The sequence below is a fragment of the Salvia splendens genome, chromosome 13 (genome assembly GCF_004379255.2).
Source record: "Salvia splendens isolate huo1 chromosome 13, SspV2, whole genome shotgun sequence".
Classification (NCBI taxonomy): domain Eukaryota; kingdom Viridiplantae; phylum Streptophyta; class Magnoliopsida; order Lamiales; family Lamiaceae; genus Salvia; species Salvia splendens.
Window position 1 is genome coordinate 15939633 of NC_056044.1, and position 72089 is coordinate 16011721.

Genomic DNA, 72089 nt, shown 5'->3' on the forward strand with positions numbered 1-72089 from the left:
TGGAAATCCGATATCTCTCTTGAGAGTTATCACATTGTTAGGCTTATAGTTCATCTCCTGATCTTCATACAAGAATTCTATCTTTGAAGATTACAGAACTTATAATCTTACATTATTTGGGATAACCTTAAAACATACCTTAGTACTCAACTCCAATTACTTGGATACCTTTCCAACGTGCATTGGAACAACATTACACCTTGAGATGTGCTAGACTAGAGTCGGTTTAGTCCACAACTCGTGTTTTGTAGAAGGTACTGATGTTGGTAGTTTCTTTAAGGTGTATCTCGTTATATCTAACGCTTATCCCATCAATGATAAGATTTTCATGAGTACAACTCATCATTTAATCAAACTTGTCTTAGAAAGACTTCGATTCCTTCTAACATAACTATCCCATTCTTTAGAAGAATGCTTGGATTCGTCAATGGAGATTTGACTCCCACTACTGATCATAACCCATTGCTCGTCTCTTTATGGTGTAAACCATTGAGACTTGCTAGTCTTTCTATGTTGCACTTCTGTAAGCGTTATGAATCAAATGATTCTAACTTACAGTGCATCAAACAGACATACTCGACTTTCAAGCTATTTAACAAACAAGTTGTTAAAATCTTGATAGTCTAGATCAGTTTGAACAATAGCTAAGTGTTTTCTTGGCCTTAAGACTAAGAGCCATAAATACTTTATCATTCATTGTTTAAGAAGTTGATGTGTTGTTTCATACTCAAACTTGTTGCATTTTCATTGTTTCAATACTATGATGCCTTAAACATCAACCATAAAACAATAATTGAGCAAAAATAGCTCCCACTGCAACAAAAGTCTAATTGGATCAAGATCTTATTTAGAAGTTGCATTGTCATGTAAGTCATTGCCCTTCTTTAAAAGAGGTCAATCCAACTTACAAAGCATCTTCACTCGCTTTTAAACAAACTTTGATGACAATTCAGACTCTTTCATTTCCTTATCTAGTCTTTTGTCCAAATGAACTAGGACTTAGGAAAACTGCAGCCTTGATGAATTCGTCATCAATCATGTTACTTTCCTCTAACAGTAATATAACGACTAATGTTGTGAAGGTTTTCTACTTGTCAGTTAAACCTTCTTCTAGTCATTTCTTATTACTTTAGGCGATGACTTGAGCCAGAAAACTATTCGAGTGATCAAAAGATTGCTCAAAACATTCTGTCCCTCTAGGATATTCGAATCGAATCATCTTGACAGATTCTATTGATATCCATCTTTCATCGTCACTAACCAAGACTTGTCGTGCTACTTAAAAGAAAATAGCTTGACCTTATTCCTCAAAGAACTTGTCAAATACATGCAAAATGCATTCTCGAACAATCTTCGTGGAATTATGTCGAGAAATGGAGGACATGAATCAGTGAGTATAAACTCCAAGTTTTAGTGATGAGAATCTTATCATTTACATTTCTAGTCTACATAATTTTGGCATTCGAGTTTATTTCTTTAAGGACCGAGACAAAATATTAACTGATATAATGAAGATTTGGCAATTAAACTTATTATCACATACTTATGCTCAATACATAATCGCAAATAACCACAAAACAATTATGTATCTTGCAACTGTAAAATTAAAATTTTGTACCCTCCAGGGGAAGTCAATACACATTAAAATCTTACAATTTTACTGGTCACAACACCGACGAATAGTCCAGAGACCACAAAATGGCATGGCCGCCTAATGTTGCCTAAGCAAGACCACCGAATTTAGCATTACAAAGTCTCATTTCTACAACACACTCTCATAACAATGCTCATGTGTTGCTAACAAGATCAAGCTATCTTATAAATCCTGTGTGAACTTCTGAATCTTGCAGTTTCTTAGGATTATTGTCCCCACAGAGCAGGTGGCGATAATATTGGAAACCACATTGTAGTTCATACTATTTATTTTTTGAGATGTCCGCCCTCATGAACTCGCTATTTCTTAGGATTATTGTCCCCACAGAGCGGGTGGCGATAATATTAGGAAAAAACTTCATAAATTGCAGACCAATTGATGGAGACCATATACAACGCACTTGTTGTAATTATCGCTTAGATATTTTATATGGTTTTTGCATAATTATCACCTAAGCAGATAAGACAGATAATCCACTTATAAAGATAAATACCAAATAAACAGATAAATCCATTTAATGCATGACATTTAAACACACTGGTTAATTAACGGCAATTATTTAAAATTAAATAATTAAGTTTTATCTTGGATAATGATTATCCAAATTCATTTAGGATTTATCAAGATAGTGTTAACTATCTAAATCCATTTAGGATTATTCTAGATTTTATTTCGATAAAATCAAATCCTTCAATTTAAGATAACGTGGATATATGATTATCATTATTTAAATCGTTCTAGGATATTACTAGATAGAAACGATTCCATCATAATCCATACGATAAATAAAATCCAATCAACCAAGATTTATACAAATCTTAATTCTATTTAGAATACACATCTAGAATATATCAAACATTACTTAGGATTTCTTCGATAAATAAATTTATCTAAATCCAATTAAATAAGGATTTTCTTATATATTATCTTTATCCTAATCTATCTAGGATATAAATCCAAAAGATAAGGATAACTTAGATTAATGCTTATTTTAATCCATCTAAGATTAGACTTAATAGAATTAAATCTATTCAAATCCATAGGATAAAATAAGTTAATATAAATCTTTATCATAATTCATCTAGAATTTATCTTGGAGTAAATCCATATAAATCCATAGAATAAGATAACATTATATTATAATTATTCAGATCTATCCAAGATTTATCTAGGAACAAATTCATATAAATCTATAAGATAAGGATAAAATATTATATTATCACTATCCAAATCCATCTATAATTTATCTATGAATAAATTCATATAAACTCATAGGATAAGAATAAAATAATATTATCATTATCTAAATCCAACTAGGATTTGTGTAGGAATAAATCCATATAAATCCATAGGATATAGATAAAAATTAGATTATTATTTTCTAAATATAACTAGGATTCATCTAGGAATAAAATCCATATAAATCCATTTAATAAGGAAAGAATCTAATTAATCTTGATACCAAATCAAATCTTATATAATATATAAAATCCTTGAGATATATTCAAATGTTATTTTCATATTTATCTTGAATTATTTCCAAAATTGAATCCAAGGATTTGGAAACCCTAATCAAATTTGGAAATCAAAGTCACGAGATGAGCCGAAGCGACGTCGCGCGGGTCCCACCCGCGCGAGCATCGCGCATAGGGAAATTACCCTAATCCAGCACCGCTGCACTCCCACTGAGCCCGCAGCTGTCTATGAGCTGTCTATGAGCTGCTGATCGGACCACCTAGGCAGTCTATTGGGTTACTCTTAGCTGAAGCGAAACTGTCCAGCTTGAACCCAAACAGCCCTAGTCCGGAGCCTGCCCAATTCGTGACTGCTCCTACTCGTCTCGCGAGCTCGCTGAGCCAGACACCTCCGACGCTGATGCGTCGACGTCGCTCCTCCAGAGATGCTACCTGATTACCGCTGCTGCGTCGTCGTCGCTACTGCGACGTTGTCGTCTCTGCAGCCACCGGCCATGCTGTACGGAACAGCCAGCTCTCATCTCCGGCGCTGCTGCTGCGTCGTTGTTCCCCAACGCTGTCCATCTCTAGTCCGGGAAACTGTCCACAAAGGGCTCCCACTCAATCGGACATCCTCCTTGCGCCGCTGCGGTATAATCGGTGTTTCCTTTTCACCACGAAATTACGGCGATATAACACCCAATTCCAAAGCAGCCGAGGATTTTGCCAACGAGCAAAAACGCGGTTTTGATTTGAATCAAATCACGCACAAAATGTACGAATTGATTCATGATTTATTAATTACCATGTAATCATTACATATATCAATAATAAATCATACATGTCATCATTACATATAGGTTTGAACAAAAACATGCGAATTATAATGAGCACCGGTTGATTCTTGAACATCCATAATTAATTCACGCAATTTGACAAAACCATCGCATATGTAATTGACATCTTGCATTCAAACAATTCACATAAAATGAAATTAATCCACATAATCAGAGTAAAAAATTGGCTTTGATACCAATTTTTGGGGTTTTGGAGCCCCTTGCACAGCGGAAGACTTGTACAAAATAAATAAATCAGACGTAGGATCTATTTGACAGATTATGGGATTAATCAATTCACATGTTAACATAGAATTGCATGCTAGAACGCAAATAATTCATGCTCATTTAATGTAAATCCTAAACATGAATACTACGGTTTAGAGTTACCGATTTGATTCTCCAAAGAATCGTCGATTGCTCGCGCCTTCTCCACGATGATATTCAATACTAGACCACGGATCTTCTGACTGGTGTCCCGAACTGTATTCCGAAATCAGGGTGGGCTGATCTTATCGAAACACTAGGACTCGAATAAAGAAGACAAAACTTTCTCACGGAGGAGAGCTGAAAATTTCGATCTCCTCTACTAGTTAGAGAGGGACGAAAATTTCATTATGAAATCAATCAATTTTTTGTCTCCTTTATTCTTCTATTTATAATAGTTACATATTGGGCCCAGTCAGGGATCTATGCAAGGTTTTGGATATGGGTTCCCCCAATTAGCTTTTTACTAATTAAATTAAACCCACAATTTAATACAAGCTTATATTGGAATATTACGAGCAGCCACTGCAGAAATAATATTGAACTCCCCATCCAAATTCGAAATTACAAGCTTATATTTTGTTTATTATTTATTTCCCGCGCTTAAGATATAAATGTCCATTAATTAATTAAAGTCTGTTGGACTTAATTAATTAACCTCTTATTAATTCCAAGAGTGGACTTAGCAAGAAACACTTATTTATTATTCATAGAGTAGTAAAACTCTAACTGGCCAGTTTCCGAATAATAAAACCTTGTTCAAGATCCTCTTGAGAACATTATCAAACGAGACTCACCTCGCGCACGTTTCAATATAATAGCAATCCTAGCACCGCTAGATAATGATCACCACTACCCAATATACCTGGATCGTTGGGTGACGAAAAACCCGCACCTTTGATAAGTCAAAGTAGTAGATACTCAATATCGTATTCTCAATGCTAACGTACATTGATTAAGAAATTAATTATCAAGACCTCGTCTTTCAGTAGATAGCTTAAAGACTCGTCTTGCCGTTTAGATCCAATTCAGTGCTATACCACACCAACGTCATCTTATTTCAATAAGGCTTAGAAATAATCGGACTGACATTATAACCTTTCACAATAGGTAGTCTAGGCCTATCTAGGTTGTGAAATTCTTATTTTTCTTTGTTCAGAACTGACCGTGTTACCTTAAATTGGACGCTGCCCACAACCGGTCTACTAAAACAAAGACTTAGAGTTTGTTTACTTCTTATGCATTTAATTATTTATATAACATCTTATAAACACACAAGTAAACACAATGTAATAATATACTGATTCTATTCGTGCAAACTGCTCAAATAATACTGAATCAGGTTAAAAGTGGATTGTAGACTTTTTCCGTATACAAGCAAGATTCTATTTGCGCGAACTCGCTCGAAACATGCTTTTCAGTATACTAAACCTAACAGTCTACCGATGCCATCTTCTCGATATTGGAAGTATTCATTACTTGCCTCCAACGTTTGGACAATGCTGAGAAAAAGATCTCGCCGTATTCTAAAACAACGGTGAAAAACCGTCCGGCCCCACCGTGGTTGCTCGGCAAAATAGTCTGTGAACAAACGTTGGTGAGCTACGCCGTGCTCGCATCGGACAAACGTCCGATGTCAAATCGGCCTCGGGATCTGCGCCGCCGCCTGGGCCTACTCCGCCGCTTCGCGCTCCATTTCGGCCAAGCATTCCGCCGCAGCCTCATGAACGCAATCGAATAAGGCCCGAGTAATTCCCTCCGATGTACTCCAGTCGTTACCGAGTCTAATTTTTTTTAGTTAGAAAGTAGGGAGTGAAATATTGGTGTGTGGGGAAAGTGAGAGATGGGAGAGAATTATTGGTGTGGGAAATGGAAGAGAAATGGGGGGTTTAAATAGATAAAAAATTTGAAAAAAAAGAAAAAGAAGGAAAACCCGTTTCATCGTCCGCGTCGCCCGCAGTGGGGCGGATGATATTGCGGACGATGCCTGGTCGAAGGCCTTTCGTCCGCGGACGAAGCATCGGGCGCGGACGATGGATGTGCCATCGTCCGCTCCACCGTGAATGCTCTAACATGTTTTATTCAAGTAATTGGGCTCAAGAATTATTCACCATTAGAAATGATGATTTGACCTGAAGTTGTATTAATTTAATTACATACAAAGCATAAATTAAAGCCTAATGAAAACCCTCTTTGATGGATATATATATATATATATATATATAGGGTTGCGTTAAAGATAGAACCATTCTTAAGTGTAGAACCTAGAACTCTACATATTTTATTCATTGGATGAGGAAAAAATGACGGTCAAGATTAAAAATCATACTTATTAGACTATGTTTTCACGACATTCCGGACTCAACATGTGAAAAAACTCACGTGTTTATGGAAGAATGAATGAAACGAAGAAGAGTCCATGCATGCTTTATTTTTTCACTTATCTGCATTCACCCATTAATAATAGTTTTGGTTGTAATGGGAAGTTGTTGTGCAAATCAACACCATTGGATTAAAAGATCTAACGACCTCCGTTTGGCATTTGTTCTACGTTTAAGAATGGTTCTACGTTTAAGAATGGTTCTATCTTGATCACAATCCTATATATATATATATATATATATATATATATATATATATAGGGGAGCGTTATTCTCCTATTCATCCCTTAGATCCTTTATTCTTCTTAATATGAGCCGTTAGATTTCATTCATCAAAGGTCCAGATGATCTGCATTATTACACTATAATGGTGCATTATTAGTCGGTGTGCATTATTCAACTGAAAATCTGCATTATTACACTATAATGGTGCATTATTAGTCGGTGTGCATTATTCAACAGAAAATCTGCATTATTAAATGACACGTGGCACTAATCTAACCGTCGGACGACAAAATCGTGGGGCTGAGATCAAGAAGGAAAAAGGAGAAAATATGCAAAAAGGAAATGAATACATCCATATATATATATATATATATATATATATATATATATATATATATATATATATATATATATATATATATATATATATATAGGGATGTACTCATATCCTTTTCCCACATTTTCTCAAATCTCCTTCTTCATCTCAGCCATTTATTTCCAAGATCCTAGGGCCTAAATTATTGGCTTTTACAATTAAATTAAATACACTAAATTGTTTGTTATGGTAACTTCCATGATTTTCTCATTTGAAGATCTTGGCGGTTATCTTCTAAAATCACACCCACCAAACGTGTTTCTCTCCCTACTCCGTTGCTGAACTCTTTCTCTCTCCCTATTCCACGCTGCAATGAAACCGTATTATTATCTTAAATTATTTAGTGCACCATAGAGGAAGTCGATACACATAATGCACCAAATTGTACTACGTAATGCATGTTATGGGTTATATAATGCACGATGTGTGAACTGTAATGTATAAGTGTTCTGAGCCGTTTTGTTTGTTTATGTTATACAATTTCACGAATGGTTTAAGATTGACACTGTTTGCTTGTTTGGGGCACGTTTCACTCATTCCCCAAGGGTTTAGCAATCATTGGGGCTAGGGTGTAGTATGGTTCAAGCAACGCAACCGTAACTAAGTACACGAGTATCGGTCCTTCTTCTATGGTTTAGTTATCAGCGTCGCTAGGGTAGTAGTTTAAGCCGATACACATAATGCACCAAATTGTACTAGGTAATACATGTTATTGACTATATAATGGACGATATGTAAACTACAATGTATATGTTTTCTGAACCGTTTTGTTTGTTTATGTTATACAATTATATGAATAGTTTAAGATTGACACCGGTTGCTTGTTTGGGGCACGTTTCAATTATTCCCCAAGGGTTTAGCAATCCTTGGGGCTAGGGTGTAGTATGGTTTAAGCAACGCAACCGTAACTAAAGTCCACGAGTATCAGTCCTTCCTCTGGGGGGTAGTATTAATCGATAAATGTAATGTACAAATAATACTGTAAAATGTAATATATCTAATCAGTGATGTACAATGTATATACTGTAATGTATAATTTTTCCTGATATGTTTTTGTTATGATTGCATACAGCAATTTAGTTTGCTCAGCACTTCCCCGCCAGTGGCCATATCTGAGGCTATATAGATGGTCGACCTTCCTCCCCCTTGGTTTCCTATGCTCAGGCTCTTCCTGAGCTGTACTTGTCCCGGCCTCTGCTAGTCTCTCCCGGAATTTCTGGGCAATTCCAACTGGAATTACATCATCGACCGCTTCGTCGATGTCCAATCTAAGTTGCTTTACTGCTGTCCAACATACAACATCAGAACATGATTGAATGTATAATACTTGATGGTCGATGTATAATACTTGCTAAATAATGTACAGAAGCAATCAGATAATGCACAACGGAATATTACATTGCACCAACTAGATTCATATACACCAGCAGTCAAATAATGCATATACTTGAGAAGTAATGTATAAAAATAGATAAATAATGTACAAAGGCATTCAAATAATGCACAAAGGAATATGACATTCACCTATTCACCCATGTACACAAGCAGTCATATAATACCCAATACATGATAAATAATGTAAACTATTAGCTAAATAATGTACAGATTCAATAAAATAATGCACACAAGAATATTGCATTCAGCCATTACACAAGCAGTCAAATAATGTCTAAATTTGATAAATAATGTAAACTTCTAGCTACATAATTTATAGATTCAATCAAAAAATGCACACATGAATAATGCATTCACCTATTCACTCATGTACACAAGCAATCACATAATGCTAAATACTTGACAGATAATGTAAATTACTAGCTAAATAATGTACAGATTCAATAAAATAATGCACACAGAAATATTGAATGTATAATACTTGCTAAATAATGCACAGAAACAATCAGATAATGCATAACGGAATATTGCATTGCACCAACTAGATTCATATACACAAGCAGTCAAATAATGCATAATACTTGAGAAATAATGTGTACAAAAAGATAAATAATGTACAAAGGCAATCAAATAATGCACAAAGGAATATGACATTCACCTATTCACCCATGTAAACAAGCAGTCACATAATACCCAATACTTGATAAATAATGTAAACTATTAGCTAAATAATGTACATATTCAATAAAATAATGCACACAAGAATATTGCATTCAGCCATTCACCCAAGTACACAAGCAGCCAAATAATGTTTAATACTTGATAAATAATGTAAACTTCTAGCTACATAATGTACATATTGAATCAAAAAATGCACACAGGAATAATGCATTCACCTATTCACTCATGTACACAAGCAATCACATAATGCTCAATACTTGACATATAATGTAAATTACTAGCTAAATAATGTACAGATTCAATAAAATAATGCACACAGAAATATTGCATTCACCTATTCACCCATGTGCACAAGTAGTAAAATAATACCTATTAATTGATAAATAATGAATACTAATAGTTAAATAATGTATAGATTCAATCAAATAATGCGCATAGGAATATTGCATTAACTCAATCACCCGTATACAGAATCAGTCAAATAATGGATAATACTTGACGAATAATGTGTAAAATGTGACTAATAATGTACCCAATCAATCAAGTAATGCACAATAGAAAATTACATTCATAAACCCCCCATTTACAAAAAAACCGCCGACAAATGCACCAAGGAATACTAAATGATGTACATCAACACCAGGAATTCTACATGCAAATGAAATAGATCCCTCACCTTCGGCCGGCGTTGGTTGAGATCTTGAAGGTCGGCCTCTCTTCATCATAATGTATCTGCGAAACGAAACAAATATCAAAACCCGCTAAGATTTTGTTGACAAAATCTGCAACTAAAGCATGGTAAACCAGAAAATAATTTCACACCCAATAATTTCACACCCATTTCCTCTGTATCGAAATGGGGAATACATCTCAATATCTCAATTTGTAGATTTATTTTTTGGATTAATTATAATTTAGGAGAAATAGTAACAAAAACCATGAACATTGCCCAAAATTTAAAAGTATTTAATTTTAAAAGTTTTCGTAAATATCATGGCTCGTCGAGCGTCCTATGTGTAACCCAATGCACTGTTTTTAAAATAAGAAAATACTGCCATTTTGAATCTTAATTACATTTACAATTGTATCCCCAACATCTCCAAGTTTGGTTCAACTAGTATTAACACCCGAGCTATGCACGAGACATAAGAGTTTCAAATAATGAATATAAAATATAATAAATATATAGAAAATAAGAATTGAAAGCGAGATTTAAAAGAACAGAAATGTACTTATCTTGTCTCACTCAAAATGAAGAATTTACTACTCCCCAGTGAATGAAACATTTATGCAATTTTAATTTATAATCTAAGTGAAGTAAAAACAATAAAATTAATGACAAAAATAAGATGTGTGGCTAATGATCAAAGAGTACGAATTAATTAGAATAAGATATACAAATAAAGAAAATATGAGTGAGTAAAGATGTTTATTAAAAGTGCTACGCAAGTCATTAATCCAAATAAAAGGTAAATTAATATATAAATTTAATAGCTTAATTTATAAAAAATTAATTTGAAAAAAATATATGGAATATTAAGCATATCCACATTAAATATATGAATAATTTAAATCATATAAATTTAAAACTTCTTTGAGAAGTCAAGTTAGAAAATTTGTATTATCCAATAATCACATTTTAGTTGACTGTTTATTTCTTTCTTTTAATTTCAGACCATAGCATAACTTGATATACATTTCCAAAGACTAAATGAATTTTTTATATTGGAAAGAATAAATTTCTTACTTCCCGCCACATATACGTATAAAAAGTAAATTACTACTATCACTTAAAATAACGATAATATTTTATGCATCTTGTTTGTTTTGACTATCACTTAAAATAACGATAATATTTTATGCATCTTGTTTGTTTTGAATAATGTGAGAATTTACAATACTCTTTATATTAAGAAGTTATACTAAGTTAGATTTAATTTAAAATATATATAACGTCATCTTATTCCTTAGTTTAATCTATAAACTTAGTAGCATTGTTTAATTAGAGGCGAATTAAAATATAAGAACTAAAAACTTTAATTGAGTAAATATAGAATGGAAATTTTAAGCATTACATATATGTGTTGTCTTTTAGCTTGTGAATTAATTAGGAGAAAAAGTATTGCAATAAATGATTAAATCTAAATTTTAACCTAAATAAATGGAAGGCAAACTAAACTGTCTAGCACAATTCCAATTTAACTCAAATGTAAGGCTAATTAATATATAAATTTAATAACTTAATTATAAAAAATATTTAATGGTAGTACACTATTTAAATGTGGTTTAACACTTCTTCAAGAAGTTAGCATTTTATTGGGCTATTATTTGTCCAATTGTTTTTGCCTTAAAAAATTATTTTTGAGTAGAAGACACATCATCTTTCCATTTTCCCTCCAAAAAGGACATTAAGGACTTTTCATCAAACTTGCACTTTAGATTAGTATAGATTTCAATTGTAAAATTCGTAGAGGTATTTTGCGAATTTCGGGCGACAAGAGTGTGGTTGTGGTATCGACTTCAATTTAAGTTGGAGTTTGTCCGTCAACTTGGTTTGGGAACTACATTTCCTTCACGAATTTTCCAAACTGCAGCATTTTGGTCGAATGTCTTCATCTTAACTTCATTGTGGAATAAATTATTTGATTGTTTTAACTCCGAAAATTAATCGTAATCATTTATGTCCTAGATCTAGTGACTAGATAGATATATAAATAGATATATAATCGCTTTAAAGTGGAATTGATGTAGATATATAATAAGGGCATCCACAATGGGACGCCCGATGGCACGCCCGATGCGTGCCATCGTCCGCACCCTACGCCAACGCCCGATGCATCGTCCGTGGTTGAAGCGCGGACGATGGCATATCGTCTGCGCCATTGTGGGCTCGGCGGATGATGGGCTATCGTCCGCAACATCGGGCGCTCCATTGCAGGATCGGCGGACGATGCCACGCGTTTTTTATTTTTGTATAAATACCTCTTCCCCACCTTCATTTGTAACGTTTCATTTTCACGATTTCACTCTCGAAATTCACATTTTTATTATTTCAACGAAATTGATGCAAGTCCCAATAGTCCGATGTTTGGGGAGGCGCGTTGGCCGGGTACAGAACCTGACGAATATCGGCCATTCGACGCCAACGCACAGGACGATCCCGAATTCAGCACGTAATAGTACGGTTTGTCTAACATGGAGCCGTCACCAAACCGACCGGTCGCCCCCTCCCGACATGCCGCCGTCGCCGACGACACCCCATCCGCCGACGCCACCCCATCCGCTTCCGCCCCCGCGAAAAAGAAGCAGAACCGGCAGCGCGCGCAGAAGTTGCCACCTCCGGAGTAGGTGAAGTGTACGCCTCCGGCCGTACAAACTACCAGCCAGATGACCCTCGAATTGGCGAGGTGTTGGGTGGATACATCGGAGGACCCGATATTCGCAAACAACCAGAGGCAGCAGGCGTACTGGGAGTGCATCGCCGAGCGCTACAATGCGGGGAAGCCGCCGATCGCGTACAACGCCCAAGGGAGCAGCTCCGCAAGCACTGGGACCAGGTGAAGAGACAAATCAACCTGTTCTCGTCGGAGTACGAGAAGTGCGCGAGGGAGCAGGGGAGCGGCGAGAGCTTGAGCTACGTGCGCGCTAAAGCGTTGTTGTCGTACCAGTCCCTGTACGGCGACTTCAAGCACAAGGCTATCTGGGCGCTCTTGAGGGACAAGCAGAAGTTCCAAGGCAGGATTCTGCACACCGGGGCGACAAAGAAGATGAAGACCACCGAAGCTGGTGGTTACACGAGCAGCGAAAGCGGAACTTGTCCGGTGGACCTCAACCGGACGTACATGGAGGATGATAGTACCGGCACACCGATGTCCTCCCTGCGTCCCATAGGCGTCAAGGCTGCGAAGGCCAAGGGGAAGGCGGTGGCGACATCTCCTAGACCGCCGCCGCGCCATCGCCGATCCCAGTCCCGATCCCGGCCCCGAGCGCGATGGCCGCCGCGTATGAGTCGTTGGCAGCAGCCATGATGGCGAAGACGTTGTTGCAGACGCATAAGGCCTTCAAGAAGTGTATGGACCCCGCCGAAGTCAAAATTCTCCAGGGGTTGATCGATGAGTTGCACCGGAAGTTGGGAATTGCGTAGATTAGCCAACTTGAATCATGTAACTTTTGTATATTTATTAATGCAATATTCACCGGTTTTTGGTTTCTCGTTGTGCTTTTAAATTAGTTTGCATTATATATTTGAAAACATTTAAATTAATTAATAAAATAATATTAAAACATATAGGGCGCGCCTTAGGGGACCCCATTGCAGGTGGGAGGGTAGGGGGATAAAACTGCTGACGTGGCGCGCCATAGGGTGCCCCATCGTGGATGCCCTAATCGCTTTAAAGTGAAATTGATGTACTCTATGAGCTATTATTTGAAAACCTAATTAATTGCATGTTGGACTAGTCACAAGAGATAGGAGATTAAAAGTTCAAAAATGCCCTATAGTCCGCTCTATAGGGCGCCCTATGCTCCGCCACATTAACATTTTATCCTCCTACCCATTCACCTGCAGTGGGATGCCCTATAGGCCGCCCTATAGTCCACCCTAAGTATTTTATTTATTTGAATATCTAAAACACTACAAAAATTGGAAAAAAAAAACTTCATTTCATTGAAAGTTCAAAGGTTACAGTACTAAATAAAAAAACTACAAATTCTCAATGGCGGTTACGGTTCCAAACTTCTTCAATCATGTCGTTCATGAGCTGAGCATGGTCTTGTTGGTTGCGCATTGAGGCCTGTCTAGATAGAACGTCATTGAAGCCCATCGGTAATCCTCGAACGTGGGGCGGGTTCGCCGTGCTGGAGCTAGATCCACCTTCATCATCGCCCCAATCGGTGACTCTTCCACCATCATGTTCGACTATCATGTTATGCAAGATGATGCAAGCATACATGACATCGGCGATGACTTCCTTGAACTAGAAACGCGCTGGACCTTTCACTACTGCCCACCGCGCTTGGAGCACACCAAATGCCCGCTCCACATCCTTCCGCGCAACCTCCTACTTTTGCTCAAATAAAACTCTCCTGTCACCCATTGGGCAGCTGATCGTCTTTACAAAAACAGGCCACCTTTGGTATATGCCATCAGCCAAGTAGTACCCCATATGATATTGGCGTCCGTTGGCAGTGAACTCGATGGGCGGGCCGTTGCAATTGCATTGCTCGGTGAAGAGGTTGGATTAGTTGAGGACATTGATGTTGTTGTTCGACCCTGCTACACTGAAGTAAGCATGCCAGATCCAGAGCCGATGGTCAGCGACGGCTTCGAGGATCATCGTCGGGTGGCTGCCCTTGTATCCACTAGTAAATTGGCCTCTCCACGCCATCAGGAAAATCTTCCCAGTGCATACAATCGATGCTCCCTAGCATTCCAGGAAAGCCGTGCGTCGTCTCGTGCATCTTCATAAGGGCCTGGCAATCCTCAGCAGTCGGCTTTCGCAAATATGTGTTGCTACACAAAAATTCTTCAGGCACTCGCGGCTAGTTGTCTCCCCGACGTGAAGGTAATCATCGAACATGTCCGTCATGATGCCGTGGGCCAACTGCCGGAGCGCAACCGTGCACTTTTGCAAAGGCGTAAGTCTGGGTCTGTGTTGTTGTTTTGGAGCCCCTTGCACAACGAAAGACTTGTACAAAATAAATAAATCAGATTGTGGGATTAATCAATTCACATGTTAACATAAAATTGCATGCTAGAACGCAAATAATTCATGCTCATATAATGTAAATCCTAAACATGAATACTACGGTTTAGAGTTCCGATTTGATTCTCCAAAGAATCGTCGATTGCTCGCGCCTTCTCCACGATGATCTTCAATACTAGACCACGGATCTTCTGACTGGTGTCCCGAACTGTATTCCGAAATCAGGGTAGGTTGATCTTGTCGAAACACTAGGACTCGAATAAAGAAGACAGAACTTTCGCACGGAGGAGAGCTGAAAAATTCGATCTCCTCTACTAGTTAGAGAGGGACGAAAATTTTATTATGAAATCAATCAATTTTCTGTCTCCTTTATTCTCCTATTTATAATAGTTACATATTGGGCCCAGTCAGGGATCTATGGAAGGTTTTGGATATGGGCTCCCCCAATTAGCTTTTTACTAATTAAATTGAACCCACAATTTAATACAAGCTTATATTGGAATATTACGAGCAGCCACTACAGAAGTAATATTGAACTCCCCATCCAAATCCGAAATTACAAGTAATCCGGGTTTCTATTTTGTTTATTATTTATTTCCCACGCTTAAGATATAAATGTCCATTAATTAATTAAAGTGTGCTATGAACTTAATTAATTAACATCTTATTAATTCGAAAAGTGGACTTAGCAAGAAACACTTATTTATTATTATAGAGTAATAAAACTCTAACTGACCACTTTCCGAATAATAAAACCTTGTTCAAGATCCTCTTGAGGACATTATCAAATGAGACTCACCTCGCGCACGATTCAACATAATAACAATCCTAGCACCGCTAGATAATGATCACCACTACCCAATATACCTGGATCGTTGGGTGATGAAAAACCCGCAACTTTGGTAAGTTAAAGTAGTAGATACTCAATATCATATGCTAACGTACATTGATTAAGAAATTAATTATCAAGACCTCGTCTTTCAGTAGATAGCATAAATACTCGTCTTGCCGTTTAGATCCAATTCAGTGTTATACCACACCAACGTCATCTTATTTCAATAAGGCTTAGAAATAATCGGACTGACATTGCAACCTTTCACGATAGGTAGTCTAGGCCTATCTAGGTTGTGAAATTCTTATTTTTCTTTGTTCAGAACTGACCGTGTTACCTTAAATTGGACGCGGCCCACAACCGGTCTAATAAAACAAAGACTTAGACTTTGTTTACTTCTTATGCATTTAAATGTTTATATAACATCTTATAAACACACAAGTAAACACAATGTAATGATATAATGATTCTATTTGTGTAAACTGCTCAAATAATACTGAAATGGGTTAAAAGTGGATTGTAGAGTTTTTCCGTATACAAGCAAGATTCTATTTGATCGAACTCGCTCGAAACATGCTTTTCAGTATACTAAACCTAACAATCTCCCACTTATGCTCAAAACATGCTTTCGAGTATACCCACTGCGAAAAAACTCTCCCACTTATACACAAAGCAGGTATATCGAACTACAATTCATTTCACATCACATTTGAAACATGTTGCCACAAAGGCATTTTCTGTGAAAAATCTGCTTGGTTGTTCTCTGATCATATCTTTTCTATCACTATGTCTTTGCTGCGTACTTGATATTTAATTAATTTCATCTCTCTATGTGATTGCTTAGCTTATGATCTCGTGCGTCCCTTGAGTTAGCCTTTGCTAGAGTAAAAATACTCATAGTCATACTCAAACTTACGATCAAAGCTACTAGGAGTATACTCCTAAGGTAAACACATATAATAAGGATGACTTACTGATTAGTCATAAGACTTAGTCAGTGTAACCCCAAGGACATTACATGAATGACTGGTAAACTAGAATATAACGATTAGTCTTTTTCAAGTACTATGGTATATCCATTACCTCAATAAAAGTCCTTTGCCATGGTTAATATGATGTATACTTGCTATGCAAAAGCACAACTAATATCAAACTTAGTACATATCATAGCATATATGAGACATCTATCTCCAAAACTAGTCTCATAATTCTTGTTCTCACTAAGCGTCAAACGACACTTGACTAGAGAGAAGAAAATTCCATCTTGAAAGGTTAAAACCTTTGCATGGAAATTTTAATGCTAAAATGTTCCAAGCAATGTATAGATATAGGATTTCTAAGAGAATCTCAACATTCTTTCTAGCAATCTGAAAGACTTAGATGCTTAGAATGTAATTAGTTTCTCTTAAATCCTTTATCTTAAACTGGGTAGACAACCAGTTTCCTACGCTAGATGCCAATCTTAGTTATTTGCAACTTTTATAGATTTCATCATCGTAGAGTACCACTAATACCATAGTTAATGCACTTTCAGCTTCCTTGTGCTTACAACTGACTTAAGGGCACATGTCAAATTCCAAACATTTGACAATCTTGACAAAACACATATATTCTGATTTAGATGCATGCCTAAGACCACAAAGGTCTTCACAAGCTTCTAATCATGTGTTACATACCCATTAGGATGTTCCATGTAGATGATTTCGTCAAGACTTGTATTAATAGAAAGCTATCTTGACAATCATGATACATACATTCTAATTATGTGAGTATGATCGAATTAAACCTGGCATAACGACAGCGAGAAGATTGTTCTCTTTGGGTATAACCCATTGTCATTGTCTAGCCATTTGAGATCCATGATGCACTATTTATTAGCACTAAAAATACCTGCAAGTTTACAGGGTAGATCTAGTATAGCTAAAGGTCACTACCAGGATATCGAACACAGGGAATAAGATTGCAACTGGCTATCATGTACTAAGCGTCATATACGATTTAAAGACACATTTTTTTTTGGTTTGATTTTATTAAACTAGACTGAAAAATAAATAAACAAATAAAAAGCATATAAACAATGATATAAAGCAGACATAGGAATGTAGAATATTAGGATCCAAAACACAATCGACTTTCTTGAATTACGGTCTCTAGAGTTATGAAGTCGGTCACTTAACTGGATTAAACTCTCTCCCGATGTGAGAAATCCGTAGATTAGGTGTTGAAATCAAAGTCCCCTTTAAATCTCTAACATCTAACTCCTAAAAGATCGTTAAGACCAATGACCTCACGTGAAACCTCAACTCTCCCGAGTTCTATTGAATTAAAGTGTGAATTATCCATTTTCCAAGTCAACTATTTCGTCTCTCGAGTACTCTAATCAACTCTAACATGTATTCAAGAGGTAGCTAATCAATTGAATATAGAAAGCGCAAGGATAAATCAAATTACTACAAGAGCTAACAAGGAAAATCAATCGAATATCTTCACCAAAAATTCCACAATTGATGTTTAACTCATAGACAAGTAAAAACTACAAATAAAGTACGAGACATGAAAGACATTGATAAAACCCAAGGTTGAATCTTCAATCTTCAGTCTTCTCTTGCGTGGATCAGCAGAACTCCGCTCCAATGGAAGATGGATGAATTTAAGGGTGGGATATGGAATGGAAGAAGTGTAGAGAGGGAGAAGGATTGGAGGCTCTGAGATAAAGATTATGAATTAGGTTCAGAGGTATTTATAGGATGGAAAAAGGTTTATTTTTGATACATTTCGTGCCCTACAAGAAATTGGAGAGATTTGGCTTCACAATATAATAATTTCTTTTCTTCCGTGAATTTCCGCATAAATTCCCGTCAGCTTTGACTGCACTGCGCAACGTTAGTAGAATTGTCATAACTTTCTCCACAGAACTCCGATTAAGACATGCAAGATATCCACGCGAAGCTCTTCGAAGACGAAGAGAATGGCATGTAGTAAGCACTGACTGGACTTCAAAATCGCTGGAAGAATGGGCTCGAACAGTGGCTGCTGCACTTTGGCCTTTTTTTCACCTTTTTCTATCTTTTTCTATTACTTATCAACAAACACGTCAAAAATACCAAATGTACAACATATGCAATTTAAGAACATAATTTGCATGATTGACATTTAAAACGAGTCAAATCTAGTCCTTAAAAACATGCAAAATCTGTGTTTGTCAATCCACATTTACACTTGCAATTATACTAGCTACCACTGACTGACACAGCCTATAGGTAGTATTGCAAGTCTTGTAAAATATGTTGTCTATCTAAGATTGTAGTTTGGAATCTATTACCTTTTCAAAGATGAATATCCATATGAACCAATTCTACATTGTAGTTAAAGGGATTATGTTCAAGTTAATCTAAGACTGAGTCTTACGACACTCTTAGACCCATGAACTTGTTATGTTTCTAGGAACGCTCCCACTACGACATGGTTCTTACAATCTTAGGTGTTGAAGTTGATTTGATTAGTGCAAAAGTTTCTAATGGTATGACTCCTTGGTAATGTGGAAATCCGATATCTCTCTTGAGAGTTATCACATTGTTAGGCTTATAGTTCATCTCCTGATCTTCATACAAGAATTCTATCTTTGAAGATTACAGAACTTATAATCTTACATTATTTGGGATAACCTTAAAACATATCTTAGTACTCAACTCCAATTACTTGGATACCTTTCCAACATGCATTGGAACAACATTACACCTTGAGATGTGCTAGACTAGAGTCGGTTTAGTCCACAACTCGTGTTTTGTAGAAGGTACTGATGTTGGTAGTTTCTTTAAGGTGTATCTCGTTATATCTAACGCTTATCCCACCAATGATAAGATTTTCATGAGTACAACTCATCATTTAATCAAACTAGTTTTAGAAAGACTTCGATTCCTTCTAACATAACTATCCCATTCTTTAGAAGAATGCTTGGATTCGTCAATGGAGATTTGACTCCCACTACTGATCATAACCCATTGCTCGTCTCTTTATGGTGTAAACCATTGAGACTTGCTAGTCTTTCTATGTTGCACTTCTGTAAGCGTTTTGAATCAAATGATTCTAATTTACAGTGCATCAAACAGACATACTCGACTTTCAAGCTATTTAACAAACAAGTTGTTAAAATCTTGATAGTCTAGATCAGTTTGAACAACAGCTAAGTGTTTTCTTTACCTTAAGACTAAGAGCCATAAATACTTTATCATTCATTGTTTAAGAAGTTGATGTGTTGTTTCATACTCAAACTTGTTGCATTTTTATTGTTTCAATACTATGATGCCTTAAACATCAACCATAAAACAATAATTGAGCAAAAATAGCTCCCACTGCAACAAAAGCCTAACTGGATCAAGATCTCTTACTTAGAAGTTGCATTGTCATGTAAGTCATTGTCCTTCTTTAAAAGAGGTCAATCTAACTTACAAAGCATCTTCACTTGTTTTTAAACAAACTTGGATGACAATTCAGACTCTTTCATTTCCTTATCTAGTCTTTTGTCCAAATGAACTAGGACTTAGAAAACTGCAGTCTTGATGAATTCGTCATCAATCATGTTACTTTCCTCTAACAGTAATATAACGACTAATGTTCTGAAGGTTTTCTACTTGTCAGTTAAACCTTCTTCTAGTCATTTCTTATTACTTTAGGCGATGACTTGAGCCAGAAAACTATTCGAGTGATCAAAAGATTGCTCAAACATATTCGAATCGAATCATCTTGACAGATTCTATTGATATCCATCTTTCATCGTCACTAACCAAGACTTGTCGTGCTACTTAAAAGAAAATAGCTTGACCTTATTCCTCAAAGAACTTGTCAAATACATGCAAAATGCATTCTCGAACAATCTTCGTGGAATTATGTCGAGAAATGGAGGACATGAATCAGTGAGTATAAACTCCAAGTTTTAGCGATGAGAATCTTATCCATTTACGTTTCTAGTCTACATAATTTTGGCATTCGAGTTTATTTCTTTAAGGACCGAGACAAAATATTAAATGACATAATGAAGATTTGGCAATTAAACTTATTATCACATACTTATGCTCAATACATAATCACAAATAACCACAAAACAATTATGTATCTTGCAACTGTAAAATTAAAATTTTGTACCCTCCAGGGGAAGTCAATACGCATTAAAATCTTACAATTTTACTGGTCACAACACCGACGAATAGTCCAGAGACCACAAAATGGCATGACCGCCTAATGTTGCCTAAGCAAGACCACCGAATTTAGCATTACAGAGTCTCATTTCTACAACACACTCCCATAACAATGCTCATGTGTTGCTAACAAGATCAAGCTATCTTATAAATCCTGTGTGAACTTCTGAATCTCGCAGTTTCTTAGGATTATTGTCCCCACAGAGCAGGTGGCGATAATATTGGAAACCACATTCTAGTTCATACTATTTATTTGTTGAGATGTCCGCCCTCATGAACTCACTATTTCTTAGGATTATTGTCCCCACAGAGCGGGTGGCGATAATATTAGAAAAAAACTTCATAAATTGCAGACTAATTGATGGAGACCATATACAACGCACTTGTTGTAATTATCGCTTAGATATTTTATATGGTTTTTGCATAATTATCACATAAGCAGATAAGGCAGATAATCCACTTATAAAGATAAATACCAAATAAATAGATAAATCCATTTAATGCATGGCATTTAAACACACTGGATAATTAACGACAATTATTTAAAATTAAATAATTAAGTTTTATCTTGGATAATGATTATCCAAATTCATTTAGGATTTATCAAGATAGTGTTAACTATCTAAATCCATTTAGGATTATTCTAGATTTTATTTCGATAAAATCAAATCCTTCAATTCAAGATAACGTTGATATATGATTATCATTATTTAAATCGTTCTAGGATATTACTAGATAGAAACGATTCCATCATAATCCATACGATAAATAAAATCCAATCAACCAAGATTTATACAAATCTTAATTCTATTTAGAATAGACATCTAGAATATATCAAACATTACTTAGGATTTCTTCGATAAATAAATTTATCTAAATCCAATTAAATAAGGATTTTCTTATATATTATCTTTATCCTAATCTATCTAGGATATAAATCCAAAAGATAAGGATAACTTGGATTAATGCTTATTTTAATCCATCTAAGATTAGACTTATTAGAATTAAATCTATTCAAATCCATAGGATAAAATAAGTTAATATAAATGTTTATCATAATTCATCTAGAATTTATCTTGGAGTAAATCCATATAAATCCATAGAATAAGATAACATTATATTATAATAATTCAGATCTATCCAAGATTTATCTAGGAACAAATCCATATAAATCTATAAGTAAAGGATAAAATATTATATTATCACTATCCAAATCCATCTATAATTTATCTATGAATAAATTCATATAAACTCATAGGATAAGAATAAAATAATATTATCATTATCTAAATCCAACTAGGATTTGTGTAGGAATAAATCCATATAAATCCATAGGATATAGATAAAAATTAGATTATTATTTTCCAAATATAACTAGGATTCATCTGGGAATAAAATCCATAAAATAAGGAAAGAATCTAATTAATCTTGATACCAAATCAAATCTTATATAATATATAAAATCCTTGAGATATATTCAAATGTTATTTTCATATTTATCTTGAATTATTTCCAAAATTGAATCAAAGGATTTGGAAACCCTAATCAAATTTGGAAATCGAAGTCACGAGATGAGACGAGCATCGCGCATAGGGAAATTACCCTAATTCAGCACCGCTGCACTCCCACTGAGCCCGCAGCTGTCTATGAATGTCACGACCGCACTTCCTAAGGATAGAAAGTACGGTGAGTCGCGACTAATGGGAGAATAAAGAAGCGGGGAAGAAAGGGGAAAACAATCAAGGGGTACGATATGTAGATCAAAAGATGAACTTTATTACCAAATTATAGTCTGAAATAACGAAGCAACAAAGTTCGTAGGAAAAATAGTCCAACAGAATAGAGATAACATCAGAGTTCTAAAACTTGACGCAGCGGAAGCATTTGAGAGTTAGCTACTACTATGTATGAAGATACAATAGCAACCGGAACGTTTATTGAATATGGTCTCAGTCCAATGCTCAACATCCTCCGTCTCCCGTCCACGCTCAACCTGCACATAGGGAAAACATATGCAAGGGCTGAGTACTTGATGCTCTCAGTGAACTCATGCCCAAAATACATTTCATCAATAAAGTTATGTCAAACCATCATTGAGTGAAACTCGGGTTTTACTTTAAAAAATGCCGAGAAACACTAAAATCATTTCCATAAATAAAAAGATGTCTGCGCAGACAAATATCATCATCATCCTCCATCATGTACCATATCTGAACCATCATGTGAAACGAGAATGTGGCCACAAACTCGATCACTGGACCGGTTGACCACCAAGGACGGCTCACGATCCCCATCAGTGCACTAGTCTGAGTAGGGACTCACTCCCTAGGCAGACCCGAATTCGTTAACCATCAAAGTCTAGTAGGACATTATCCTAGTAGACAATCAGATAGGTAATTCAAAACATAAAATACGGCATGACATAACATTTAAACCACCCTTATCTCACCATATACATATCATTGCAAATAAAGGAGTTTAAGTAATAAACCCACCTCAATAGCTTAGAAAGTACGGTGAATTATGAAATGATGTAAAAATATATATATATATATATATATATATATATACGAAAATTCATGCTTTGGGGATTGAAAAGAGATTATACCTCAAGAAGGATTGAACTTGGTGAGGAAGGAGCAAGAATGGTAGCAAATCCTACTTCCTTCTCTTTCGGCTCTCACTCTAACTCTCGGCCCTCTCTCTCAATTTTTTTTCTTTCTTGAGATGTTGAAGTAAAAGAGTAGTGGAAGATAAATAAGTTTAACTCTTGGGTGACTCTTGATTTCTTTGTAGAGTTAATTGAGGAAGATGGAAGGTGAAGAGAGTTGGAGGTGGAGAGTCTCCATGGAAGCATTCGGCCGAGAAGGGGAAAGAAAGAAGGAAGAAGAAAAAAATTCTTGGGCTTGCTCCCATTTGTTTGGAAAAGAATTGGGCTCCCACACTTTATTTATTTGTTGAAATTTATAGGCCCAAAATGATTTATTTTGTTGTAAATAAATCAAGCCCAAACTTTACTTATTTACCATAGAGTTCTTCTATTTTCCATGGCCCAAAGCCCTTTTTATATAAACATTTGGACTCCAATTTTATTAATTATTTCATGACATATATTAATTTAGTACTTAAAAAGTACGGGTGTTACATTCTACCCACCTTAACAGAAATTTCGTCCCGAAATTTGCTCATCTCTAACAAACAACTTCGGGTACTTCTTTTTCCTTTTATCCTCGAGTTCTCATGTAGCCTCCTCATAACCAGCATTGTTGTTGCTCGGGAACTCTTTGGCAAAGTTTCCAACTCCACAACATTTGTAGCACATACTAGTCCAAATTCTGCATTCATCCAAATGATTATTTCTTTTAAAGTTATCATCTAAGGATAGATGTTTCGTGCGTTATTTTTGTTCGAGCATCTCGCCCTGGTATGAAGAAACGTAGTAATTTGCAATCTCGTCAATCTTTTGAACTAGAACAAGTCGTGCTTCCCAGGGTTGCCATTGTCTCGTCGTCTCATCATCCCTTGGAATTCGCTCTTTTCCAAGCCTCATTAGTTCCATCGATAAATATATTGCCTTAATAGAAAGTATAGTCCGTGCGTATATGACTTAGCCTACATCTAAGGCCTCTACATCTCATAATATTATCAATCATACTCCATTCATCATCACGTCCAACATCAATTGCATAAACATTTCTCATTTCAAAACATTTTACCTTCTCTTTCGTTGAGCGCGGCGAGACGGAATGTTGAGCCTTCAATGAATACTCTTTTAGTCTAGCGAAACGAGTCTAGACTAGATTGAATAAGAGACTCTCGGTCCAGAGTGGAAGGAAAAACCTGGCTCTGATACCATTCTGTCACGACCGCACTTCCTAAGGATAAAAAGTACGGTGAGTCGCGACTAATGGGGGAATAAAGAAGCGGGGAAGAAAGGGGAAAACAATCAAGGGGTACGATATGTAGATCAAAAGATAAACTTTATTACCAAATTACAGTCTGAAATAACGAAGCAACAAAGTTCGTAGGAAAAATAGTCCAACAGAATAGAGATAACATCAGAGTTCTAAAACTTGACGTAGCGGAAGCATTTGAGAGTTAGCTACTACTATGTATGAAGACACAATAGCAACCGGAACGTTTATTGAATATGGTCTCGGTCCAATGCTCAACATCCTCCGTCTCCCGTCCACGCTCAACCTGCACATAGAGAAAACATATGCAGGGGCTGAGTACTTGATGCACTCAGTGAACTCATGCCCAAAATACATTTCATCAATAAAGTTATGTCAAGCCATCATTGAGTGAAACTCGGGTTTTACTTTAAAAAATGCCGAGAAACACTAAAATCATTTCCATAAATAAAAAGGTGTCTGCGCAGACAAATATCATCATCATCCTCCATCATGTACCATATCTGAACCATCATGTGAAACGAGAATGTGGCCACAAACTCGATCACTGGACCAGCCGACCACAAAGGACGGCTCACGATCCCCATCAGTGCACTAGTCTGAGTAGGAACTCACTCCCTAGTCAGACCCGAATTCGTTAACCATCAAAGTCTAGTAGGACATTATCCTAGTAGACAATCAGATAGGCAATTCAAAACATAAAATACGGCATGACATAACATTTAAACCACCCTTATCTCACCATATACATATCATTGCAAATAAAGGAGTTTAAGTAATAAAGCCCACCTCAATAGCTTAGAAAGTACGGTGAATTATGAAATGATGTAAAAATATATATATACGAAAATTCATGCTTTGGGGATTGAAAAGAGATTATACCTCAAGAAGGATTGAACTTGGTGGTGGAGGAGCAAGAATGGTAGCAAATCCTACTTCCTTCTCTTTCGGCTCTCACTCTATCTCTCGGCCCTCTCTCTCAATTTTTTTTCTTTCTTGAGATGTTGAAGTAGAAGAGTAGTGGAAGATAAATAAGTTTAACTCTTGGGTGACTCTTGATTTATTTGTAGAGTTAATTGAGGAAGATGGAAGGTGAAGAGAGTTGGAGGTGGAGAGTCTCCATGGAAGCATTCGGCCGAGAAGGGGAAAGAAAGAAGGAAGAAGAAAAGAATTCTTGGGCTTGCTCCCATTTGTTTGGAAAAGAATTGGGCTGCCACACTTTATTTATTTGTTGAAATTTATAGGCCCAAAATGATTTTTGTTGTAAATAAATCAAGCCCAAACTTTACTTATTTACCTTAGAGTTCTTCTGTTTTCCATGGCCAAAAGCCCTTTTTATATAAACATTTGGACTCCAATTTTATTAATTATTTCATGACATATATTAATTTAGTACTTAAAAAGTTCGGGTGTTACAATGAGTTGTCTATGAGCTGCTGATCGGACCACCTGGGCAGTCTATTGGGTTACTCTTAGCTGAAGCGAAACTGTCCAGCTTGAACCGAAACAGCCCTAGTCCGGAGCCTGCCCAATTCGCGACTGCTTCTACTCGTCTCGCGAGCTCGCTGAGCCAGACACCTCCGACGCTGATGCGTCGACGTCGCTCCTCCAGAGATGCTGCCTGATTACCGCTGCTGTGTCGTCGTCGCTACTGCGACGTCGTCGTCTCTGCAGCCACCGGCCATGCTGTACGGAACAGCTAGCTCTCATCTCCGGCGCTGCTGCTGCGTCGTTGTTCCCCAACGCTGTCCATCTCTAGTCCGGGAAACTGCCCACGAAGGGCTCCCACTCAATCGGACATCCTCCTTGCGCCGCTGCGGTACAATCGGTGTTTCCTCTTCACCGCGAAATCGCGGCGATATAACACCCAATTCCGAAGCAGCCGAGGATTTTGCCAACGAGCAAAAACGCGGTTTTGATTTGAATCAAATCACGCACAAAATGTAAGAATTGATTCATGATTTATTAATTACCATGTAATCATTACATATATCAATAATAAATCATACATGTCATCATTACATATAGGTTTGAACAAAAACATGCGAATTATAATGAGAACCGGTTGATTCTTGAACAGCCATAATTAATTCACGCAATTTGACAAAACCATCGCATATGTAATTGACATCTTGCATTCAAACAATTCACATAAAATGAAATTAATCCACATAATCAGAGTAAAAAATTGGCTCTGATACCAATTGTTGGGGTTTTGGAGCCCCTTGCACAGCGGAAGACTTGTACAAAATATATAAATCAGACGTAGGATCTATTTGACAGATTATGAGATTAATCAATTCACATATTAACATAGAATTGCATGCTAGAACGCAAATAATTCATGCTCATTTAATGTAAATCCTAAACATGAATACTACGGTTTAGAGTTACCGATTTGATTCTCCAAAGAATCGTCAATTGCTCGCGCCTTCTCCACGATGATCTTCAATACTAGACCACGGATCTTCTGACTGGTGTCCCGAACTGTATTCCGAAGTAAGGGTGGGCTGATCTTATCGAAACACTAGGACTCGAATAAAGAAGACAGAACTTTCTCACGGAGGAGAGCTGAAAATTTCGATCTCCTCTACTAGTTAGAGAGGGACAAAAATTTCATTATGAAATCAATCAATTTTTTGTCTCCTTTATTCTCCTATTTATAATAGTTACATATTGGGCCTAGTCAGGGATCTATGGAAGGTTTTGGATATGAGCTCCCCCAATTAGCTTTTTACTAATTAAATTAAACCCACAATTTAATACAAGCTTATATTGGAATATTACGAGCACCCACTACAGAAGTAATATTGAACTCCCCATCCAAATTCGAAATTACAAGTAATCTGGGTTTCTATTTTGTTTATTATTTATTTCCCGCACTTAAGATATAAATGTCCATTAATTAATTAAAGTCTGCTGGACTTAATTAATTAACCTCTTATTAATTCCAAGAGTGAACTTAACAAGAAACACTTATTTATTATTCATAGAGTAATAAAACTCTAACTGGCCAGTTTCCGAATAATAAAACCTTGTTCAAGATCCTCTTGAGAACATTATCAAATGAGACTCACCTCGCGCACGTTTCAATATAATAGCAATCCTAGCACCGCTAGATAATGATCACCACTACCCAATATACCCGGATCGTTGGGTGACGAAAAACCCGCACCTTTGGTAAGTCAAAGTAGTAGATACTCAATATCGTATTCTCAATGCTAACGTACATTGATTAAGAAATTAATTATCAAGACCTTGTCTTTCAGTAGATAGCTTAAAGACTCGTCTTGCCGTTTAGATCCAATTCAGTGCTATACCACACCAACGTCATCTTATTTCAATAAGGCTTAGAAATAATCGGACTGACATTGCAACCTTTCACGATAGGTAGTCTAGGCCTATCTAGGTTGTGAAATTCTTATTTTTCTTTGTTCAGAACTGACCGTGTTACCTTAAATTGGATGCGGCCCACAACCGGTCTACTAAAACAAAGACTTAGAGTTTGTTTACTTCTTATGCATTTAATTATTTATATAACATCTTATAAACACACAAGGAAACACAATGTAATAATATACTGATTCTATTTGTGCAAACTGCTCAAATAATACTAAATCGGGTTAAAAGTGGATTGTAGACTTTTTCCGTATACAAGCAAGATTCTATTTGCGCGAACTCGCTCGAAACATGCTTTTCAGTATACTAAACCTAACAGTCTGCCGATGCCATCTTCTCGATATTGGAAGTATTCATCACTTGCCTCCAACGTTTGGACAATGCTGAGAAAAAGATCTCGCCGCATTCTAAAATGACGGTGAAAAACCGTCGGGCCCCACCGTGGTTGCTCGGCAAAATAGTCTGTGAACAAACGTTGGTGAGCTACGCCGTGCTCGCGTCGGACAAACGTCCGATGTCAAATCGGCCTCGGGATCTGCGCCACCGCCTGGGCCTACTTCGTCGCTTCGCACTCCATTTCGGCTAAGCATTCCACCGCAGCCTCATGAATGCAATCGAATAAGGCCCGAGTAATTCCCTCCGATGTACTCCAGTCATTACTGAGTCTCATTTTTTTTTAGTGAGAAAGTAGGGAGTGAAATATTGGTGTGTGGGGAAAGTGAGAGATGGGAGAGAATTATTGGTGTGGGAAATAGAAGAGAAATGGGGGTTTAAATAGATAAAAAATTTGAAAAAAAAAAGAAAAAGAAGGAAAACACGTTGCATCGTCCGCGGTATCGTCCGCGTCGCCCGCAGTGGGGTGGATGATATTGCGGACGATGCCTGGTCGAAGGCCTATCGTCCGCAGACGAAGCATAGGGCGCGGACGATGGATGTGCCATCGTCCGCCCCACCGTGAATGCTCTAACATGTTTTATTCAAGTAATTGGGCTCAAAAATTATTCAAGAGCACCATTAGAAATGATGATTTGACCTGAAGTTGTATTAATTTAATTACATGCAAAGCATAAATTAAAGCCTAATGAAAACCCTCTTTGTTGGATATATATATATATATATATATATATATATATATATATATATATATATATATATATATAGGGGAGCGTTATTCTCCTTTTCACATCTTAGATCCTTTTTCCTTCTTAATATTACGCGTTAGATCTAAGGCATCAACGGATCAGATTGATTCTATAAAACTTGTTCCGTGTTGCATTATAGAAGGTGGTTGTATGCATTACAGGGTTATTATTGACATTTGACGGAAAAGTAACTGCCACATTTTGGTATCTGCGAATAATGCACCACATGGTCACGAGTAATGCATATAATTGACTATATAATGCACAATATGTGAACTGCAATGCATACGAATAAGATGTACTATGTTATGATGTTTGGACACACGTTTCTTGTTTCCCCTAAGGGTTTAATAAGCTTAGGGGCTAGGGTATAGTACGTAGACACGTATGTAATCTTCACATGGTAACGAGTAATGGATATAATTGACTATATAATGCACAATTTGTGAACTGCAATGCATACGAACAAGATGTGCTGTGTTATGATGTTTGACACATGTTTCTTGTTTCCCCTAAGGGTTTAATAAGCTTAGGGGCTAGGGTATAGTACGTACGCATTAATAACAAATTATAAAACGATACGAATAATTCACCAAATTGTCAAGAGTAATGGATGTTATTAACTATATAATGCACAATATGTGAACTGCAATGCATACGAATAAGATGTACCATGTTATGATGTTTGACACACGTTTCTTATTTCCCCTAAGGGTTTAATAAACTTAGGGGCTAGGGTATAGTACGTAGACATTACTAACAAATTGTTGTTATTGGAATATACGTATGTGCATTATTTGGTTTAGGTAGTGCATTATGTAGCTGTTAATTGTCATTATCTCAGTATATTATGCATTATTAGAGGTATTGTGTATATGGGTTAATCAACGGATTGAAGATTACATACGTGCATTTAGTAATGTCTACGTACTATACCCTAGCCCCTAAGCTTATTAAACCCTTAGGGGAAACAAGAAACGTGTGTCAAACATCATAACATGGTACATCTTATTCGTATGCATTGCAGTTCACATATTGTGCATTATATAGTTAATAACATCCATTACTCGTGACAATTTGGTGAATTATTCGTATCGTTTTATAATTTGTTATTAATGCGTACGTACTATACCCTAGCCCCTAAGCTTATTAAAGCCTTAGGGGAAACAAGAAACGTGTGTCAAACATCATAACACCGCACATCTTGTTCGTATGCATTGCAGTTCACAAATTGTGCATTATATAGTCAATTATATCCATTACTCGTTACCATGTGAAGATTACATACATGTCTACGTACTATACCCTAGCCCCTAAGCTTATTAAACCCTTAGGGGAAACAAGAAACGTGTGTCAAACATCATAACACAGCACATCTTGTTCGTATGCATTGCAGTTCACATATTGTGCATTATATAGGCAATTATATGCATTACCCGTGACCATGTGGTGCATTATTCGTAGCGGTTTCCAGCCATTATTAGATTACTATTGTACCCTCATAATGCACAAAATAGGACAAATAATGCAACACGAGATTAATTACCCAATGTTGATCTTGACCGTCCATTTCTCTAATCTAATGGATGATATTAAGAAGGAAAAAAGAGGAAATATAGGAAAAGGAAATGAATACATCCCTATATATATATATATATATATATATATATATATATATATATATATATATATATATATATATATGGATGTACTCATATCCTTTTTCCACATTTTCTCAAATCTCCTTCTTCATCTCAGCCGTTTATTTCCAAGATCCTACGGCCTAAATTATTGGCTTTTACAATTAAATTAAATACACTAAATTGTTTGTTATGGTAACTTCCATGATTTTCTCCTTTGAAGATCTTGGCAGTTATCTTCTAAAATCACACCCACCAAACGTGTTTCTCTCCCTACTCCGTCGCTGAACTCTTTCTCTCTCCCTATTCCACGCTGCAATGAAACCGTATTATTGTCTTAAATTATTTAGTGCACCATAGAGGAAGCCGATACACATAATGCACCAAATTGTACTACGTAATGCATGTTATGGGTTATATAATGCACGATGTGTGAACTGTAATGTATAAGTGTTCTGAGCCGTTTTGTTTGTTTATGTTATACAATTTCACGAATAGTTTAAGATTGGCACTGTTTGTTTGTTTGGGGCACGTTTCACTCATTCCCCAAGGGTTTAGCAATCCTTGGGGCTAGGGTGTATTATGGTTCAAGCAACGCAACTGTAACTAAGTACACGAGTATCAGTCCTTCTTCTATGGTTTAGTTATCAGCGTCGCTAGGGTAGTAGTTTAAGCCGATACACATAATGCACCAAATTGTACTAGGTAATGCATGTTATTGACTATATAATGGACGTTTTGTTTGTTTATGTTATACAATTATATGAATAGTTTAAGATTGGCACCGGTTGCTTGTTTGGGGCACGTTTCAATTATTCCCCAAGGGTTTAGCAATCCTTGGGGCTAGGGTGTAGTATGGTTTAAGCAACGCAACCGTAACTAAAGTCCACGAGTATCAGTCCTTCCTCTGGGGGGGTAGTATTAATCGATAAATGTAATGTACAAATAATACTGTAAAATGTAATATATCTAATCAGTGATGTACAATGTATGTACTGTAATGTATAATTTTTCCTGATATGTTTTTGTTATGATTGTATACAACAATTTAGTTTGCTCAGCACTTCTAATGCACACAGAAATATTGCATTCACCCATGTACACAAGTAGTCAAATAATACCTATTAATTGATAAATAATTAATACTAATAGTTAAATAATGTATAGATTCAATCAAATAATGCGCATAGGAATATTGCATTAACCCAGTCACCCGTATACACAATCAGTCAAATAATGGATAATACTTGACGAATAATGTGTAAAAAGTGACTAATAATGTACCCAATCAATCAAGTAATGCACAACAGAAAATTACATTCATCAACCCCCCATTTACAAAAAAATCGCCGACGAATGCACCAAGGAATACTAAATGATGTACATCAACACCATGAATTCTACATGCAAATGAAATAGATCCCTCACCTTCGACCGGCGTTGGTTGAGATCTTGAAGGTCGGCCTCTCTTCATCATAATGTATCTGTGAGACGAAACAAATATCAAAACCCGCTAAGATTTCATCGACAAAATCTGCAACTAAAGCATGGTAAACCAGAAAATAATTTCACACCCATTTCCTCTGTATCGAAATGGGGAATACATCTCAATATCTCAATTTGTAGATTTATTTTTTGGATTAATTATAATTTAGGAGAAATAGTAACAAAAACCATGAACATTGCCCGAAATTTAAAAGTATTTAATTTTAAAAGTTTTCGTAAATATCATGGCTCGTCGAGCGTCCTATGTGTAACCCAATGCACTGTTTTTAAAATAAGAAAATACTGCCATTTTGAATCTTAATTACATTTACAATTGTATCCCCAATATCTCCAAGTTTAGTTCAACTAGTATTAACACCCGAGCTATGCACGAGACATAAGAGTTTCAAATAATGAATATAAAATATAATAAATATATAGAAAATAAGAATTGAAAGCGAGATTTAAAAAAACAGAAATGTACTTATCTTGTCTCACTCAAAATGAAGAATTTACTACTCCCCAGTGAATGAAACATTTATGCAATTTTAATTTATAATCTAAGTGAAGTATAAACAATAAAATTAATGACAAAAATAAGATGTGTGGCTAATGATCAAAGAGTATGAATTAATTAGAATAAGATATACAAATAAAGAAAATATGAGTGAGTAAAGATGTTTATTGAAAGTGCTATGCAAGTCATTAATCCAAATAAAAGGTAAATTAATATATAAATTTAATAGCTTAATTTATAAAAAATTAATTTGAAAAAAATATATGGAATATTAAGCATATCCACATTAAATATATGAATAATTTAAATCATATAAATTTAAAACTTCTTTGAGAAGTCAAGTTAGAAAATTTGTATTATCCAATAATCACATTTTAGTTGACTGTTTATTTCTTTTTTTTAATTTCAGACCATAGCATAACTTGATATACATTTCCAAAGACTAAATGAATTTTTTATATTAGAAAGAATAAATTTCTTACTTCCCGCCACATATACGTATAAAAAGTAAATTACTACTATCACTTAAAATAACGATAATATTTTATGCATCTTGTTTGTTTTGAATAATGTGAGAATTTACAATACTAGATTTAATTTTAAATATATATAATGTCATCTTATTCGTTAGTTTAATCTATAAACTTAGTAGCATTGTTTAATTAGAGGTGAATTAAAATATAAGAACTAAAAACTTTAATTGAGTAAATATAGAATGGAAATTGTAAGCATTACATATATGTGTTGTCGTTTAGCTTGTGAATTAATTATGAGAAAAAGTATTGCAATAAATGATTAAATCTAAATTTTAACATAAATAAATGGAAGGCAAACTAAACTCTCTAGCACAATTCCAATTTAACTCAAATATAAGGCTAATTAATATATAAATTTAATAACTTAATTATAATTTTTTTTTAATGGTAGTGCACTATTTAAATGTGTTTTAACACTTCTTCAAGAAGTTAGCATTTTATTGGGCTATTATTTGTCCAATTGTTTTTGCCTTAAAAAATTATTTTTGAGTAGAAGACACATCATCTTTCCATTTTCCCTCCAAAAAGGACATTAAAGACTTTTAATCATAACTTGCACTTTAGATTAGTATAGATTTCTTGTAAAATTTGTAGAGGTATTTTGCGAATTTCGGGCGAAAAGAGTGTGGTTGTGGTATAGACTTCAATTTAAGTTGAAGTTTGTCCATCAACTTGGTTTGGGAACTACATTTCCTTCACGAATTTTCGAAACTGCAGCATTTTGGTCGAATGTCTTCATCTTAACTTCATTGTGGAATAAATTATTTGTTTGTTTTAACTCCGAAAATTAATAGTAATCATTTATGTCCTAGATCTAGTGACTAGATAGATATATAAATAGATATATAATCGCTTTAAAGTGGAATTGATGTAGATATATAATAAGGGCATCCACAATTGGACGCCCGATGGCACGCCAGATGCGTGCCATCGTCCGCGCCCTACGCCCACGACCGATGCATCGTCCGCGGTTGAAGCGCGGACGATGGCATATCGTCCGTGCCATTGTGGGCTCGGCGGACGATGGGCTATCGTCAGCGCCATCGGGCGCCCCATTGCGGGATCGGCGGACGATGCCACGCGTTTTTTATTTTTGTATAAATACTCTACCCCACCTTCATTTGTAACTTTTCATTTTCACGATTTCACTCTCGAAACTCACATTTTTATTATTTCAACGAAATTGATGCAAGTCCCAACAGTCCGATGTTTGGGGAGGCGTGTTGGCCGGGTACAAAACCCGACGAATATCGGCCATTCGACGCCAACGCACAGTACGATCCCGAATTCAGCACGTAATCGTACGGTTTGTCTGACATGGAGCCGTCACCAAACCGACCCGTCGCTCCCTCCCGACACACCGCCGCCGCCGACGACACCCTATCCGCCGCCGCCGACGCCACCCATCCACTTCCGCCCCGCGAAAAAGAAGCAGAACCGGCAGCGCACGCAGAAGTTGCCACCTCCGGGAGTATGTGAAGTGTACGCCCCCGGCCGTACAAACTACCAGCCGGATGACCCTCGTATTGGCGAGGTGTTGGGTGGATACATCGGAGGACCCGATATTTGTGAACAACTAGAGGCAGTAGGCGTACTGGGAGTGCATCGCCGAGCGCGTACAAGCGCCAACGGGAGCAGCTCCGCAAGCACTGGGACCAGGTGAAGAGACAAATCAACCTGTTCTCGTCGAAGTACGAGGAGTGCGTGAGGGAGCAGGGGAGCGGCGAGAGCTTGAGCAACGTGCGAGCTAAAGGGCTGTTGTCGTACCAGTCCCTGTACGGTGACTTCAAGCACGAGGCCATCTGGGCGCTCTTGAGGGACAAGCAGAAGTTCCAAGGAGGGATTCTGCACACCGGGGCGACAAAGAAGATGAAGACCACCGAAGCTGGTGGTTACACGAGCAGCGAAAGCGGAACTTGTCCGGTGGACCTCAACCGGACGTACATGGAGGACGATAGTACCTGCACACCGATGTCCTCCCTGCGTCCCATAGGCGTCAAGGCTGCGAAGGCCAAGTGGAAGGTGACGGCGACATCATCCTAGACCGCCGCCGCGCCATCGCCGATCCCAGTCCCGATCCCGGCCTTGAGCGCGATGGCCGCCGCGTATGAGTCGTTGGCAGCAGCCTCGATGGCGAAGACGTTGTTGCAGACGCATAAGGCCCTCAAGAAGTGTACGGACCCCGCCGAAGTCGAAATTCTCCAGGGGTTGATCGATGAGTTGCACCGGAAGTTGGGAATTACGTAGATTAGCCAACTTGAATCGTGTAACTTTTGTATATTTATTAATGCAATATTCACCAGTTTTTGGTTTCTCGTTGTGCTTTTAAATTAGTTTGCATTATATATTTGAAAACATTTAAATTAATTAACCAAATAACATTAAAACATATAGGGCGCGCCTTAGGGGACCCCATTGCAGGTGGGAGGGTAGGAGGATAAAACAGCTGACGTGGCGCGCCATAGGGCGCGCCTTAGGGCGCCCCATTGTGGATGCCCTAATCGCTTTAAAGTGAAATTGATGTTCTCTATATGAGCTGTTATTTGAAAACCCAATTAATTGCATGTTGGACTAGTCACAAGAGAAATGAGATTAAAAGTTCAAAAATGCATAAGAGCATCCACAATGGGGTGCCCTATAGTCCGCTCTATAGGGCGCCCTATGCTGCGCCACATTAACATTTTATCCTCCTACCCATTCACCTGCAGTGGGATGCCCTATAGGCCGCCCTATAGTCCACCCTAAGCATTTTATTTATTTGAATATTTAAAACACTACACAAATTGGAAAAAAAAAAACTTCATTTCATTGAAAGTTCAAAGGTTACAGTACTAAATAAAAAAACTACAAAATCTCAATGGCGGTTACGGTTCCAAACTTCTTCAATCATGTCGTTCATGAGCTAAGCATGGTCTTGTTGGTTGCGCATTGAGGCCTGTCTAGATAGAACCTCATTGAAGCCCATCGGTAATCCTCGAACGTGGGGCGGGTTCGCCGTGCTGGAGCTAGATCCACCTTCATTATCGCCCCAATCGGTGACTCTTCCACCATCGTGTTCGACTATCATGTTATGCAAGATGATGCAAGCATACATGACATCGGCGATGAATTCCTTGAACCAGAAACGCGCTGGACCTTTCACTATTGCCCACCGCGCTTGGAGCACACCAAATGCGCGCTCCACATCCTTCCGCGCAGCCTCCTACTTTTGCTCAAATAAAACTCTCATGTCACCCATTAGGCAGCTGATCGTCTTTACAAAAACAGGCCAACTTTGGTATATGCCATCAGCCAAATAGTACCCCATATGATATTGGCGTCCGTTGGCAGTGAACTCGATGGCCGGGCCGTTGCAATTACATTGCTCGGTGAAGAGGTTGGATTAGTTGAGGACGTTGATGTCATTGTTCGACCCTGCTACACTGAAGTAAGCATGCCAGATCCAGAGCTAATGGTCAGCGACGGCTTCGAGGATCATCGTTGGGTGGCTGCCCTTGTATCCACTAGTAAATTGGCCTCTCCACGTCGTCGGGAAATTCTTCCCAGTGCATACAATCGATGCTCCCTAGCATTCCAGGAAAGCCGTGCGTCGTCTCGTGCATCTTCATAAGGTCCTGGTAATCCTCAGCAGTCGGCTTTCGCAAATATATGTTGCTATACGCCTCCACAACTCCCCTACAAAAATTCTTCAGGCACTCGCGGCTAGTTCTCTCCCCGACGTGAAGGTAATCATCGAACATGTCCGTCGTGATGTCGTGGGCTAACTGCCGGAGCGCAACCGTGCACATTTGCAAAGGCGTAAGTCTGGGTCTGTGTTGTGGTTTTGAAGCCCCTTGCACAACGGAAGACTTGTACAAAATAAATAAATCAGACGTATGATCTATTTGGCAGATTGTGGGATTAATCAATTCACATGTTAACATAGAATTGCATGCTTGAACGCTAATGATTCATGCTCATATAATGTAAATTCTAAACATGAATACTACGGTTTAGAGTTACCGATTTGATTCTCCAAAGAATCGTCGATTGCTCGCTCCTTCTCCACGATGATCTTCAATACTAGACCACGGATCTTCTGACTGGTGTCCCGAACTGTATTCCGAAATCAGGGTGGGTTGATCTTGTCGAAACACTAGGACTCGAATAAAGAAGACATAACTTTCTCACGGAGGAGAGCTGAAAAATTCGATCTCCTCTACTAGTTAGAGAGGGACGAAAATTTCATTATGAAATCAATCAATTTTCTGTCTCCTTTATTCTCCTATTTATAATAGTTACATATTGGGCCCAGTCAGGGATCTATGGAAGGTTTTGGATATGGGCTCCCCCGATTAGCTTTTTACTAATTAAATTGAACCCACAATTTAATACAAGCTTATATTGGAATATTACGAGCAACCACTACAGAAGTAATATTGAACTCCCCATCCAAATCCGAAATTACAAGTAATCCGGGTTTCTATTTTGATTATTATTTATTTCACGCGCTTAAGATATAAATGTCCATTAATTAATTAAAGTCTGCTATGAACTTAATTAATTAACATCTTATTAATTCCAAGAGTGGACTTAGCAAGAAACACTTATTTATTATTCATAGAGTAATAAAACTCTAACTGGCCACTTTCGAATAATAAAACCTTGTACCGCTAGATAATGATCCTAATAAAACATCCTCTTGAGGACATTATCAAACGAGACTCACCTCGCACACGATTCAACATAATAACAATCCTAACACCGCTAGATAATGATCACCACTACCCAATATACCTGGATCATTGGGTGACGAAAAACCCGCACCTTTGGTAAGTCAAAGTGGTAGATACTCAATATCGTATGCTCAATGCTAACATACATTGATTAAGAAATTAATTATCAAGACCTCGTCTTTCAGTAGATAGCATAAATACTCGTCGTGCCATTTAGATCCAATTCAGTGTTATACCACACCAACGTCATCTTATTTCAATAAGGCTTAGAAATAATCGGACTTACATTGCAACCTTTCACGATAGGTAGTCTAGGCCTATCTAGGTTGTGAAATTCTTATTTTTCTTTGTTCAGAACTGACCGTGTTACCTTAAATTGGACGCGGCCCACAACCGGTCTACTAAAACAAAGACTTAGACTTTGTTTACTTCTTATGCATTTAAATGTTTATATAACATCTTATAAACACACAAGTAAACACAATGTAATAATATAATGATTCTATTTGTGTAAACTGTTCAAATAATACTAAAACGGGTCAAAAGTGGATTGTAGAGTTTTTCCGTATACAAGCAAGATTCTATTTGCGCGAACTCGCTCGAAACATGCTTTTCAGTATACTAAACCTAACAATCTTCCACTTATACTCAAAACATGCTTTCGAGTATACCCACCGCCAAAAAACTCTCCCACTTATACACAAAGCAGGTATATCGAACTACAATTCATTTCACATCACATTTGAAACATGTTGCCACAAAGGCATTTTCTGTGAAAAATCTGCTTGGTTGTTCTCTGATCATATCTTTTCTATCATTATGTCTTTGCTGCGTACTTGATATTTAATTAATTTCATCTCTCTATGTGATTGCTTAGCTTATGATCTCGTGCGTCCCTTGAGTTAGCCTTTGCTAGAGTAAAAATACTCGTAGTCATACTCAAACTTACGATCAAAGCTGCTAGGAGTATACTCCTAAGGTAAACACATATAATGAGGATGACTTACTCGATCACTGATTAGTCATAAGACTTAGTCAGTGTAACCCCAAGGACATTACATGAATGACTGGTAAACTAGAATATAGCGATTAGTCTTTTCAAGTACTATGGTATATCCATTACCTCAATAAAAGTCCTTTGCCATGGTTAATATGATGTATACTTGCTATGCAAAAGCACAACTAATATCAAACTTAGTACACATCATAGCATATATGAGACATCTATCTCCAAAACTAGTCTCATAATTCTTGTTCTCACTAAGCGTCAAATGACAATTGACTAGAGACAAGAAAATTCCATCTTGAAAGGTAAAAACCTTTGCATGGAAATTTTAATGCTAAAATGTTCCAAGCAATGTATAGATATATGATTCCTAAGAGAATCTCAACATTCTTTCTAGCAATCTTAAAGACTTAGATGCTTAGAATGTAATTAGTTTCTCTTAAATCCTTTATCTTAAACTGGGTAGACAACCAGTTTCCTACGCTAGATGCCAATATTAGTTGTTTGCAACTTTTATAGATTTCATCATCGTAGAGTACCACTAATACCATATTTAATGCACTTTCAGCTTCCTTGTGCTTACAACTGACTTAAGGGCACATGTCAAATTCCAAACATTTGACAATCTTGACAAAACACATATATTCTGATTTAGATGCATGCCTAAGACCACAAAGGTCTTCACAAGCTTCTAATCATGTGTTACATACCCATTAGGATGTTCCATGTAGATGATTTCGTCAAGACTTCTATTAATAGAAAGCTATCTTGACAATCATGATACATACATTCTAATTATGGGAGCATGATCGAATTAAACCTGGCACAACGACAGGAAGAAGATTGTTCTCTTTGGGTATAACCCATTGTCATTGTCTAGCCATTTGAGATCCACGATGCACTATTTATTAGCACTAAAAATACCTGCAAGTTTACAGGGTAGATCTAGTATAGCTAAAGGTCAGTACCGGGATATCGAAAATAGGGAATAAGATTGCAACTGACTATCATATACTAAGCGTCATATACTATTTAAAGACACATATGTTTTTTTTTTGGTTTGATTTTATTAAACTAAACTGAAAATTAAATAAACAAATAAAAAGAAAGCATATAAACAATGATACAAAGTTGGCATAGGAATGTAGAATATTAGGATCCAAAACATAATCGACTTTCTTGAATTACGGTCTCTAGAGTTATTAAGTCGGTCACTTAACTGGATTAAACTCTCTCCCGAGGTAAGAAATCCGTAGATTAGGTGTTGAAATCAAAGTCCCCTTTAAATCTCTAACATCTAACTCCTAAAAGATCGTTAAGACCAATGACCTCACGTGAAACCTCAACTCTCCCGAGTTCTATTGAATTAGAGTGTGAATTATCCATTTTCCAAGTCAACTATTTCGTCTCCCGAGTACTCTAATCAACTCTAACATGTATTCAAGAGGTAGCTAATCAATTGAATATAGAAATCGCAAGGATAAATCAAATAACTACAAGAGCCAAAAAGGAAAATCAATCGAATATCTTCACCAAAAATTCCACAATTGATGTTTAACTCATACACAAGTAAAAACTACAAATAAAGTACGAGACATGAAAGAAATTGATAAAACCCAAGGTTGAAACTTCAATCTTCAGTCTTCTCTTGCCTGGATCAGCAGAACTCCGCTCCAATGGAAGATGGATGAATTTAAGGGTGGGATATGGAATGGAAGAAGTGTAGAGAGGGAGAAGGATCGGAGGCTCTGAGATAAAAATTATGAATTAGGTTCAGAGGTATTTATAGGATGGAAAAAGTTTATTTTTGATAAATTTCATGCCGTACAAGAAATAGGAGAGATTTGGCTTCACAATATAATAATTTCTTTTCTTCCGTGAATTTCCGCATAAATTCCCGTCAGCTTTGACTGCACTGCGCAACGTTCGTAGAATTGTCATAACTTTCTCCACGACATGGTTCTTACAATCTTAGGTGTTGAAGTTGATTTGATTAGTGCAAAAGTTTCTAATGGTATGACTCCTTGGTAATGTGGAAATCTGATATCTCTCTTGAGAGTTATCACATTGTTAGGCTTATAGATCATCTCCTGATCTTCATACAAGAATTCTATCTTTGAAGATTACAGAACTTATAATCTTACATTATTTGGGATAACCTTAAAACATACCTTAGTACTCAACTCCAATTACTTGGATACATTTCCAACATGCATTGGAACAACATTACACCTTGAGATGTGCTAGACTAGAGTCGGTTTAGTCCACAACTCGTGTTTTGTAGAAGGTACTGATGTTGGTAGTTTCTTTAAGGTGTATCTCATTATATCTAACGCTTATCCCACCAATGATAAGATTTTCATGAGTACAACTCATCATTTAATCAAACTTGTCTTAGAAAGACTTCGATTCCTTCTAACATAACTATCCCATTCTTTAGAAGAATGCTTGGATTCGTCAATGGAGATTTGACTCCCACTACTGATCATAACCCATTGCTCGTCTCTTTATGGTGCAAACCATTGAGACTTGCTAGTCTTTCTATGTTGCACTTCCGTAAGCGTTCTGAATCAAATGATTCTAACTTACAATGCATCAAACAGACATACTCGACTTTCAAGCTATTTAACAAACAAGTTGTTAAAATCTTGAAGGTCTAGATCATTTTGAACAATAGCTAAGTGTTTTCTTGGCCTTAAGACTAAGAGCCATAAATACTTTATCATTCATTGTTTAAGAAGTTGATGTGTTGTTTCATACTCAAACTTGTTGCATTTTTATTGTTTCAATACTATGATGCCTTAAACATCAACCATAAAACAATAATTGAGCAAAAATAGCTCCCACTGCAACAAAAGCCTAACTGGATCAAGATCTCTTACTTAGAAGTTGCATTGTCATGTAAGTTATTGTCCTTTTTTAAAAGAGGTCAATCCAACTTACAAAGCATCTTCACGCGCTTTTAAACAAACTTTGATGACAATTCAGACTCTTTCATTTCTTTATCTAGTCTTTTGTCCAAATGAACTAGGAATTAGGAAAACTGCAGCCTTGATGAATTCATCATCAATCATGTTACTTTCCTCTAACAGTAATATAACGACTAATGTTCTGAAGGTTTTCTACTTGTCAGTTAAACCTTCTACTAGTCATTTCTTATTACTTTAGGCGATGACTTGAGCCAGAAAACTATTCGAGTGATCAAAAGATTGCTCAAAACATTCTGTTCCTCTAGGATATTCGAATCGAATCATCTTGACAGATTCTATTGATATCCATCTTTCATCGTCACTAACCAAGACTTTTCGTGCTACTTAAAAGAAAATAGCTTGACCTTATTCCTCAAAGAACTTGTCAAATACATGCAAAATGCATTCTCGAACAATCTTCGTGGAATTATGTCGAGAAATGGAGGACATGAATAAGTGAGAATAAACTCCAAGTTTTAGTGATGAGAATCTTATCCATTTACGTTTCTAGTCTACATAATTTTGGCATTCGAGTTTATTTCTTTAAGGACCGAGACAAAATATTAAATGACATAATGAAGATTTGGCAATTAAACTTATTATCACATACTTATGCTCAATACATAATCGCAAATAACCACAAAACAATTATGTATCATGCAACTGTAAAATTAAAATTTTGTACCCTCCAGGGGAAGTCAATACGCATTAAAATCTTACAATTTTACTGGTCACAACACCGATGAATAGTCCAGAGACCACAAAATGGCATGGCCGCCTAATGTTGCCTAAGCAAGACCAACGAATTTAGCATTACAGTGTCTCATTTCTACAACACACTCCCATAACAATGCTCATGTGTTGCTATCAAGCTATCTTATAAATCCTGTGTGAACTTCTGAATCTCGCAGTTTCTTAGGATTATTGTCCCCACATAGCAGGTGGCGATAAAATTGGAAACCACATTCTAGTTCATACTATTTATTTTTGAGATGTCCGCCCTCATGAACGCGCTATTTCTTAGGATTATTGTCCCCACAGAGCGGGTGGCGATAATATTAGAAAAAAACTTCATAAATTGCAGACCAATTGTTGGAGACCATATACAACGCACTTGTTGTAATTATCGCTTAGATATTTTATATGGTTTTTGCATAATTATCACATAAGCAGATAAGGCAGATAATCCACTTATAAAGATAAATACCAAATAAACAGATAAATCCATTTAATGCATGACATTTTAACACGCTGGATAATTAACGGCAATTATTTAAAATTAAGTAATTAAGTTTTATCTTGGATAATGATTATCCAAATTCATTTAGGATTTATCAAGATAGTGTTAACTATCTAAATTCATTTAGGATTATTCTAGATATTATTTCGATAAAATCAAATCCTTCAATTCAAGATAACGTTGATATATGATTATCATTATTGAAATCGTTCTAGGATATTACTAGATAGAAACGATTCCATAATAATCCATACGATAAATAAAATCCAATCAACCAAGATTTATACAAATCTTAATTCTATTTAGAATAGACATCTAGAATATATCAAACATTACTTATGATTTATTCGATAAATAAATTTATCTAAATCCAATTAAATAATGATTTTCTTATACATTATCTTTATCCTAATATATCTAGGATATAAATCCAAAAGATAAGGATAACTTGGATTAATGCTTATTTTAATCCATCTAAGATTAGACTTAATAGAATTAAATCTATTCAAATCCATAGGATAAAATAAGTTAATATAAATCTTTATCATAATTCATCTAGAATTTATCTTGGAGTAAATCCATATAAATCCATAGAATAAGATAACATTATATTATAATTATTCAGATCTATCCAAGATTTATCTAGGAACAAATCCATATAAATCTATACGATAAGGATAAAATATTATTATATCACTATCCAAATCCATCTATAATTTATCTATGAATAAATTCATATAAACTCATAGGATAATAATAAAATAATATTATCATTATCTAAATCCAACTAGGATTTGTGTAGGAATAAATCCATATATGTCCATAGGATATAGATAAAAATTAGATTATTAATTTCCAAATATAACTAGGATTCATCTAGGAATAAAATCCATATAAATCCATAAAATAAGGAAAGAATCTAATTAATCTTTATACCAAATCAAATCTTATATAATACATAAAATCCTTCAGATATATTCAAATGTTATTTTCATATTTATCTTGAATTATTTCCAAAATTGAATCCAAGGATTTGGAAACCCTAATCAAATTTGGAAATTACCCTAATTCAGCACCGCTGCACTCCCACTGAGCCCGCAGCTATCTATGAGCTGCTGATCGGACCACCTGGGCAGTCTATTGGGTTACTCTTAGCTGAAGCGACACTGTCCAGCTTGAACCCAAACAGCCCTAGTCCGGAGCCTGCCCAATTCGCGACTGCTTCTACTCGTCTCGCGAGCTCGCTGAGCCAGACACCTCTAACGCTGATGCGTCGACGTCGCTCCTCCAGAGATACTGCCTGATTACCGCTGCTGTGTCGTCGTCGCTACTGCGACGTCGTCGTCTCTGCAGCCACCGGCCATGCTGTACGGAACAGCTAGCTCTCATCTCCGGCGCTGCTGCTGCGTCGTTGTTCCCCAACGCTGTCCATCTCTAGTCCGGGAAACTGCCCACGAATGGCTCCCACTCAATCGGACATCCTCCTTGCGCCGCTGCGGTATAATCAGTGTTTCCTCTTCACCGCGAAATCGCGGCGATATAACACCCAATTCCGAAGCAGCCGGGGATTTTGCCAACGAGCAAAAACACGGTTTTGATTTGAATCAAATCACGCACAAAATGTACGAATTGATTCATGATTTATTAATTACCATGTAATCATTACATATATCAATAATAAATCATACATGTCATCATTACATATAGGTTTGAACAAAAACATGCGAATTATAATGAGAACCGGTTGATTCTTGAACATCCATAATTAATTTACGCAATTTGACAAAACCATCGCATATGTAATTGACATCTTGCATTCAAACAATTCACGTAAAATGAAATTAATCCACATAATCAGAGTAAAAAATTGGCTCTGATACCAATTGTTCCCCTTGCACATCGGAAGACTTGTACAAAATAAATAAATTAGACGTAGGATCTATTTGACAGATTATGGGATTAATCAATTCACATGTTAACATAGAATTGCATGCTAGAACGCAAATAATTCATGCTCATTTAATGTAAATCCTAAACATGAATACTACGGTTTAGAGTTACCGATTTGATTCTCCAAAGAATCGTCGATTGCTCGCGCCTTCTCTACGATGATCTTCAATACTAGACCACGGATCTTCTGACTGGTGTCCCGAACTGTATTCCGAAATCAGGGTGGGCTGATCTTATCGAAGCACTAGGACTCGAATAAAGAAGATAGAACTTTCTCACGGAGGAGAGCTGAAAATTTCGATCTCCTCTACTAGTTAGAGAGGGACGAAAATTTCATTATGAAATCAATCAATTTTTTGTCTCTTTTATTCTCCTATTTATAATAGTTACATATTGGGCCCAGTCAGGGATCTATGGAAGGTTTTGGATATGGGCTCCCCCAATTAGCTTTTTACTAATTAAATTAAACCCACAATTTAATACAAGCTTATATTGGAATATTACGAGCTGCCACTACAGAAGTAATATTGAACTTCCCATCCAAATTCGAAATTACAAGTAATCCGGGTTTCTATTTTGTTTATTATTTATTTCCCGCGCTTAAGATATAAATGTCCATTAATTAATTAAAGTATGTTGGACTTAATTAATTAACCTCTTATTAATTCCAAGAGTGGACTTAGCAAGAAACACTTATTTATTATTCATAGAGTAATAAAACTCTAACTGGCCAGTTTCCGAATAATAAAACCTTGTTCAAGATCCTCTTGAGAACATTATCAAACGAGACTCACCTCGCGCACGATTCAATATAATAGCAATCCTAGCACCGCTAGATAATGGTCACCACTACCCAATATACCTGGATCGTTGGGTGACGAAAAACCCGCACCTTTGGTAAGTCAAAGTAGTAGATACTCAATATCGTATTCTCAATGCTAACATACATTGATTAAGAAATTAATTATCAAGCCCTTGTCTTTCAGTAGATAGCTTAAAGACTCGTCTTGCCGTTTAGATCCAATTCAGTGCTATACCACACCAACGTCATCTTATTTCAGCCACTGGTGGGGAAGTGCTGAGCAAACTAAATTGCTGTATACAATCATAACAAAAACATATCAGGAAAAATTATGCATTACAGTACATACATTGTCCATCACTGATTAGATATATTACATTTTACAGTATTATTTGTACATTACATTTATCGATTAATACTACCCCCAGAGGAAGGACTGATACTCGTGGACTTTAGTTACGGTTGCATTGCTTAAACCATACTACACCCTAGCCCCAAGGATTGCTAAACCCTTGGGAAATAATTGAAACGTGCCCCAAACAAGCAATCGGTGCCAATCTTAAACTATTCATATAATTGTACAACATAAACAAACAAAACGGTTCAGAAAACATATACATTGTAGTTTACAAATCGTCCATTATATAGTCAATAACATGCATTACCTAGTACAATTTGGTGCATTATGTGTATCGGCTTAAACTACTACCCTAGCGACGCTGATAACTAAACCATAGAAGAAGGACTGATACTCGTGTACTTTAGTTACGGTTGCATTGCTTGAATCATACTACACCCTAGCCTCAAGGATTGCTAAACCCTTGGGGAATGAGTGAAACGTGCCCCAAACAAGCAAACAGTGCCAATCTTAAAATATTCGTGAAATTGTATAACATAAACAAACAAAACGGCTCAGAACACTTATACATTACAGTTCACACATCGTGCATTATATAACCCATAACATCCATTACGTAGTACAATTTGGTGCATTATGTGTATCGGCTTCCTCTATGGTGCACTAAATAATTTAAGACAATAATACGGTTTCATTGCAGCGTGGAATAGGGAGAGAGAAAGAGTTCAGCGACGGAGTAGGGAGAGAAACACGTTTGGTGGGTGTGATTTTAGAAGATAACCGCCAAGATCTTCAAAGGATAAAATCATGGAAGTTACCATAACAAACAATTTAGTGTATTTAATTTAATTGTAAAAGCCAATAATTTAGGCCGTAGGATCTTGGAAATAAACGGCTGAGATGAAGAAGGAGATTTGAGAAAATGTGGAAAAAGGATATGAGTACATCCCTATATATATATATATATATATATATGGGAGCGTTATTCTCCTTTTCATCACTTAGATCCTTTATTCTTCTTAATATGGGCCGTTAGATCTCATTCATCAACGGTTCAGATGATCTGCATTATTACAATATAATGGTACATTATTAGTCGGTGTGCATTATTCAATTGAAAATCTGCATTATTACACTATAATAGTGCATTATTAGTCGGTGTGCATTATTCAACTGAAAATCTGCATTATTAAATGACACGTGGCACCAATCTAACCGTCGGATGACAAAATCGTGGGGCTGAGATTAAAAAGAACAAAGAACAAAAGATACAAAAAGGAAATCAATAATAACCCTGTAATGCATACAACCACCTTCTATAATGCAACACGGAACAAGTTTTATAGAATCAATCTGATCCGTTGATGCCTTAGATCTAACGCGTAATATTAAGAAGGAAAAATGATCTAAGATGTGAAAAGGAGAATAACGCTCCCCTATATATATATATATATATATATATATATATATATATATATATATATATATATATATATCCAACAAAGAGGGTTTTCATTAGGCTTTAATTTATGCTTTGCATGTAATTAAATTAATACAACTTCAGGTCAAATCATCATTTCTAATGGTGCTCTTGAATAATTCTTGAGCCCAATTACTTGAATAAAACATGTTAGAGCATTCACGGTGGGGCGGACGATGGCACATCCATCGTCCGCACCCTATGCTTCGTCCGCGGATGATAGGCCTTTGACCAGGCATCGTCCGCAATATCATCCGCCCCACTGCGGGCGACGTGGACGATACCGCGGACGATGCAACGTGTTTTCCTTCTTTTTCTTTTTTTTTCAAATTTTTTATCTATTTAAACCCCCATTTCTCTTCCATTTCCCACACCAATAATTCTCTCCCATCTCTCACTTTCCCCACACACCAATATTTCACTCCATACTTTCTCACTAAAAAAAATGAGACTCGGTAACGACTGGAGTACATCGGAGGGAATTACTCGAGCCTTATTCGATTGCGTTCATGAGGCTGCGGTGGAATGGTTGGCCGAAATGGAGCGGAAGGGCCGAGTAGGCCCAGGCGACGGCGCAGATCCCGAGGCCGATTTGACATCGGACGTTTGTCCGACGCGAGCACGGCGTAGCTCACCAACATTTGTTCACAGACTATTTTGCCGAGCAACCACGGTGGGGCCCGATGGTTTTTCACCGTCATTTTAGAATGCGACGAGATCTTTTTCTCAGCATTGTCCAAACGTTGGAGGCAAGTGATGAATACTTTCAATATCGAGAGGATGGCATCGGCAGACTGTTAGGTTTAGTATACTGAAAAGCATGTTTCGAGCGAGTTCGCGCAAATAGAATCTTGCTTGCATACGGAAAAACTCTACAATCTACTTTTAACTAGATTCAGTATTATTTGAGCAGTTTGCACGAATAGAATCAGTATATTAATACATTGTGTTTACTTGTGTGTTTATAAGATGTTATATAAATATTTAAATGCATAAGAAGTAAACAAACTCTAAGTCTTTGTTTTAGTAGACCGGTTGTGGGCCGCGTCCAATTTAAGGTAACACGGTCAGTTCTGAACAAAGGAAAATAAGAATTTCACAACCTAGATAGGCCTAGACTACCTATCGTGAAAGGTTGCAATGTCAGTCCGATTATTTCTTAGACATATCTGAGGCTGTATAGATGGTCGACCTTCCTCCCCCTTGGTTTCCTATGCTCAGGCTCTTCCTAAGTTGTACTTGTCCCGGCCTCTGCTAATCTCTCCCGGAATTTCTGGGCAATTCCAACTGGAATTACATCATCGACCGCTTCGTCGATGTCCAATCTAAGTTGCTTCACTGCTGTCTAACATACAACATCAGAACATGATTGAATGTATAATACTTGATGGTCGATGTATAATACTTGCTAAATAATGTACAGAAGCAATCAGATAATGCACAACGGAATATTACATTGCACCAACTAGATTCATATACACCAGCAGTCAAATAATGCATAATACTTGAGAAGTAATGTATAAAAATAGATAAATGTACAAAGGCATTCAAATAATGCACAAAGGAATATGACATTCACCTATTCACCCATGTAAACAAGCTGTCACATAATACCCAATACTTGATAAATAATGTAAACTATTAGCTAAATAATGTACAGATTCAATAAAATAATGCACACAAGAATATTGCATTCAGCCATTCACCCAAGTACACAAACAATCAAATAATGTTTAATACTTGATAAATAATGTAAACTTCTAGCTACATAATGTACATATTCAATCAAAAAATGCACACAGGAATAATGCATTCACCTATTCACTCATGTACACAAGCAATCACATAATGCTCAATACTTGACAAATAATGTAAATTACTAGCTAAATAATGTACAGATTCAATAAAATAATGCACACAGAAATATTGCATTCACCCATTCACCCATGTACACAAGTAGTCAAATAATACCTATTAATTGATAAATAATGAATACTAATAGTTAAATAATGTATAGATTCAATCAATTAATGCGCATAGGAATATTGCATTAACCCAATCACCCGTATATACAATCAGTCAAATAATGGATAATACTTGACGAATAATGTGTAAAAAGTGACTAATAATGTACCCAATCAATCAAGTAATGCACAACAGAAAATTACATTCACCAACCCCCCATTTACAAAAAAACCGCCGACGAATGTGCCAAGGAATACTAAATGATGTACATCAACACCAGGAATTCTACATGCAAATGAAATAGATCCCTCACCTTCGGCCGGCGTTGGTTGAGATCTTGACGGTCGGCCTCTCTTCATCATAATGTATCTGCGAGACGAAACAAATATCAAAACCCGCTAAAATTTCGTCGACAAAATCTGCAACTAAAGCATGATAAACCAGAAAATAATTTCACACCCAATAATTTCACACCCATTTCCTTTGTATCGAAATGGGGAATACATCTCAATATCTCAATTTGTAGATTTATTTTTTGGATTAATTATAATTTAGGAGAAATAGTAACAAAAACCATGAACATTGCCCGAAATTTAAAAGTATTTAATTTTAAAAGTTTTCGTAAATATCATGGCTCGTCGAGCGTCCTATGTGTAACCCAATGCACTGTTTTTAAAATAAGAAAATACTGCCATTTTGAATCTTAATTACATTTACAATTGTATCCCCAATATCTTCAAGTTTGGTTCAACTAGTATTAACACCCGAGCTATGCACGAGACATAAGAGTTTCAAATAATGAATATAAAATATAATAAATATATAGAAAATAAGAATTGAAAGCGAGATTTAAAAAAACAGAAATGTACTTATCTTGTCTCACTCAAAATGAAGAATTTACTACTCCCCAGTGAATGAAACATTTATGCAATTTTAATTTATAATCTAAGAGAAGTAAAAACAATAAAATTAATGACAAAAATAAGATGTGTGGCTAATGATCAAAGAGTATGAATTAATTAGAATAAGATATACAAATAAAGAAAATATGAGTGAGTAAAGATGTTTATTGAAAGTGCTATGCAAGTCATTAATCCAAATAAAAGGTAAATTAATATATAAATTTAATAGCTTAATTTATAAAAAATTAATTTGAAAAAAATATATGGAATATTAATCATATCCACATTAAATATATGAATAATTTAAATCATATAAATTTAAAACTTCTTTGAGAAGTCAAGTTAGAAAATTTGTATTATCCAATAATCACATTTTAGTTGAATGTTTATTTCTTTTTTTTAATTTCAGACCATAGCATAACATGATATACATTTCCAAAGACTAAATGAATTTTTTATATTGGAAAGAATAAATTTCTTACTTCCCGCCACATATATGTATAAAAAGTAAATTACCACTATCACTTAAAATAACGATAATATTTTATGCATCTTGTTTGTTTTGAATAATGTGAGAATTTACAATATTCTTTATATTAAGAAGTTATACTAAGTTAGATTTAATTTTAAATATATATAATGTCATCTTATCCTTAGTTTAATCTATAAACTTAGTAGCATTGTTTAATTAGAGGCGAATTAAAATATAAGAACTAAAAACTTTAATTGAGTAAATATAGAATGGAAATTGTAAGCATTACATATATGTGTTGTCGTTTAACTTGTGAATTAATTAGGAGAAAAAGTATTGCAATAAATGATTAAATCTAAATTTTAACCTAAGTAAATGGAAGGCAAACAAAACTCTCTAGCACAATTCCAATTTAACTCAAATATAAGGCTAATTAATATATAAATTTAATAACTTAATTATAAAAAAATTTTAATGGTAGTGCACTATTTAAATGTGTTTTAACACTTCTTCAAGAAGTTAGCATTTTATTGGGCTATTATTTGTCCAATTGTTTTTGCCTTAAAAAATTATTTTTGAGTAGAAGACACGTCATCTTTCCATTTTCCCTCCAAAAAGGACATTAAGGACTTTTCATCAAACTTGCACTTTAGATTAGTATAGATTTCAATTGTAAAATTCGTAGAGGTATTTTGCGAATTTCGGGCCAAAAGAGTGTGGTTGTGGTATCGACTTCAATTTAAGTTGAAGTTTGTCCGTCAACTTGGTTTGGGAACTACATTTCCTTCACGAATTTTCAAAACTGCAACATTTTGGTTGAATGTCTTCATCTTAACTTCATTGTGGAATAAATTATTTGATTGTTTTGACTCCGAAAATTAATCGTAATCATTTATGTCCTAGATCTAGTGACTAGATAGATATATAAATAGATATATAATCGCTTTAAAGTGGAATTGATGTAGATATATAATAAGGGCATCCACAATGGGACGCCCGATGGCATGCCCGATGCGTGCCATCGTCCGCGCCCTACGCCCACGCCCGATGCATCGTCCGCGGTTGAAGCGCGGACGATGGCATATCGTCCGCGCCATTGTGGGCTCGGCGGACGATTGGCTATAGTCCGCGCCATCGGGTGCCCCATTGCGGGATCGGCGGACGATGCCACGCGTTTTTTATTTTTGTATAAATACCTCTACCCCACCTTCATTTGTAATGTTTCATTTTCACGATTTCACTCTCGAAACTCACATTTTTATTATTTCAACAAAATGGATGCAAGTCCCAACAGTCCGATGTTTGGGGAGGCGCGTTGGCTGGGTACAAAACCCGACGAATATCGGCCATTCGACGCCAACGCACAGTACGATCCCGAATTCAGCACATAATCGTACAGTTTGTGTGACATGGAGCCGTCACCAAACCGACCCGTCGCCCCCTCCCGACACGCCGCCGCCACCGACGACACCACATCCGCCGCCGCCGAAGCCACCTCATCCGCTTCCGCCCCAGCGAAAAAGAAGCAGAACCGACAGCGCGCGCAGAAGTTTCCACCTCCGGGAGTACGTGAATTGTACGCCCCCGGCCGTATAAACTACCAGCCGGATGACCCTCGTATTGGCGAGGTGTTGGGTGGATACATCGGAGGACCCGATATTCGCGAACAACCAGAGGCAGCAGGCGTACTGGGAGTGCATCGCCGAGCGCTACAATGCGGCGAAGCCGCCGAGCGCGTACAAGCGCCAACGGGAGCAGCTCCGCAAGCATTGGGACCAGGTGAAGAGACAAATCAACCTTTTCTCGTCGGAGTACGAGAAGTGCGCGAGGGAGCAGGGGAGCGGCGAGAGCTTGAGCGACGTGCGCGCTAAAGCACTGTTGTCGTACCAGTCCCTGTACGGCGACTTCAAGCACGAGGCCATCTGGGCGCTCTTGAGGGACAAGCAGAAGTTCAAAGGCGGGATTGTGCACACCGGGGCGACAAAGAAGATGAAGACCACCGAAGCTGGTGGTTACACGAGCAGCGAAAGCGGAAATTGTCCGGTGGACCTCAACAGGACGTACATGGAGGACGATAGTACCGGCACACTGATGTCCTCCCTGCGTCCCATAGGCGTCAAGGCTGCGAAGGCCAAGGCGAAGGCGGCGGCGACATCATCCTAGACCGCCGCCGCGCCATCGCCGATCCCAGTCCCGATCCCGGCCCCGAGCGTGATGGCCGCCGCATATGAGTCGTTGGCAGCAGCCTCGATGGCGAAGACGTTGTTGCAGACGCATAAGGCCTTCAAGAAGTGTACGGACCCCGCCGAAGTCGAAATTCTCTGGGGGTTGATCGATGAGTTGCACCGGAAGTTGGGAATTGCGTAGATTAGCCAACTTGAATCGTGTAACTTTTGTATATTTATTAATGCAATATTCACCGGTTTTTGGTTTCTCGTTGTGCTTTTAAATTAGTTTGCATTATATATTTGAAAACATTTAAATTAATTAACAAAATAATATTAAAACATATAGGGTGCGCCTTAGGGGACCCCATTGCAGGTGGGAGGGTAGGAGGATAAAACTGCTGACGTGGCGCGCCATAGGGCGCGCCTTAGGGCGCCCCATTGTGGATGCCCTAATCGCTTTAAATGAAAATTGATGTACTCTATGAGCTGTTATTTGAAAACTCAATTAATTGCATGTTGGACTAGTCACAAGAGATAGGGGATTAAAAGTTCAAAAATGCATAAGAGCATCCACAATGGGGTGCCCTATAGTCCGCTCTATAGGGCGCCCTATGCTCCGCCACATTAACATTTTATCCTCCTACCCATTCACCTGCAGTGGGATTCCCTATAGGCCGCCCTATAGTCCACCCTAAGCATTTTATTTATTTGAATATTTAAAACACTACAAAAATTGGAAAAAAAACTTCATTTCATTGAAAGTTCAAAGGTTACAGTACTATATAAAAAAACTACAAATTTTCAATGGCGGTTACGGTTCCAAACTTCTGCAATCATGTCGTTCATGAGCTGAGCATGGTCTTGTTGGTTGCGCATTGAGGCCTGTCTAGATAGAACCTCAATGAAGCCCATCGGTAATCCTCGATCGTGGGGCGGGTTCGCCGTGCTGGAGCTAGATCCACCTTCATCATCGCCCCAATCGGTGACTCTTCCACCATCATATTCGACTATCATGTTATGCAAGATGAGGCAAGCATATATGACATCGGCGATGACTTCCTTGAACCAGAAACGCGCTGGACCATTCACTATTGCCCACCGCGCTTGGAGCACACCAAATGCCCGCTCCACATCCTTCCACGCAGCCTCCTACTTTTGCTCAAATAAAACTCTCTTGTCACCCATTGGGCAGCTGATCGTCTTTACAAAAACAGGCCACATTTGGTATATGCCATCAGCCAAGTAGTACCCCATATGATATTGGCATCCATTGGCAGTGAACTCGATGGCCGGGCCGTTGCAATTGCATTGCTCGGTGAAGAGGTTGGATTAGTTGAGGACGTTGATGTCGTTGTTCGACCCTGCTACACTGAAGTAAGCATGCCAGATCCAAAGCCGATGGTCAGCGACGGCTTCGAGGATCATCGTCGGGTGGCTGCCCTTGTATCCACTAGTAAATTGGCCTCTCCACGCCGTCAGGAAATTCTTCCCAGTGCATACAATCGATGCTCCCTAGCATTCCAGGAAAGTCGTGCATCGTCTCGTGCATCTTCATAAGGGCCTGGCAATCCTCAGCAGTCGGCTTTCGCAAATATATGTTGCTATACGCCTCCACAACTCCCCTACAAAAATTCTCCAGGCACTCGCGGCTAGTTGTCTCCCCGACGTGAATGTAATCATCGAACATGTCCGTCGTGATGCCGTGGGCCAACTGCCGGAGCGCAACCGTGCACTTTTGCAAAGGCGTAAGTCTGGGTCTGTGTTGTGGTTTTGGAGCCCCTTGCACAACGGAAGACTTTTACAAAATAAATAAATCACACGTAGGATCTATTTGACAGATTGTGGGATTAATCAATTCACATGTTAACATAGAATTGCATGCTAGAACGCAAATAATTCATACTCATATAATGTAAATCCTAAACATGAATACTACGGTTTAGAGTTACCGATTTGATTCTCCAAATAATCGTCGATTGCTCGCGCCTTCTCCACGATGATCTTCAATACTAGACCACGGATCTTCTGACTGGTGTCCCGAACTGTATTCCGAAATAAGGGTGGGATGATCTTGTCGAAACACTAGGACTCGAATAAAGAAGACAGAACTTTCTCTCGGAGGAGAGCTGAAAAATTCGATCTCCTCTACTAGTTAGAGAGGGGCGAAAATTTCATTATGAAATCAATCAATTTTCTGTCTCCTTTATTCTCCTATTTATAACAGTTACATATTGGGCCAAGTCAGGGATCTATGGAAGGTTTAGCTTTTTACTAATTATATTGAACCCGCAATTTAATACAAGCTTATATTGAAATATTACGAGCAGCCACTACAGAAGTAATAATGAACTCCCCATCCAAATCCGAAATTACAAGTAATCCGGGTTTCTATTTTTTTTATTATTTATTTCCCACGCTTAAGATATAAATGTCCATTAATTAATTAAAGTCTGCTATGAACTTAATTAATTAACATCTTATTAATTCCAATAGTGGACTTAGCAAGAAACACTTATTTATTATTCATAGAGTAATAAAACTCTAACTGACCACTTTCCGAATAATAAAACCTTGTTCAAGATCATCTTGAGGACATTATCAAACGAGACTCACCTCGCGCACGATTCAACCTAATAACAATCCTAGCACCGCTAGATAATGATCACCACTACCCAATATACCTGGATCGTTGGGTGACGAAAAACCCGCACCTTTGGTAAGTCAAAGTAGTAGATACTCAATATCGTATTCTCAATGCTAACGTACATTGATTAAGAAATTAATTATCAAGACCTCGTCTTTCAATAGATAGCATAAATATTTGTCTTGCCGTTTAGATCCAATTCAGTGTTATACCACACCAACGTCATCTTATTTCAATAAGGCTTAGAAATAATCGGACTGACATTGCAACCTTTCACGATAGGTAGTCTAGGCCTATCTAGGTTGTGAAATTTTTATTTTTCTTAGTTCAGAACTGACCGTGTTACCTTAAATTGGACGCGGCCCACAACCGGTCTACTAAAACAAAGACTTAGACTTTGTTTACTTCTTATGCATTTAAATGTTTATATAACATCTTATAAACACACAAGTAAACACAATGTAATAATATAATGATTCTATTTGTGTAAACTGCTCAAATAATACTGAAACGGGTTAAAAGTGGATTGTAGAGTTTTTCCGTATACAAGCAAGATTCTATTTGCGCGAACTCGCTCGAAACATGCTTTTCAGTATACTAAACCTAACAATCTCCCACTTATACTCAAAACATGCTTTCGAGTATACCCACTGCCAAAAAACTCTCTCACTTATACACAAAGCAGGTATATCGAACTACAATTCATTTCACATCACATTTGAAACATGTTGCCACAAAGGCATTTTCTGTGAAAAATCTGCTTGGTTGTTCTCTGATCATATCTTTTCTATCATTATGTCTTTGTTGCGTACTTGATATTTAATTAATTTCATCTCTCTATGTGATTGCTTAGCTTATGATCTCGTGCGTCCCTTGAGTTAGCCTTTGCTAGAGTAAAAATACTCATAGTCATACTCAAACATACGATCAAAGCTACTAGGAGTATACTCCTAAGGTAAACACATATAATGAGGATGACTTACTCGATCACTGATTAGTCATAAGACTTAGTCAGTGTAACCCCAAGGACATTACATGAATGACTGGTAAACTAGAATATAGCGATTAGTCTTTTTCAAGTACTATGGTATATCCATTACCTCAATAAAAGTCCTTTGCCATGGTTAATATGATGTATACTTGCTATGCAAAAGCACAATTAATATAAAACTTAGTACACATCTTAGCATATATGAGACATCTATCTCCAAAACTAGTCTCATAATTCTTGTTCTCACTAAGCGTCAAACGACACTTGACTAGAGACAAGAAAATTCCATCTTGAAAGGTAAAAACCTTTGTATGGAAATTTTAATGCTAAAATGTTCCAAGCAATGTATAGATATAGGATTCCTAAGAGAATCTCAACATTCTTTCTAGCAATCTTAAAGACTTAGATGCTTAGAATGTAATTAGTTTCTCTTAAATCCTTTATCTTAAACTGGGTAGACAACCAGTTTCCTACGCTAGATGCCAATCTTAGTTGTTTGCAACTTTTTATAGATTTCATCATCGTAGAGTACCACTAATACCATATTTAATGCACTTTCAGCTTCCTTGTGCTTACAACTGACTTAAGGGCACATGTCAAATTCCAAACATTTGACAATCTTGACAAAACACATATATTCTGATTTAGATGCATGCCTAAGACCACAAAGGTCTTCACAAGCTTCTAATCATGTGTTACATACCCATTAGGATGTTCCATGTAGATGATTTCGTCAAGACTTCTATTAATAGAAAGCTATCATGACAATCATGATACATACATTCTAATTATGGGAGCATGATCGAATTAAACCTGGCACAACGACAGGGAGAAGATTGTTCTCGAACACAGGGAATAAGATTGCAACTGGCTATCATATACTAAGCGTCATATACTATTTAAAGACACATATGTTTTTTTTTTGGTTTGATTTTATTAAACTAGACTGAAAAATAAATAAACAAATAAAAAGAAAGCATATAAACAATGATACAAAGTAGGCATAGGAATGTAGAATATTAGGATCCAAAACACAATCGACTTTCTTGAATTACGGTCTCTAGAGTTATTAAGTCGGTCACTTAACTGGATTAAACTCTCTCCCGAGGTGAGAAATCCATAGATTAGGTGTTGAAATCAAAGTCCCCTTTAAATCTCTAACATCTAACTCCTAAAAGATCGTTAAGACCAATGACCTCACGTGAAACCTCAACTCTCCCGAGTTCTATTGAATTAAAGTGTGAATTATCCATTTTCCAAGTCAACTATTTCATCTCCCGAGTACTCTAATCAACTCTAACATGTATTCAAGAGGTAGCTAATCAATTGAATATAGAAAGCGCAAGGATAAATCAAATAACTACAAGAGCTAACAAGGAAAATCAATCGAATATCTTCACCAAAAATTCCACAATTGATGTTTAACTCATAGACAAGTAAAAACTACAAATAAAGTACGAGACATGAAAGAAATTGATAAAACCCAAGGTTGAATCTTCAATCTTCAGTCTTATCTTGCCTGGATCAGCAGAACTCCGCTCCAATGGAAGATGGATGAATTTAAGGGTGGGATATGGAATGGAAGAAGTGTAGAGAGGGAGAAGGATTGGAGGCTCTGAGATAAAGATTATGAATTAGGTTCATAGATATTTATAGGATGGAAAAAGGTTTATTTTTGATAAATTTCGTGCCCTACAAGAAATAGGAGAGATTTGGCTTCACAATATAATAATTTCATTTCTTCCGTGAATTTCCGCATAAATTCCCGTCAGCTTTGACTGCACTGCGCAACGTTCGTAGAATTGTCATAACTTTCTCCACGGAACTCCGATTAAGACATGCAAGATATCCACACGAAGCTCTTTCAAAGACGAAGAGAATGGCTTGTAGTAAGCACTTACTGGTCTTCAAAATCGATGGCAGAATGGGCTCGAACAGTGGCTGCTGCACTTTGGCCTTTTTTTCACCTTTTTCTATCTTTTTCTATCATTTATCAACAAACACGTCAAAAATACCAAATGTACAACATATGCAATTTAAGAACATAATTTGCATGATTGACATTTAAAACAAGTCAAATCTAGTCCTTAAAAACATGCAAAATCTGTGTTTGTCAATCCACATTTACACCTGCAATTATACTAGCTCCCACTGACTGACACAGCCTATAGGTAGTATTGCAAGTCTTGTAAAATATGTTGTCTATCTAAGATTGTAGTTTGGAATCTATTACCTTTTCAAAGATGAATATCCATATGAATCAATTCTACATTGTAGTTAAAGGGATTATGTTCAAGTTAATCTAAGACTGAGTCTTACGACACTCTTAGACCCATGAACTTGTTATGTTCCTAGGAACGCTCCCACTACGACATGGTTCTTACAATCTTAGGTGTTGAAGTTGATTTGATTAGTGCAAAAGTTTCTAATGGTATGACTCCTTGGTAATGTGGAAATCCGATATCTCTCTTTATCTTGAGAGTTATCACATTGTTAGGCTTATAGTTCATCTCCTGATCTCCATACACGAATTCTATCTTTGAAGATTACAGAACTTATAATCTTACATTATTTGGGATAACCTTAAAACATACCTTAGTACTCAACTCCAATTACTTGGATACCTTTCCAACATGCATTGGAACAACATTACACCTTGAGATGTGCTAGACTAGAGTCGGTTTAGTCCACAACTCGTGTTTTGTAGAAGGTACTGATGTTGGTAGTTTCTTTAAGGTGTATCTCGTTATATCTAACGCTTATCCCATCAATGATAAGATTTTCATGAGTACAACTCATCATTTAATCAAACTTGCCTTAGAAAGACTTCGATTCCTTTTAACATAACTATCCCATTCTTTAGAAGAATGCTTGGATTCGTCAATCGAGATTTGACTCCCACTACTGATCATAACCCATTGCTCGTCTCTTTATGGTGCAAACCATTGAGACTTGCTAGTCTTTCTATGTTGCACTTCTGTAAGCGTTCTGAATCAAATGATTCTAACTTACAATGCATCAAACAGACATACTCGACTTTCAAGCAATTTAACAAACAAGTTGTTAAAATCTTGATAGTCTAGATCAGTTTGAACAATAGCTAAGTGTTTTCTTACTTTACCATTCATTGTTTAAGAAGTTGATGTGTTGTTTCATACTCAAACTTGTTGCATTTTTATTGTTTCAATACTATGATGCCTTAAACATCAACCATAAAACAATAATTGAGCAAAAATAGCTCCCACTGCAACAAAAGCCTAACTGGATCAAGATCTCTTACTTAGAAGTTGCATTGTCATGTAAGTCATTGTCCTTCTTTAAAAGAGGTCAATCCAACTTACAAAGCATCTTCACTCGCTTTTAAACAAACTTTGATGACAATTCAGACTCTTTCATTTCCTTATCTAGTCTTTTGTCCAAATGAACTAGGACTTAGGAAAACTGCAGCCTTGATGAATTCGTCATCAATCATGTTACTTTCCTCTAACAGTAATATAACGACTAACGTTCTGAAGGTTTTCTACTTGTCAGTTAAACCTTCTTCTAGTCATTTCTTATTACTTTAGGCGATGACTTGAGCCAGAAAACTATTTGAGTGATCAAAAGATTGCTCAAAACATTTTGTCCCTCTAGGATATTCGAATCGAATCATCTTGACAGATTCTATTGATATCCATCTTTCATCGTCACTAACCAAGACTTGTCTTGCTACTTAAACGAAAATAGCTTGACCTTATTCCTCAAAGAACTTGTCAAATACATGCAAAATGCATTCTCGAACAATCTTCGTGGAATTATGTCGAGAAATGGAGGAATGAATCAAGTGAGTATAAAACTCCAAGTTTTAGCGATGAGAAATCTTATCCCAATTTACGTTTATAGTCTAGCATAATTTTGGGCATTCGAGTTTATTTCTTTAAAGGACCCGAGACAAAATATTAAATGACATAATGAAGATTTGGCAATTAAACTTATATCACATACTTATGCTCAATACATAATCGCAAATAACCACAAAACCAATGATGTATCTTGCAATGTAAAATTAAACTTTGTACCCTCCAGGGGAAAAGTCAATAACGATTTAAAATCTTACAATTTTACTGGTCACAACACCGACGAATAGTCCAGACGACGCACAAAATGGGCATGGCGATGTGAGCTTTTATGGGAGAATGTGTTGGCCTTTTGAATGTTTGAACTTAGACGTGATAGGATTTCACTAGTGCTTCTTGGACCTATAGTAGATAAGAACGTTTGGCCTTGAACACCAGCGGGTTGGGAGTTTAGAACATCGATACGTCTGCATACACATATCTCTCTCTCTTTCTTCGGTTATGCACTCTGTTTTTATACGCGAGGCGGTTTTTCTGTTTTTCTATAGATGGCGCGTATGTTCCGAAACCCCGCGACGGAGTGATCGCGATAGACTTAGGCACAGAGGGTGCTCAGGATTATAGAGTGTACCGGAAGAAGGATCACGTACCGTTGATCGAGTTCGTGGCACACTTCGATACCCTCGGAGGGCAGCTCAGGAGTTCGGAGTGACAGAGCATGACGGCATTGAGAAGCTAATAGAATTGCTCCCCGACAGCTGGAAAAGGTGGGCCGAAAGAACGGCGAGGAGGTACACGTGGCATGAGCCCGCTACCGATGACATGGTGGGTGACATGGCTGCTCTTCGGAAGGCCGTTGTATTGTGCACTGGTAGACTCTCGAGAGGAACAGCCCCCACAGGATGTGGAAGAGAGGGTCGTTTTATCAGGACAAGTATGTTGAGCATGTACGAGGGTGTGAGAAGGTTGAAGGTGACTATGAGGAGGAACTCCGAGGTGGCCCGCAAGGAACCCGAGGAGGACGATGACGAAGACCGGAGGAAGGGCCTATGGATGAGGATGATCGAGTCGTAGTCTAGAAATAGAATAGTTGATGTCTTGTTAGTTTTGTTTTGTAGTACGATCTGCTTTTTGGAATCAACGTTGGACCTTCTTTCATTTAATGAGAATTTGATTTTGATACATATCCTATGTGTTGCATCTTACTACATTGACAATTTATAAGAAAATTTTGAGAAAGTGGTAATTTTGGATGAGATTGTAGTAACACTTTTTGGATATTGAATCAGAATGCCGCCAGACGTGCACGCCAACCACGACAAGGACCCAACGGTGAGGCACCACCTCCACACCACCACCACCACCACCACCTCCACCCCCGCCCCAAGCAAGAAAGATTCATAGTTACGTTCTCCAGGCAGAAATCCCCCTAAATTCGATGGACAAGAGGATCCATCAAAAGCGAAGAGTGGATACGCGGGCTCGAGCGTATTTTCAGGGTCATGGAGTGCACAGATAGAGCGCATTGCTTGCGCCACCTTTCAACTATCAGGTGCTCCGATTACTGGTGGGAGACTCGGCAAAGGACTATGAATCCTGCACGCCTGGAAGCGCTAACATGGGAAGAGTTTAAGGTGGAGATTGACAACAAGTATGTCCCCAAAGACGTACAGACGGGCCAAGGTGGTAGAATTCCACACGTTGAGCCAAGCCGAATGACTGTAACTGAAATATGACCGAGCCCTCGCGCAGATGGCACGAATGCGCCCGAGTTGATGGACACCGACGAGAAATGGGCGGTGAGTTCCGGGCCGGGCTCAAGGATGAGATAAAGGCCGCATTGGTGTCGAGGAGAACTCTCCTACTCGGAGATCTTGACTTGTGCACTGGACGTGGAAGATGCACTCCCTAACCAAGAGTTGTGGCGACAACAAACGCGACACCTCTACAAGCCCAGTCAGGTCATCAGGAGAAGAGGAGGTGGGATGGTGATCAAACTCGTATGATGGCAAGAGGCCACAACACATGAGGAACCCACCCTACAATGGCGGGAGACAGAATACTTCAACCGAGGGCAAACTTTCCGCCAAGGAACCCTCAATGTGGAAGGTGTTTCAAGTATCACACCGGAGAGTGTCGGGACCCAGGTGCTTCAACTGTGGTGGAAGTGGCCATTACCTCCGAAATTGCCCGAGTAAGAACATGGGAATGGGAATGATGCAGAACCAGTTAGTCTTTTCCGTCCACCATCCCAGGCACTACATGCACCTCCACCGGCAACAACGCCGCCAAGGATTGCCGTCACAAGCAAGGGCCTACGCCTTGGAGGGGAAGCAGCCGGCAAACGGGAAAGAAACCTTTGGGGCAAGGAAACTGCAGGTATGGGCACACTTCTCAATATGCCTATAGTTGTCTTGTTTGATACGGGTGCGTCGCATTCCTTTATATCAACTTCTTGTGTGGATACTTTGGAATTACCTACTGTTAAGACCGAACCCACTATGAGTGTGACCTCACCGGTAGGCGGGACTATAGATATATCCCGATCTTGTGCATGTGTGGAACTTTGGAATAGGTGAACTCAGTTTAGTGGCTCATAATTTGGCAAATAATGACGATGGGTAGCGTAGACATAATCTTGGGTATGGATTGGTTAGCGGAGAACCACGTTACCCTTCATTGTAGAGAAAGGGAAAATCTCGTTTGGAAACCCCCGGAAAGGAGCCGACGAAAGTTTCACGGAATCCCATTGAGCCGACGCAAGTCCATTGTCTCTGCGCTGGCAAGCCACTACAATGATGAGGAAGGGATGTCCAGCGTACCTTGTTTATTGAATGGGGAGGAGAAGAAAGACAGGAAGATAGAAGATGTGGCGATAGTGAGTGAATATCCTGATGTCTTCCCCGATGCATTGCCGCGGGACCCCCACCCGACAGGCAGGGTAGAATTCACGATCGATCTGGAGCCCGGATCGGCACCAATATCCAAAGCACCTTATAGGATGGCGCCAAAAGAGTTGGAGGAGCTTAAGGTGGCAACTACAAGAGCTACTGGAATTTGGGATTCATTAGACCTAGCGTGTCGCCATGGGGAGCCACCAGTTTGTTTGTAAAGAAGAAGGATGGAACGATGAGGATGTGCATCGACTATCGAGAGCTAAACAAACTGACGCTGAAGAACAAGTATCCACTACCAAGGATAGACGACTTGTTTGACCAACTTCGAGGGGCAGGAGTCCTTCTCTAAGATGGATTGAGGTCTGGGTACCATCAGCTGAGGGTTCGGCGAGAAGATGTACCCAAGACAGCTTTCGAACAAGATATGGTCATTATAAGTTCGTCGTGATGCCTTTTGGACTGACGAACGCCCCGGCAGTGTTCATGGACCTTATGAACGCTCGTGTTCCATCCATTTCTGGATCGGTTTGTCCTAGTTTTCATCGATGATGTGCTTGTTTACTCAAAGAACGAGGAGGAGCACAAAGAGCACTTGAGAACCGTCCTAGCAACTCTAAGGGACGAGAAACTATATGCCAAGTTCAGTAAATGCGAGTTTTGGCTCAAGGAAGTGAATTTTCTGGGACATGTAGTAACCTCAGATGGAATTCGTGTGGACCCCGGCCAAGGTGGAAGCGGTGCAGGAGTGGAAGTCACCTTCTACACAAAACGAAATCCGAAGCTTTTTAGGACTGGCGGGCTATTATCGAAGATTCATCGAGGGATTCTCGAAGATAGCAAGGCCAATGACGCAACAACTGAAAAAGGGAGTCAAGATGATTTGGACACCAGAATGTGAGGCGAGCTTCAGTTGTTGAAGGAGAAATTGACCACCGCACCAATCCTAGCCGTGCCAGAGCCAGAGACTGACTATGCGGTGTATACGGATGCGTCGAAGGTGGGACTTGGATGTGTGCTTATGCAGAAGGGGAAAGTGATTGCATATGCATCGAGACAATTGAAGCCCCATGAGCTGAATTATCCGACGCATGACTTGGAACTGGCAGCCGTGGTACATGCTTTGAAGATCTGGAGACACCATCTCTATGGAGTCCGTTGTGAGATATACACGGACCATAAGAGCCTAAAGTACTTCTTTGAGCAAAAGGAGTTGAACATGCGCCAACGTAGGTGGCTCGAGTTGGTAAAGGACTACGATTGTGGTATAAATTACCATCCGGGAAAAGCAAACGTAGTGGCCGATGCTCTTAGTAGGAAGTCTCAATCTCAGCTGGCCACCTTTCTTACTATCGAGGAGAGTTTAATCCAAGAGTTCCGTAAGATGCGGTTGGAAGTAGTGAGAATACCCGAGACTGTGGAAGGAATAGTAGCCACGTTGGTAATGGAACCCGACTTAAGAGCCAGAATTGTAGAAGCTCAACGGCGAGATACGTTACTAGAAAAGATTCGCTCAGAAGTGAGGACGGGTGAACCCGGAAGTTTCTGTGAGGCAGCGGATAACGGTCTCTCACCTACAAGGGAAGGTTGTGTGTGCCTAAGGATGAAGGCCTGAGGATGGAAATCATGAGAGAAGCACATGAAACCCCATACGCTGCTCATCCAGGGAGCACCAAAATGTATCAAGACTTGAAAAGACAGTTTTGGTGGAACGGTATGAAAAAGCATGTTGCGGCATTTGTGGAGAGATGCCTGGCATGTCAACAAGCAAAGGCGCTACACCAAACCGGCCCTATGGGAAATTGCAACCCCTCGAGATTCTGGAATGGAAGTGGGAAACATATTGCAATGGACTTTGTGGTAGGACTGCCAAAATTCCCAGCGAGGGACACGGTGATTTGGGTGATTATAGATCGCCCTCACCAAATCTGCCCATTTTGTGCCGGTTCGTGCCACTTATGGATCCGATCAGTTGGCTAAGGTATATGTACGGGAAATTATACGCTTGCATGGAGTTCCAGCGACAATCACATCTGATCGTGATGCTAAATTCACTTCTAGATTTTGGACAAGCCTGCAGCGCGAGTTGGGGACTAAGTTGAGTTCAGTACAGCGTTCCACCCGCCAAACCGACGGGCAGTCGGAGAGAAAATACAAGCCTTGGAGGACATGCTACGAGCCGTGGTGCTTGATCGAGGCTGGTGGGGTTGGGAAGAAGTGCTGCCATTGGTAGAGTTCGCGTACAATAATAGTTACCAGGCGACTATCAAGATGGCTCCATATGAGGCATTGTATGGGAAGAAGTGAGGTCGCCACTTTATTGGGATGAAGTGGGTGAGAGAAGGATTCTCGGACCAGACTCTGTAGAGAGATGATAGAGATTGTCCGACAAATCCGTGGGAGGATCAAGGAGGCACAGGATCGACAAGAAATCTTACGCGGATGTTCGAAGGACCGATTTACAATTCGATGGTCGGAGAAAAGGTCTTTCTGAAAGTTTCCCCTTCTAAGGGAATAACTCGTTTTGGTGTGAAAGGAAAGCTGAGACCTCGATTTATCCGGACCGTATGAGATTTTGGATAGAGTCGGCGCTGGTAGCAATACAGATTGGCCCTACCACCAAGCTTTGGGAATGTGCACAACGTCTTCCATGTGTCACAATATGAGGAAGTACGTGTTTGACCCCACACACATCGTTCACCAAGAAGAGATGATGGTCCTAAATCCCGATCTAAGCTATGAGGAGAAGCCCCGAGGCCATTTTGGACCGAAGAGGTGCAAGAATGAGGAATAAGTCAATTGCTTCGGTGAAAGTACGGTGAAGGAATCATGGAATCGAAGAAGCAACATGGAATCAGAAGATAAGATGAGAGAGAAGTTTCCAGAACTGTTTGAGTAATCTAACAAATTCGAGACGAATTTTGTTAAGGTGGGAGGAATGTAATAGCCGAAAATGTTGAAGTTTTATTCTTTTATTTATTGGATGATTTGTGATTTTGTGTTTAATATATGGTGTGGAAAATCTTAATTGTTTTATTTTTGTTGTGGATGTGAGATAATTTATCTAGGCAATTAAAATTGGGTTAATTAATAAACCATGGATTAAATTCTAATTAACTAAATCTTTTCTCTCTCCCTCTTCTTTTTTTTTTCGAAAACCCCTCCCCCTCTCCCACTAATTCCTCAACCTCCCCCTCACTCCCTCATAACCGACCCCCCCCCCCCTTTTCATTCTTTTTCTCTCTCGGTTCTCTCTCAAGCTCTCTTCTCTCTCGCGTCGTGCACAACACCGGTAAGCCCCTCTCTCCTTCTCTCTCTCGGTCCTCTTCCCTCTCACTCCCTCTCACTGAATTCTTGGTTTCGTCAAGGTATATCTCTCGTACCGATTTGAAATCGGAGTAGGGAAGCGTTTGATCTACGTTTGAACTATCCGGGAAAGGTAACCCAAACCCTAACCCTTGTTAAATTCGAAAAAACATGCATGTAGGACGTTTTTGGGAAGGTTTAGATGCTGAATAGATTTTGTGATTATGTGTTGTTGTCGAGCATGTTTTGATAGTAACTGACAGTGGGTTCCGACCCCGTTTTGACTGAGCAAACGATCTCCTTTTGGTACAAAATTTTTAACTGTATGAACTTGGATGTGTCTTCGGTGTGGCGTGTAAATTTCAGCTGCATTGGATGTCGTATGATTTTATTATGATTTTTGCAAGTAGACTGCGCAGATTCGCGAGTTGTATGTTTTTGGGAGATGTTTTCATGTGCAATGGTTGTGTTTCTGAGTGTTGTGCTTTTGTGTTGTATGTGGGTGTGTTTGGCCAAGGGATGGCTCGGGAAAATCAGTGTTTGGTTCGAGAGTTTCGTGTGTGTTGGCCGAGAGTTTTAGGGTTCAGCCTAGGGCAGTTTTGTGGAGAGTTTGAAGGGATGATCCCAGGTGTTTGGGTGTGTTTTGGGATGTAGAATGCGTGGTGTGTTTTGTCGTATAGGGTTTGAGAATCGGGGGTTAGAGGAAAAGGGGTGTAAACTGGGCCGCGCCAGGTGCCGAGCCATGTGCCGAGACAGGCGCCGAGCCAGGTGGCCGAGACGGGTGCCGAGCCAGATGCCGAGACGGTGCCGAGTCAGTCAGTGCCGAGCCAGGTGCCGAGACGGGTGCCGAGCAGATGCCGAGACGGTCGGCCGAGGTGCCGAGCCAGGCAGCCGTGACGGTCCGGCCGAGGTGCCGATGCCGGACGGCCGAGACGGTCGGCCGAGGTGCCGAGCCAGGCGGCCGAGACGGTCGGCCCGAGGTGCCGAGCCGGACGGCCGAGACGGTCGGCCGAGATCCGAGCCAGGTGGCCGAGACAGCCGGCCGAGGTACCGAGCCAGGCCGAGACGCCGAGCCTTTTTCCGAACCTTTTCCGAGCCAAGTGAGCCGTTTGCACAGTAAGAGTATGCCAGGAGTTTGAGTGCTGTGTGGTTGTGTCGTGTGCGCGTTTTGGGTACGTCGTATGCGTGTCGGGTGCGTGCGGGGTGTGTTTCGAACGTGTGACCTTGTGTGCTTGATTGATAACATGTTGTTAAGTGTGTGTACGTGTAATGTGCTAGATGTTGAAGTCGTCCACGTAGGAATCATGCATTGTCGTTTAAACCTCGTTTACCCTGACTCTAATCACGATTTATTTATCTGTCAAAAGGGTGACTGTTTCGAGGGAAGTGTGGTTGAAGGGAACTGTTTTAAAAGCTAAGCAATCGAGGTGGGCTTTTCTACCCTACTTTTATGTGGGCTATTTTTTTTTTTAAATACGGACTTTGTTCCGGAAATGTTTATGGAGGTGAACTGTTTGTCTTGTCAATTGTTTTGATTTGAAACCTATCTGAAGTGGTTTACCACATATGTTTAATCGAATTCGGGTCTGTTGGGCTGCGAACCCTCAGGCTAGTGTACACGAGACCGGGAGCCATCTGAGAGCAAGTTGGCCGGTCTAGTTGACCTGGGGTGTGGCCACGCCCCTTGTCACCGTTGGATCAGATAGTGTATGATGGTGGGAATAAGGGTGGCAATATCTGAAAATGACTGCGCAGTCGAATTTATGAAATATATTTTTGTGTACTTGGGTTATTTTTCTTACACTTAAAACCCCAAGGTTACACTGATGTGGCATGACAAACTATGTTTTTGGCGTGTGTCCACTGAGTGCAATAAGTACTCAGCCCTGCATGTTGTTTTCTTAATGTGCAGGTTGAGCGGCGATGGGGATGACGGATGTTGAGCAGTGAAAGCCAAATGAGTGTTTTACTTGGTCTTTTGGATGGTGTCGTGTCGTCATACCCGGCATCATCTGTCTTTTGGTCTTTTCCGCTGCTTTGTAATCCGATACATTGTTTTTATTTAACTCTGTTTACATTAACTTTAGTAATTTCTTCTTAGTACAATGTTTGAAGTGAACTTCTTTCTAATAAATGTTTTTGGGTCAAATATTCCTGTTCTCCCCTTTCTTCCCCGCTTCTTTATTCCTCCCCTAGTCGCGGTCCACCGTACTTCTTATCCTTAGGAAATGCGGGCGTGACACAGAGTCTCATTTCTACAACACACTCCCATAACAATGCTCATGTGCTGCTAACAAGATCAAGCTATCTTATAAATCATGTGTGAACTTCTGAATCTCGCAGTTTCTTAGGATTATTGTCCCCACAGAGCAGGTGGCGATAATATTGGAAACCACATTCTAGTTCATACTATTTATTTTTTGAGATGTCCGCCCTCATGAACTTGCTATTTCTTAGGATTATTGTCCCCACAGAGCGGGTGGCGATAATATTAGAAAAAAACTTCATAAATTGCAGACCAATTGATGGAGACCATATACAACGCACTTGTTGTAATTATCGCTTAGATATTTTATATGGTTTTTGCATAATTATCACATAAGCAGATAAGACAGATAATCCACTTATAAAGATAAATACCAAATAAACAGATAAATCCATTTAATGCATGGCATTTAAACACACTGGTTAATTAACGGCAATTATTTAAAATTAAATAATTAAGTTTTATCTTGGATAATGATTATCCAAATTCATTTAGGATTTATCAAGATAGTGTTAACTATCTAAATCTATTTAGGATTATTCTAGATTTTATTTCGATAAAATCAAATCCTTCAATTTAAGATAACGTGGATATATGATTATCATTATTTAAATCGTTCTAGGATATTACTAGATAGAAACGATTCCATCATAATCCATACGATAAATAAAATCCTATCAACCAAGATTTATACAAATCTTAATTCTATTTAGAATAGACATCTAAAATATATCAAACATTACGTAGGATTTCTTCGATAAATAAATTTATCTAAATCCAATTAAATAAGGATTTTCTTATATATTATCTTTATCCTACTCTATCTAGGATAATATCCAAAAGATAAGGATAACTTGGATTAATGCTTATTTTAATCCATCTAAGATTAGACTTAATAGAATTAAATCTATTCAAATCCATAGGATAAAATAAGTTAATATAAATCTTTATCATAATTCATCTATAATTTATCTTGGAGTAAATCCATATAAATCCATAGAATAAGATAACATTATATTATAATTATTCAGATCTATCCAAGATTTATCTAGGAACAAATCCATATAAATCTATAAGATAAGGATAAAATATTATATTATCAATATCCAAATCCATCTATAATTTATCTATGAATAAATTCATATAAACTCATAGGATAAGAATAAAATAATATTATCATTATCTAAATCCAACTAGGATTTGTGTAGGAATAAATCCATAGGATATAGATAAAAATTAGATTATTATTTTCCAAATATAACTAGGATTCATCTAGGAATAAAATCCATATAAATCCATAAAATAAGGAAAGAATCTAATTAATCTTGATACCAAATCAAATCTTATACTCCCTCCGTCCCGGGCTACTCGCTCATTTCCTTTTCGGCTCGGAGATTAAGGAATGAGTGTATAGGAAAGTCAAAAATGACGGCTGTAGGTAAAATTTTTTACTAAAAATGGAAAGAGAACAAGTAACTTGGGACGCCCAAAAAGGAAATAAGTGCGAGTAGTGCGGGACGGAGGGAGTATAACATATAAAATCCTTGAGATATATTCAAATCTTGTATTCATATTTATCTTGAATTATTTCCAAAATTTAATCCAAGGATTTGGAAGCCCTAATCAAATTTGAAAATCGAAGTCACGAGATGAGCCGATGCGACGTCGTGCGGGTCCCACCCGCGCGAGCGTCGCGTATAGGGAAATTACCCTAATTCAGCACCGCTGCACTCCCACTGAGCCCGCAGCTGTCTATGAGCTGTCTATGAGCTGCTAATCGGACCACCTGGGCAGTCTATTAGGTTACTCTTAGCTGAAGCGAAACTGTCCAGCTTGAACCCAAACAGCCCTAGTCCAGAGCCTGCCCAATTCGCGACTGCTCCTGCTCGTCTCGCGAGCTCGCTGAGCCAGACACCTCCGACGCTGATGCGTCGACGTCGCTCCTCCAGATATGCTGCCTGATTACCGCTGCTGCGTTGTTAAGAACAGAATTGAAAGGAAAACAATTGTAGAAATTCTTTATTCAATCGGCAGTGCCGCCCAAGCCCCAGGCTTTTCCTTGATACAATATATATCCCTTTCAATCATAATCTCCTAAACTATTAATAGGGAAATAATCATAATAACCGACTTTCCCCCCCAACAGGCGCATCATAACCGCCCCTTATTCTATTTACAAGATACACACTCCTATTTACAAAATACACACTATTTACAATATTTATACTAATTACACAGCCCACGAATGTAGACTCAATCCCGATCCTCACGCTTCTTCCTCCTTTGATACACTATCAAGGGCTTTCCCTGGTTGTCACCCTTTCGCTTCATATCAATTCCATCCCCCTTAGAATCGACCTTGTCCTCAAGGTCAAAATCTGGAAATTGCCCCATAAAATGTTGCAAGTCGATCCAAGTAGCCCCATCTTCACCCTCACCTTTCCATTTCACCAATAGTTGCTCAACTTCACGTTCCCCCATTGGAATCACC